Source organism: Neoarius graeffei, chromosome 4 (assembly GCF_027579695.1).
Source record: "Neoarius graeffei isolate fNeoGra1 chromosome 4, fNeoGra1.pri, whole genome shotgun sequence".
NCBI classification, from domain to species: Eukaryota; Metazoa; Chordata; class Actinopteri; order Siluriformes; family Ariidae; genus Neoarius; species Neoarius graeffei.
In genome coordinates, this window is record NC_083572.1 from 72,474,859 (window position 1) to 72,545,359 (window position 70,501).

The 70,501-nt window shown below is 40.2% G+C and overlaps 2 protein-coding genes across 6 annotated transcripts; both read right to left on the minus strand.

Annotated features, from left to right (window-relative positions):
* Positions 1 to 216: 216 nt before the first annotated feature.
* On the minus strand, positions 217 to 28,323 carry prkcda (protein kinase C, delta a). 3 transcript variants are annotated; one of them, XM_060919666.1, is made up of 19 exons: positions 28,209 to 28,323; positions 19,457 to 19,585; positions 19,177 to 19,376; positions 19,037 to 19,103; positions 12,700 to 12,859; positions 12,470 to 12,501; positions 12,300 to 12,385; positions 12,092 to 12,221; positions 11,908 to 12,008; positions 10,477 to 10,561; positions 10,277 to 10,407; positions 9,897 to 10,070; positions 9,705 to 9,796; positions 9,546 to 9,608; positions 3,135 to 3,273; positions 2,851 to 3,039; positions 2,561 to 2,689; positions 2,276 to 2,475; positions 217 to 1,262 (listed from the first exon to the last, which is right to left on the minus strand). In XM_060919666.1, the coding sequence occupies exons 2-18, from the start codon at positions 19,563 to 19,565 to the stop codon at positions 2,317 to 2,319; spliced, it is 2,046 nt and encodes a 681-aa protein (XP_060775649.1). In that variant the 5' UTR covers positions 19,566 to 19,585; positions 28,209 to 28,323; the 3' UTR covers positions 217 to 1,262; positions 2,276 to 2,316. The 3 variants fall into 3 exon arrangements, with proteins under 3 accessions (XP_060775649.1, XP_060775650.1, XP_060775648.1); XM_060919667.1 differs by lacking the exon at positions 217 to 1,262 and adding an exon at positions 1,477 to 1,930; XM_060919665.1 differs by lacking the exon at positions 217 to 1,262 and having other exon boundaries at positions 1,477 to 2,475.
* An 11,944-nt stretch (positions 28,324 to 40,267) lies between these two features.
* On the minus strand, positions 40,268 to 69,939 carry LOC132885238 (FYVE, RhoGEF and PH domain-containing protein 5-like). Of its 3 annotated transcripts, none has more exons than XM_060919669.1 (21): positions 69,779 to 69,939; positions 66,421 to 68,809; positions 65,686 to 65,791; positions 65,527 to 65,585; positions 62,899 to 62,929; positions 62,536 to 62,642; positions 62,313 to 62,433; positions 58,603 to 58,678; positions 57,394 to 57,444; positions 56,873 to 56,931; positions 56,318 to 56,389; positions 56,172 to 56,240; positions 54,592 to 54,675; positions 54,408 to 54,487; positions 54,228 to 54,321; positions 47,975 to 48,112; positions 47,739 to 47,841; positions 47,378 to 47,493; positions 43,356 to 43,478; positions 43,081 to 43,223; positions 40,268 to 41,355 (listed from the first exon to the last, which is right to left on the minus strand). In XM_060919669.1, exons 1-21 carry the CDS (start codon positions 69,786 to 69,788, stop codon positions 41,319 to 41,321), a joined length of 4,068 nt encoding a protein of 1,355 aa, XP_060775652.1. In that variant the 5' UTR covers positions 69,789 to 69,939; the 3' UTR covers positions 40,268 to 41,318. The 3 variants fall into 3 exon arrangements, with proteins under 3 accessions (XP_060775652.1, XP_060775651.1, XP_060775653.1); XM_060919668.1 differs by having other exon boundaries at positions 58,603 to 58,681; XM_060919670.1 differs by lacking the exon at positions 56,318 to 56,389 and having other exon boundaries at positions 58,603 to 58,681.
* Between the last annotated feature and the right edge of the window lie 562 nt (positions 69,940 to 70,501).

Here is a 70,501-nt window from a genome sequence, read left to right on the forward strand (position 1 = left end):
GCCATCAACTGATCGTGTTAAATAATGCTGCTAAGAAATAAGTGAACTTGATTTTATACAGTATGAACGACCTGACCTTAGTGATTACTGATCGGCTGTCTCAGTGTCACCTGCAAAAATAAAAAATAAATCACGTTTTAGAAAAGAAAAGAACATTCACTTTAAAGCTGCTTCATAGTGAGGACCTTGATAGAAATGTAGTGGAGTAAAAAGTACAATATTTGTTGTTCAAATGTAGTGAAGTTAGTCATAAGTTGCCCCAAAAAAACACACCAAGTATCACCTACAGATACTCAAAAAGTGTACTTAAGTACAGTACTCAAGTAAATCTACTCCGTTACTGTCCACCTCTGCTGTAGACTGAAAATGGTTTCAAAAATGAGATGAAATGTTTTAACATTTAAAAAATACTATAAACAGCAGTAGGCCATAATAAATGAAACAAAGTCAATATTTGGTGAGAGACGATCCTTTGCTTTAAAAAAAAAAAGTCATCTCAGGTGCAATGAGTGCAGTTTTATAAGGAAATGAGCTGTAGGCTTTACTGAGCATGTTGCAGAACCAGCCACAGTTCTTCCAGACACTGTCACACTTGCTTCTTAATTTTGCAGCAAAACCCAGTAGCCTCCATTATTTATTTTCTTTTTTAATCTGAAAAGTGGTATCTTATGTAATATGCTGCTCAGATACAAACTTTTTTGGGGGTAACATTTATTTTTGTGCTGGAAAACGGACATTTGGAACTCTAAAATGTTTTTGTACTGACTTGATAATGTAGAAGTCATAAAATAGAAATCTATAACAAAGTTTGTATGGAAAAAAATGGGGTGCCAAAGACTTTTGTAAAGTACTCTGTGTGTGTGTTTAAAGCTCTATTTTATCAGTAACCAACATGCTTTAAAACATTTTCTTTTTGTATAAAGAAATTATAAGGCGGGCATGGTGGCGCAGTGGGCAGCATTGCTGCCTCACAGCTTCAGGGTCCCAGAGCTCAAGTTACTGTCAGTGTTGAGTTTCACATGTTCTGCCTGTGTTCATGTTGGTTTCCCCCCACCCCCCAAAAAACACGCAAGCAGGTGGATTAGTAGTGCTAATTACCCCTAGGCGTGAATGTGTGTATGCATGGTGCCCTGTGATGAACTGGTGTGCCATCTGGAGTGAAATCTCTTGCTTGGCAGGGAAACCGACAGCGTTGAGAGCGTTGGCAGCAGATTGGCTCTGGATTTTCCATGATTCTGACCAGGATAAAGCAGTTCTGGTGGCTGAATAAATGAATAAATAGAAGAGACTATAAAAATCTCAAATATGGTCTTCATTTTTTTAACCTTATCAACTTTGGCATTGAGAAGAAAAGTAAATAATTGAAAAGTGAACTTGGGCATGCCAGATGACTCACTATGCAGTTATCTGTACCAGTCACCTGCACCACTTCAAACTTAAGCTCTGACCAAATCAAGTCACAGTAAATACAGAGCATTGTACATTTGATCGTGTGCTCATGTTTAATGGCAGATAATAAACATAGTGTAAACACAACCATATGCATATACATCAAGCCAAGAGCATCTTTACCAGATATGTACATCATCTTACTTTATGTACAATATAACACGCACACTAATGTTCTGCTTAGTTTAAGGTTAAACATCTGCACAAACATGCTTATTATATATTAAAATCCATGGTTTTATTTACTTAATTCCTAATAAAAAAACACACACACACACACACACACTGTTTGCACAACATAACATGCACCATATGCACAAAGTTGAATACAACTTTACGAACTCACAGCACAAATGTTATACAACACCACAAGAGAGCGTCAGAAGCACACCTTCACTTACAATAATCTAAATGCTCTGGGGTCCTTTCCTCTTCCTTTCGATTTACTTTTTTTTATTCATCCAAACATCTAACCTTATCTCTGCAAAACATTGTGTTTATGCACACGATTAATGACATAATAAATGTGGTACTATTGACAAAGGAACTAATTAATTAAAACTAATGTGTACAGAGACTTTGTAAGGCCATGCCAAAAAATGGAATACCTAACTTGGCGTAACTAGTTTTCACTGCTAAACCACCTATTTTAATGAAGGAATATGATGCAATGCATCAGTGTTCAAAATTCATTCATCTAGCGTGTTGCAATCTAAATATCGTATCATGATTCAAAAACTTTATTCTCAAAAAGGACAGCTAGTGACCTGTTTGTGACAGAAAAATATTGGCACTACACTTTAAGATGTTCTAAATCATATTGAACCTTTTCCTCCCATGCTAAGTGGTGGAGGTGTGTGTCGTTCTTCACTTCTGGAGGAGGTGCTCCATTCTTGGATTAATGAACGAGAAGCCAGCAAAGGCGCTCTGGTCCATTGAGTCAATCAAACCTTTCTCACAGTGAGAAAGGCGGGGCTTCTCACTTAAAAACTCTCGGTCAAAGTTACTGCAGTCATTGGGAGCTTTCTGTAAACAGGAATCAAATGCATGATAAGGGGGGGGACAAAAGGATTTTTTAGCCTCCGTATGTGTGATAAGATACAGATCATACCACTTGTGGCCGGAAAGGGGGTTCAATTTCTCTCTTCTCTAAAGCAGACCAGGTCACGGTCTTGAAGAACGGATGAGCTCGTATATTGCCGACAATACCCAAACGATGAGAAGGGTCACGCTCAAACAACTATAGATGTAGAATGAAAAAAAGAGGACTTAATCTCTGATACAAGGGTGCTTTTTTTTAAAACTAAAAAAACTCATTTAATTTACTTATGCAAGCTTTCCAGTACAGCTGTGATATACATTAATGAGCTTTCACATTTACACAGTCATGTGCGTACGTACCCGCTCTAGCATGTCTCTGGTTTCCACTGTGATCCAGCGGGGGTAGTGAGGCGTATCCATACGGATTGACTCAAACAGTTCATCCTCATCATCGCCATGGAATGGGGACTGACCAATCAGCATCTCGTACACCAGGACACCAAATGACCACCAGTCCACAGAGAATGAATACTGCTGACCTAATAAGATCTGCATGCACACACACAGGCTTTAGGCAAAGTCACCATGTAACAGAGAACACTGAAATCCTCAGTCAGTCGATTTACCCGGTGCCTTTTTCATACCTCTGGGGCAATGTAATCTGGGGTTCCACAGAATGTTGTGGCAAAGTTGTCTCCAAAGACGTTCTCCTTACACATGCCAAAATCAGCAATCTTTATATGACCCTCTCCATCTAGCATTACATTATCCAACTTCAGATCCCTAAGAAGGAGAAAGGAAATGCTCTGGTGTATAATCCAAATCCTCACCTTGCACGTTTATCAGTGGAACCAAATGCTCATGAGTCACTACATACAGGTAGGTGATTACAACCTATACAAGCGTGTTCGTTTATTTGCAGAACATGTCATTTCCATGTCAGCCCTGCACCTGTGTTTTAGTTTTTACCAAACATGTTCACACCAACTCCCTCAGTGAAAGCCCTAAATTTAAGACTTTTTTCAGTTTAATTTCAACAGGTTAAAGAATTACTGGATTTTTAGACGAGATAATCTAATTAATTTAATATTTTAAAGAAATTAAAACAAAGTGATTTGTAAATAATCTTTGACCTGTATTGCACTCAAAACAATAGAACAGCACATTAGTTGATGTTTTATTTCATGAATTTTGTTTAAAAATTAAAAAAAAAAAAAGCCTCAATGAGGCTGTCGCTCATACCGACCAAGACACCCATAAAATCGTAAACGACAGCGGTGGCACCACCATCTTGACAACTTGTATAAATTATTATTAATAATAATCCAACACAAAGGTTATTCAGTACAACAACTTTTCTGCACACCCACCTGGGGAATATTGTATGCGAGTTTGATCAAAATCCGATCAGTCCTGTACGAGTAGCAGCGATTTTTCTAAATTGTGGACGGATGACGACACCGACAGACAAACGACGTGATTACATAAACTCATTCAGCCTGGCCTGTGGCCGGATGAGCTAATAAAAACACTTTCAAATTGCAATTTTAATTCTTGCAACACATTAAAAAAAATAAAAATAAAATTAGGAAGGTAAAGCATTACCACTTTTTAAAATGTTGCCATTCCTTCTCACAACACTTAAAAGGTACTGAGGGACTGAAGACACCAAGTGCTGAAGCATTTCAAACCGAGGCGATTCTAGAATCTGTTGTGGCCCCAAGCAAAAATTTCCAGGGGGCCCTTCTGACCAGTGTTCATCACCAGTATGTTATAAATAATCTGACACCAACAAACAATGTATGAAACCAAAGTTTTATAAATTCCAAATGTGAAAAATACAATGGTAAAGAACAATAAAACCAATAAAAATCTAAATAAATAAGCCCTCAGGCCCCGACTCTAGGGGGGCCCCTGGGCCAGGGGGCCCCAAGCAGTTGCCTGCCTTGCCTGTTCACAAGCTGCGCGTCTGGTTTCAAATGTTATTTTGTCCCATTCTTCCTGTAAACAGGTCTTAAAAGGGTACCCGCAGCGAAATATAAACAGACTAGAAATATTACACATTTTGACTCCTATGTATTGTCGCACTTTGTAGCATAAAACAGTGCTTTAAAATCCTTTTGTATTCCTGCTCACTTAAGTTCCACTCCAGGGTGCAGCCATATTTAATAGCCATGTGTTGGTAAATAATCCCACATTATTTTCTAAAAAGCAAATTAAAAATAAGTGCTGAATAAAAACCCATCTCTCTTATGGAAACAAAAAGATACAAATGTCATTGTCCGGTGGCCAAGTGTTTGAGATATGTTGCCTTGCTCTCATGATCGAGTTCCCGGTGGCCTCAAAAGCCATCAAAAATCAGGTCACTGCATCACCATGTTTTCTTCAGTATGGCGCTCCGCTCCACTATAAATTCACACTCAACTTCAAGCAGTCACTAACCTAAATTTAGACCATATAAACTATTGTGGCACAATGGACGACATTAGTTTTGGTGAGCGGCCTTCTCTCGTCAGGTCTGTAGTGGTGCCATGTTCTTTTCGTTTTGCTATAATGGATTTAATGGTGCTCCCTGAGATATTCAAAGTTGGGATTTTTTTTTTTAAGAACCCATCCCTGATCTATACTTCATAACTTTGTCTCTGACCTGTTTGGAGGCTCCTTGGTTCTCATGTTGCTTGCTTCGTAGTGTTGCAGAGTCAGGGTCCTTCCAGAACAGGTTCATTTACACAGACATCATGTGACAGATCATGCGACACTGATGGCACACAGGTGGAACTTAATCAACTAATTCTGTGACTTATGAAGTGAGTTGGTTGGACCAGCTCTTACTTAGGGGTTTCATATGAAAGGGGGTAAATACCTATGCACACTTCAGATTTCTCTTTTTTCATTTTAATTGTTTGTCACAGTAAAACAACAATTTACACCTTTAAAGTGGTAGGCATGTTGTGTAAATCAAATGATGCTAACCCTCCAAAAATCCATTTTAATTCCAGCTTGTAATGTGACAAAACAGGAGAAACACCAAGGGGGATGAATACTTTTGCAAGACACTGTATACCTGCATTCTCTCACACACAAATAAATAGGCTTTATAGCTTGTCTGAACACACATTTATACACAAATACGCGCGCACACAGTTTCTATATATAATGGGCTGCTTACCGTTTGCAAGATTTCCATCTGGTGCTGCTCCTCTCACCTCAGGCTATCATGCTACACACAGGCTATCATGGTCTGTATATTGCCCATTTCCAACACAGGCTTGTGTGAGACATGCGTTTCTAAACCGGGTTTATCCGTGAAACAATTCAACAACTGTGCCTGCATTATACTGCATAAAAGTTTGTGCTCTTTACAACAAACGCACTCAATGTCAGCTTTCCGCTTGGCACACTTTCCGCATCAGCACCAAACAGCTGCCGAACCCTTTTTCCTGCCTTCCCAACTTTGCATTTGCAAAGCAGCACCGATTTCATCATTAGAATCAGCTGATTATTCACTGCTGAAATAATTTACCAGATGCGGTTAGTCCTTAAGGGCAGCACGGTGGTGTAGTGGTTAGCACAGTCACCTCACAGCAAGAAGGTCCTGGGTTCGAGCCCAGCAGCCGACGAGAGCCTTTCTGTGTGGAGTTTGCATGTTCTCCCCGTGGGTTTCCTCCAGGTGCTCTGGTTTCCCCCACAGTCCAAAGACATGCAGGTTAGGCTAATTGGTGGCTCTAAATTGACTGTAGGTGTGAATGGTTGTCTGTCTCTATGTGTCAGTCCTGCAATGATCTGCAGACTTGTCCAGGGTGTACCCCGCCTCTCGCCCACAGTCAGCTGGGATAGGTTCCAGCTTTGCCTGCGACCCTGTAGAACAGGATAAGTGGCTACAGATGATGGATAGACGGTTTGTCCTTTTTCTGAGGTTCATACAGATATCCAGTTTCTCCACTGTCCATACTGACCTGAAGAGAACTCTTTCATCTGACTAAATCCAGGCTAACAAGTACGTTTACATCGGCTACACTTAACTTCCGGTACCTGGCCATCAACAAATTTACATCACATCCTGGATGCCATATTGGCTGCTCATGCACAATAAAACTTGACACGCTTTTGGATTTTTAAGCATTTAAAAGTTCTTATGACAACTAATTGGGTGGCTGCACTTGTGTGCATTACAACAATTAGGGCTTGTACTATTGACATCGATCATGTTTAAAATGCTGTACAGGTGCCCATTAAGGTGTGCAACAGTATGGAGTCATTGTCACATTTTTTGTATCAAAATTCACCACCCATTCTCTTCTGGGGACATGTTAGGACTGCAGTCAGACCAGTCCAGCACCCGCACCCTCTTCTTTCACATACATGCATTTGGAATGTGACTTTGCATTGTCTTGTTGAAATACTCCTAAAAAGATGCTGTCTTGAAGATAGCATATGTTTCTGCATAGTGTACTTTTCTGCATTAATGCAGCCATCACAGAAGTGTAAGTTTATTTAAAAAAAAAAAAAAGTTGATTTTTCTGACCGCAATACACGTTTTCGCTGTGCGATGGTCCATCCTAGATGCCTTCAAGCCCAGAGAAGTCAATGCCACTTCTGGACACAGTTAATATAAGGCTTCTTTTTTTGCACAGTAAAGTTTTAATTGGCATTTGTAGACATAGCTCCATATTGTAGTGCTTGACAAAGCTTTGCTAAAAGTAATCCTGAGCCTATGTGGTTATATCAGCTATAGATGAATGATGGTTCTTGATGCAGTGCCATCTAAGGAACTGGAGATCACAGGTGTTCAGCTTAGGCTTGTGCCCTTGCCCTTTATGCACCAAAATTCCTCCAGATTCGCTGAATTGTTCAAGGAAATTATGCACCACAGAAGGCAAACTATCCACATCCCTTCCCATCTTTCTTTGAGGAACACTGTTTTTAAAAAACATTTCAACAGATTTCTCACGCATTTGTTGACAAACTGGAGATCCTCCGCCCATCTTTGCTCCTCAAAGACTAGGCATTTCCTGGATACTGATTTTGTACCAAATCATGATGACAATCACATGTTGACATCACCTGTGTCAAATCACATTATTATTTAATTGTTTTACTTCATTACTAGCCCTAAATTTCCCCCATCACAGGAACAGATGTATATTAGCAAATGAAATGAAGCTGACCAGACAAAACATGATATATCTTTGGTTCATACTGTTTGCAATGAAATACAAGTCAAAGTAAATTTAGAAAATCACTGCCTTCTTTTTTCTAATTTGCATTTTCCATACCATCCCAACTTTTTCTGATTTCAGGTTGCATTACATTTAAATCTTTTAAAATCTACTTGACTCAGAAAGCTGTCCATATCCTAACAATATTAATGTAGTTAGCCTTTGTGTACATAATTTCATTTAAAAAAATTTTCCAACTTTTTATATATTCACAAGGACACTGATATTTTCCATTTCTATTCAATATTTGTCTAAATGCACGTTAAGCATTAATTACAGAATTCTGTTTCAGAACGATTAAAAATTTGTTTCTCAACAAAGACGTGCTATCAAAATGTTTGCATAAATGTGTGTTCCTACACATGGATGTGCTTAAAGAATTTTTAAAAGATAGATATAAAATTCTTGTGCCTGACTATTACATAAAAATATTAATTACCACAATTTCCAAAAAATGGATATACTGGCCCTCATTTATGAAACAGATGTATGACAAAACTGGGCATACGGTCACTTCCATGCAAAGCTTGGCACTTGTTAGTGTGGATGTGAGTGGAGGCTGTGATCAAATCTAACTTGACATCTCACCTCGTGTACACAAGTTGAGTCAGCGTGGATGTGTGGTGCAGCACAGTAAATCTGGCTAAGTGGAAAATGGTTATTAGACCATATATTCTGACTGGTCTAAGCATATGCAGCCACATTCATCACCTAAAATATTTTGCATATGGCAAATATTATATTTTGTAAAAGCCTAGATCTATTATGTCATAGATCCCCAACACAGGCTAAATATGACTTTCCAAAAACTGTTTACAATTGATAGGGTTAGCAGCCTTTTTTTTTTTTTTTTGCATAAAATGAATTTCTCTTTCATTTTGAGATAGCGTACTTGTTAGGCTACTGGTGACATAATTACAAATAAAAGTTAAGCAATGGGTACGCTAACCAATTTGCAATGTTGATAGGTTAGATGCTATTCAGTCACCTATTTAAACAAGAGCTTTTTTGCCAGTCATCAAATCTTGGCAATGATGCATCTGGCACTGTTAGAAGACTTCCATGTCTGTAAGCAACAAGGCATTTTTGGGAGCTCAGGGATTTTTTTTTTTTAAAATGGAGAATGACGAGTGGCCAGTTCCAGGTTGGTTCATCTGGCCAGAGGCTGAACACCATTGGTGTCTCACTCTGATTGATCTGAAACGTCAGAAACGAGCAAATAAAGAAATTCCACAACCGTGGAATTTTTGGTAGAGAGTTTGAGATCTGACCATTTTTCTCTTCACCTGTAAAGGCTTGTGATATAAACTATAATATTAGACAACTATTATAAATCGTATATAAGCTATACATATCATGGCTGTATGAATTAAATATTAAAACATCAGCTGGAGTACGATGGTCAGCGGTCATGCTGTTGACCACAGCAGTGATTTCTTTCCTTACAACATTTTTCTGACTTCCTATGAAGTCAGGCTACTTTTTATTTCCACACAGAAATAATTTGTTCAAAGGGACTTGCAACATTAGACCTTCTATTTTGAGGAGAAGTTTCTTTTCTTGGCTGTATTACGCATCTCGCATCACAGAGTCTAGGGGCACGGGCTCTAAACTGAGAACGTTTAGGGGTGTGATTATTTAAAATAACGGTTTTCAGCTGCCATATTTGTCAATGTCCGATCATTCTTATGCTGTGATTGGTGAGATACAAACATTTCATGAGCTACACATGAACCCCGTCATATGATGCTTATACACTCAAGATCTGCACCGGTTTGTAGGGTTAGATTGATAAATGAGGCCAATGTGTTTTGGAATTAAACCCTTCAAATGTACCTGTATACGATGCCTTTACCATGCAGGAACTGTAGTCCACATACAATTTCTGCTGCATAGAATCTAAAGCAAAGGAAAGAAGTGATTGTTTTAGGCCTGGCACAACCAAAAGCAGATTTTGTCTGAATATTGTTTTAAATGTCTGTGTTTGTGTCTCACGTGGCTCTGTAGAGGTCGAAACGTCCCTTTTCCTGAATATGAAACATCAGGTCTCCTCCATTCAGATACTCCATCACAAAGAACAGGTGCTCCTAATGTACAGATTATTGAGTAAACTTTATTGTTCTTACTGAAGGACAATAACGGAAGCTCGGTGATGGATCTAATATGGATAGATCGAATGCGTGTTACCTTGGTCTGAAAAGTGGAGTAGAGGTGTGTAAGGAACGGATTATCCCAGGCCAGAGCCAGCACCCGCTTTTCCACCATAGTGCATTCTACATCATCATCTATCAACACCACGTCTTTCTTTAAGGCTTTCACTGCAAACCATTCCCCGCTGTTCTTTAACTCGGCCAAAAACACCTGAGAGAGAGAGAGAGAGAGAGAGAGAGACAGACAGACAGACAGACACACACACACACACCTGCATGAAAAATATGAATAGAGAAAAGATGCATTTCCTGGAGGAGAAATGGAATAATTAGTGAACAGGAAAGACATATAAACTGATGAAGGTGAAGGGCGAGAGAAGAAATAAGGACATACAGAGACACACAGGGAGGCAATACCTTGCCAAAGCTTCCCTTGCCCAGGACTTTATGAAAGGTGAACTGCTCGGCTGTGATGCGCGTTTGGTGCGTGATCCGAGATGGAGGGTGGGGACTTGAACCTTCCCAGAGATGACCATATAGAGGACCATCTACACAGTGTCATCATGATTAATCAAGTGAAAACAATCACCGATTTAATCATAAATTATTACACACACCAGTAACTTCAGGTCCTGGGCTTTTGTTGAAGTCCGGGTAACTGCCAGTATCCTGTGTGTTTGATTCAGACTTCTTCGTGGACTTCTGTGGGACAAATGCACATATGCATTTGGGGTAGTTTAAAAACATTTATATAAAACATGTACAGTGCTTAAGTATTCTCCCCCCCCAAACTTTTCCACATTTGTAGTGTTACAGCCTGGACCTGATATGGATATCATTGTGATTAAAGGTCATGACTTCACAAAAAACAAAACAGATCCCATGATATGGAAATGAGGGAAGGAATTCAATATATTCTGCAAAAGTATTTACAAATAAAGGTGTAGGAGTTTGAATAGCCAATAACCCTTGTTAAGGACACCTAATATCGGTGAATATTTATGCAAACCACCATATTATTACCTCTGCCAAGGAGGTTATGTTTCAGTGCAGTTTGTTTGTCTGGCTTTAAGCAGAACTGCGCAAAACCTACCAACCAGATTTCCATGAAACTTGGTGGAAGGGCATAACATGGGCCAAGAAAGAACCCATTACATTCTGGAGCCTATCTGAATCACAGAGCAGATCCGCAAATTTATTTTCACTCTTACTAATGTTGCGAAATATGGCATTTGGCATTGGTGGAAGTCTGCACTCAAAAATGCCATACATCTAAAAATTGGCAGCAGATAGCAGTAAAGCTCAATACTAACAAAACATAACCAACGTAGAAATAATAAGACTCCATCTCACAATCCAAATTCACAGGTACGAGTAATTCTCTGAGATACACATGTAGGCACATAATTTTAATACTTTTGGAATTATATCCAGACATATAAAGTGGTGGCATTCACAGATACGCACATCATAGAGTCGACTATTGTCCTTGGCAGTGGTCTGCACTCTCAGAGTGCCCTTCTAGTTGTGGAATGCTTTCATGAATTCTTTAGTTGAAAGTACTTGTTCGTAAGTAACCTCCGAATTTGTATTTGTCCTTTTAGACATGGTATTCTTTTTCAGAGGCATGAATTTGTGACTGCTTTACTAACTGCAGTGACTTAACAAGAACTACTTTTAAAATAATGGTTTGAGGCTTGAATGTTGCCACAAACAAACAAAACAAAAACACTACTATATAAAACATGTTCACTCATGTCTGTCTCATTTTAAGATACTGTAAGGCTGTAATAACTAGATTTTAATTTGTGTAATGCAAATTAAAAACTACAGTAACATTGTGTTAGACAACACCTGCTCTTCGTCTTTCATTAGTTTTAAGTTCAACATGGTGTCAGTTCTTCTTTCAGGACATGTAAATACTTGTCCAAATCATTGTTAGAAAATGCCACATACGCTAGAAATTAAGTTGAATAAAGTTAAAACCATTATTTTAATACATTTTTTTAAAACAATAAAAACACACGCTCACGTGCACCCACACTCACCTGACCAACTTGAGTGAGAGCCTCTGCCAATAGTTTCTGGTTGATTCCACAAAGGTTGGCAACTTTAGTCTGGCACTTATGATGTACATTCATAGCACAGTCTGGGAAAATGGATGACAATCAGAACCACTCAGAAAAACACCCCCATGCATACACACGCACAAACTCATGATGTCCCGCTCACCCTCACACTTCAGCCCCTGTTTGACGAGACCCCACAGCAGACTCCCACAGTGGTCACAAAAGGTGGGGCTCATGTAGTTGTAGGTCTTAAAGCGGTGTGGCATGTCAATTTTAAAGCGCTCCTTCTGAAACTGCGCGCACACACACACACACCATCATGTACCCAGAATAATGTGCAACAGTCTACATGCTTTGAATGTTGCACATACCATAGTATCACGACTGTTGGCCGCTGTACCAGTGCATCTGCCAATGATTTTATCAATACACTTCTTATGAATAGCTGCATTGCATTCTGTGAAAACAAAAACAACTGAATATCTAAAAATATGATTACAAAAGATAACTGGAGCAAATGTGTTCAGACAATAATACTCACGCCTACACTTGTATCCTTGCTTGTTCAACCCCCTGACAAATAAAAAAGATAGTTAATTTATTATTATATCATGTTAAACTTTTATATCATTCTACCATCCTATATACACTATTTCCACTGAGTAGGCAGTGTAAATATCAATTCCCATAGATGCTCTTATTTGACTGTTACAGTTCAACCGCTCACACATTCACAGTGTCTCTTACACACACACCCACACACAGCCTCACCAAACGAAATCTCTGCACACAGAGCAAAAAGTGGGTTGTCTAAAGAAGGTGGCGATGAACTCGTGGTTTTTGATGAAGTGAATTTTGGCCTGTTTAATGGCTCCACGACGGCGATTTATAGTTGGAGCTTCTTCCTCTGTCCTTGCCGACTGACAAGACTCTGAATAGCAAACAAAAGGGAGAGTGAAAGAGACTAACTAAACAGACCTTTTGGAAAAATATATTGAAAGAATAGCAAAAGACTAAAGGAAGCACACATTCATGGATAGTAGCTTTACATTGTGTTAATAGAAATACCAAAAAAAAAAATCTTTTTTTTCATCTAAACTAGTGATCAGAAAACAGACATTGTCATCTTATACAAAGCTAATAATTTCCTGTCAGTATGGCCTCTCCTCCTTCCTGGAGTGCAGCTGTCAGACCCCAGCCATCTTGATAAAGAATGATATTTAACCTAATGGGGTTTCTACAAGGAAAGAAACCATGCAGCAAGCAAAACTAGGAGAGCTCTCGAACCCATCATGAAATAAAAACAACCCGATTTCCGTTTTTAGTTGAAACAAGATGTAATAAATGTTAAATCTATCTATAGACTGGAAATGCACAGAGAATTTCCACAGATCAAAAACCAAGCAAGAAGGACTGCTGTAGGAGAGAGATGTTCAGACATGATTAATGAAAACATTCATGAGAAAGAACACTTTTAGACATCTGCCCTGCACACCACCCATTCTAATATCCTGAGACTTAGCAACTGAGTTGTACTGTAAGCAACCAGTAACCTAGAGGCAACTGAATGAACAATAAATACATCAATAATTAATAAAAAATACAGATGATTATAAATATTCATTATGTAAACATGCGTTTTACTGGGAAATACGCCACTCATAATTTTCATACAAATTACATCCAGGACGTTCAGTAACATTTTCCAATATCTTCACTTGTGAGGAAATTGATGAATTGTTTTGATTAACTTGCGTAGTTTGTTTGTGAATGTGTCTATATGATGAAAAGAAAGAAAGAAAAAAAAAAATCACACACTGGCTTGACGATATGAAGCTTATCTTCTCGTGCTGAAAAACTCGTATGTCATATGAAATACACTGTAAACCTGAGCAATACATTTTCCAATATATTCACTCATGAGAATAATCGATGATGTCATTCCTAGTGTTTTCCCGTTGACTTGATGCACATTGTCAAAATGGCGAACTGGTTAAAAATTTAAATTATTTTCATTAACTTGTGTTTTTTTGATGTGTCCATATAATATTTTGGATATTCTACAGTATATACTGCAGAGCTATAGATTTATACATATTCTGTGTAGTGTCTATTCTGCAGAGCACTCCGCCACATTTTTATTTTTTTATTCCATTTGTTACATTCTATTTCCCCCCCAAAAAAAAAAATTTAAAGAGAAAAACCCTCACAACACTATCTTCACAACCTACGTAAAGCACTGCAATAAGCATTTCACTACATGTCATACTCTATGATTGCGTATGTGACAAATTTGAATATAAAGAACATTACACGGTGGCGCGAAGAGATGAAGTTTATCTTCTTGTGTTGAAAATATTTTCACGTGTTCGCTTTTCTCATTCGTGAAATATGTTCACCACTCAAAGTTAAACTTCATATCATCGCCTAACCGTATAATATCCTCTCTCTCATACAGTGAGATTATACGTTGGTGCGAAGATATGAAGTTTATCTTTGAGTGGCGAACATATTTCACGAGTGAGCAAAGCAAACGAGTGAAAATATTTTCAACACAAGAAGATAAACTTCATATGTCACCGTTTTGGTTCTCCATGTCCCGGATGTAGCTCATATGAAAAATATGAGTGGCGTATTTCCCAGTAAAACAATCGTGTGTCCACACACACACACAAAGTATGGACCCTTTTCACATGACGTCACGACAAACGCGGCCGCCATTTTGGACGTGTACTACCAGTAGTTTACCACAGCCAGCATTGAGGAACGGCAGCAAAGAAAGTGTTTATTTTCAGCAAGACTTCCATCATGCCACTATATTGTTGTGCACCTGGATGTAGTAACCATCAACAAACAAGGCAAGGGTTATCATTTTATCGGATCCCGGTAGATGCTGACCGACGGAGAAGATGGATAGCGGCCATAAACAGGAAAGATTGGCAGCCCTCGGCATACCAGCGCTTGTGCAGTGACCACTTTATTGGAGGTAAGACGAATAAAATTAGCCAGAAAAGGCATTACATTGCTGTTAACATTCTGTGGCGGCGAGTGTGTAACCAAATAGGTTAAAATAACCCATTGTAACCTCTTTGTTCTTCTGTAGTAGCTATTAGCTAACGACATTAGCTAGCGTTGTGTTCCTTTGCTGTTGGTAGACTGTAGGACAGATCAGAGGCAGTGTCCTACAAACAGCGCTTAATCTGAGGGGGAGCAAGCCGGAGCGCACTCCAGAACCTCGGGCGTTGGCTCCGGCAGCTATTTACACTGGATCCGGCGATCCGACACCTCTTTTGACTATGTAACAAAAAAAAAACCAAATAATTAAATAAAAAAATGCAAGTTTATTTTGTGTTAATGTCTGATTTTGATATCTGTCTTGTTGGTGATTTCTCTCATGAAATGACATCCACAAAATATCTGCAGATGAACTTAATTTGCAGTGTTATTACAAAACATGCCCAGAAGCGCAGCGCCGTGCCCCCCTCCCCCCCTCTTTTTTTCCGCACCGGAGCCGCTCATCCTCTGCGCTCCGGGACCTCCCACTTTACAAATTAAGCACTGCCTACAAATAAGTGTTCCAAACAAGAGTTTTCAGATCAATACCTGTGTATGGCGATGGGTTTTTAACGACATAGGTATAAAGATCATGTGGGCCGAAGTCAGGTAAAAACGAGGGCTTCGTGTACTTCCGTACGTCTGTAAACAATCCAGGCGGAAGCAGATAAACGTCGCTCTCTAAGCCTGCTAATCTCAATTTTTGAAAATACCTCTCCCTCTGCTCGCCCTGTAAATGCCCTACGTCGCTGGATAGCGAAGGTGTTTTCTGCATCTCGCTCCTTTTTCTTGTATGTTCTCCGTTTGTCGCCTTCCTCGCATTCAAACCAATTCGAGCCGAAGTCCGCTACATGTCCAAAATGGTGGTCGCGTTTACGAAGGTCACGTGACTGAAAAGGGTCTATAGGGTTAAGTTTCACAGATATTTTTTTCATAATCATAAGTAACACCAATGGTCAATAGTGTAATGTATTTATATGAACAATAATATATGCCAACCTTTGGCTTTTATAAGTGTCTCCAACTTTCTCAAGACAGCTTTAGGATTATCTCCATTTTAATATTTAATTCTTTCTGACATCTCTGTTTTAACTACCACACAGCTTGCCAATTTTCCCCCTCAGCCTTACTGACATATCTTTTTTAAAAATGTGCCAAAAATGTCTTACTCTACCTTCTTCTGAGCAGCTCTAGAGAACAACGGGGTTATGACTTCAACTCCATGTGTTCGGTTTCTCTTTTAAACAGTTTTTTCCCTGTTAATTTTTCTATTTTGTTGCCTTGCTGCAGGTTAAACTTGCAGTTCATTTATATTTTAACATCTTTGGTAGATAAATTGCAAAATAGTGGGACATTTTCCTTTTTTCACCCAGAAACCATTGATGCAAATTTTCAGCACTCAGCTATATACAGTGTATGTTTAAAAAAAAAAAAAAATATATATATATATATATATATATATATATATATATATATATATATATTACACACACACACACACACACACACACACACACACACACACACACTACTTTTCAAAATCCCTGCTAGCTAATTTTGAAAAGTAGAGAGGATACAATTCACTATACAACCCCGATTCCAAAAAAGTTGGGACAAAGTACAAATTGTAAATAAAAACAGAATGCAATAATTTACAAATCTCAAAAACTGATATTGTATTCACAATAGAACATAGACAACATATCAAATGTCGAAAGTGAGACATTTTGAAATTTCATGACAGCAACACATCTCAAAAAAGTTGGGCCAGGGGCAATAAGAGGCTGGAAAAGTTAAAGGTACAAAAAAGGAACAGCTGGAGGACCAAATTGCAACTCATTAGGTCAATTGGCAATAGGTCATTAACATGACTGGGTATAAAAAGAGCATCTTGGAGTGGCAGCGGCTCTCAAAAGTAAAGATGGGAAGAGGATCACCAATCCCCCTAATTCTGCGCCAACAAATAGTGGAGCAATATCAGAAAGGAGTTCGACAGTGTAAAATTGCAAAGAGTTTGAACATATCATCATCTACAGTGCATAATATCATCAAAAGATTCAGAGAATCTGGAAGAATCTCTGTGCGTAAGGGTCAAGGCCGGAAAACCATATTGGGTGCCCGTGATCTTCGGGCCCTTAGACGGCACTGCATCACATACAGGCATGCTTCTGTATTGGAAATCACAAAATGGGCTCAGGAATATTTCTAGAGAACATTATCTGTGAACACAATTCACCGTGCCAGCCGCCGTTGCCAGCTAAAACTCTATAGTTCAAAGAAGAAGCCGTATCTAAACATGATCCAGAAGCGCAGACGTCTTCTCTGGGCCAAGGCTCATTTAAAATGGACTGTGGCAAAGTGGAAAACTGTTCTGTGGTCAGACGAATCAAAATTTGAAGTTCTTTATGGAAATCAGGGACGCCGTGTCATTCGGACTAAAGAGGAGAAGGACGACCCAAGTTCTTATCAGCACTCAGTTCAGAAGCCTGCATCTCTGATGGTATGGGGTTGCATTAGTGCATGTGGCATGGGCAGCTTACACATCTGGAAAGACACCATCAATGCTGAAAGGTATATCCAGGTTCTAGAGCAACATATGCTCCCATCCAGACGACGTCTCTTTCAGGGAAGACCTTGCATTTTCCAGCATGACAATGCCAAACCACATACTGCATCAATTACAGCATCATGGCTGCGTAGAAGAAGGGTCCGGGTACTGAACTGGCCAGCCTGCAGTCCAGATCTTTCACCCATAGAAAACATTTGGCGCATCATAAAACGGAAGATACGACAAAAAAGACCCAAGACAGTTGAGCAACTAGAATCCTACATTAGACAAGAATGGGTTAACATTCCTATCCCTAAACTTGAGCAACTTGTCTCCTCAGTCCCCAGACGTTTACAGACTGTTGTAAAGAGAAAAGGGGATGTCTCACAGTGGTAAACATGGCCTTGTCCCAACTTTTTTGAGATGTGTTGTTGTCATGAAATTTAAAATCACCTAATTTTTCTCTTTAAATGATACATTTTCTCAGTTTAAACATTTGATATGTCATCTACGTTCTATTCTGAATAAAATATGGAATTTTGAAACTTCCACATCATTGCATTCTGTTTTTATTTACAATTTGTACTTTGTCCCAACTTTTTTGGATTCGGGGTTGTAGTAAAATGTAGCTGTTTGTACCTAAGCTACTATTAAAGGCCTTTACACACCATGGGCGTTTTTTGTGCCATTAATTTGCATGTCCATTTTATATATATATATATATATATATATATAATTTTTTTTTTTTTTTTTGGTGCTGTTTTTGTCACAAGTACTTTCACACAGAACGTGAATGTTACGCAGTGAGAAAGCAACATTTTTTTCCCCACAATGAGGTTGATTTTATGAGCGTTAATACTAAAAATGAACGCATCAACTAATCATGTTGTGTGGAATGGATGTCACATGGTGGTGTAGGTGACATCTGGCAAAACAGCCTCAAATGTAGCAGTGACCCTTTGCTATGCGCTGGCATAACTGACATTCAGGAACTCCACAGTTATAGTTCATCCATGAACTCACAATACTGTCAACATTGTTTTCTCTCTTGTTGTCCAACATCCTGTCCCTTAGCTTCAACTCTTGAATGAGATTATGAAACTATCTGTTGTCGTCTCCGTTCCAACAACAGGTGAACCCAAAGCTTTCTCTTTCTTGAGAGCATGTCTATAATTCTTGTCATCACTGCTAACACAAAACACAAGGGACAACTGTGGTGAGAGTGTGAAACCAGCATGAAATAGGATGCAAAATATTCAAAAATTCCCATTGGATTCAATATGCAAAAATTTTGCACGTGAATTTTTCACATCACAATGTCACATGTTCCATGTCTAAACGCCTAAAGACATTAGATTATTATTATTATTATTATTATTATTATTATTAATATTATGTTTGCTTCATCCAGACGCAAGTGCATGTAAATGCACTCATTTTGTGTTTTATTTGCTAAAAAGATAGAGTAAAGAGAGACAGCATGAGAATATATACAATAAATCTCACCTGTGTCCATATCTTCCAGGAAATACTGAACAGACATCATCACTTTTCCTGAAGGTTGCAGATCAACCTGAAGAGGAACAGAAGGGGTTAAAATATACCTCCATTGGGAGGGACCACACCCCACACAAGTGCATACATACCCAAAACTCTGAACGGCCATTGGCTTTCTTGCACCGCTCTGCTAGAACAGATACACCAAGTGTGACTTCTGCTAATGGCTCATCAGCAGTGCGCATAAGCAGAACCTGGAGGACACGTCCTTCATAAATATGTGCATCGAAACTGGCGCGCCAAGCAGGATACATTGTAGGCTTCCTTTGAATCAGAGTCTTCCCTCGGTCTAGCAAGAAAAAGTGATTAAGACTGCATACATGAGGACGGAAACCCACCCATGACTAAAACTCACGCATACACACTCACCCGTGTTGAGCGACTCCTTCAGCTTGACCGCACAGAATGGCGCTTCAGTCACTGGAGACAGGACACCAAATTCATAGGCATTAAAGGTGATCCTCAGGAAGGGAGCCATGGTGATTGCTCACACACAGTCTGTGAATGAGTAACACAAACTGGTGCTTAACAAGTGCACAACTCACCCCCTCTTTAAAAAAAAAAACCATTTGCCAAGGACTATTTGGACAATCACCACAGTAGCCACCACATCATACCTACACTGTACTTTAAACAACACACAATAACTACACTGAATAATCGTGAGCTGATAGCTGACGAGGCGCATACCGCTGAGTTGGCTATAAGCCATATACGACAAGACTGAGTGGAATAACTTTTATTCTATCCACATTCACTGAATTTTGAGAAACAGAGCATTTTTGTTTTTTGCAAATTCAATAAATAAAAGCTTTATACAAAACGTCTGACAAAATCGTTTCCACTTAGAATGTAAACAAACTGGCAAAATGACAGTAGCAATTTGTGAAAAACACTTTTTTTAATTTTTCAAGAATTATCAATATAAAGTTCTTAACACGGGGCGGCACGGTGGTGTAGTGGTTAGCGCTGTCGCCTCACAGCAAGAAGGTCCTGGGTTCGAGTCCCATGGCCGGCGAGGGCCTTTCTGTGCGGAGTTTGCATGTTCTCCCCGTGTCCGCGTGGGTTTCCTCCAGGTGCTCTGGTTTCCCCCACAGTCCAAAGACATGCAGGTTAGGTTAACTGGTGACTCTAAATTGACCGTAGGTGTGAATGTGAATGGTTGTCTGTGTCTATGTGTCAGCCCTGTGATGACCTGGCGACTTGTCCAGGGTGTACCCCGCCTTTCGCCCGTAGTCAGCTGGGATAGGCTCCAGCTTGCCTGCGACCCTGTAGAAGGATAAAGCGGCTAGAGATAATGAGATGAGATGAAGTTCTTAACACCAAATACTTTCATTCCATATTTTGTTGCTTTTTTATTTTTGGGGGTTGTCGTCTTCAGGGTTTTTTGGCAGTTGGCAAACCAACTTAAAGGTGCATTACTGCCACCGACTGAGCTGGAGCATGGAACAGGAGATTTTTTTTTTTTTTGGGGGGGGCACACATTCTTTTAGCCATTTCTGTTTCTTTTAAATACTTGATAATTTGGGGACTTTTGTTTTCAAGTAGAGTTTTTATTTCGTCCTCGGTTGGTTCAGCAACATGCGCCACCATTTTGTATTTCTCTACTCATGGTATATGAGCTGACAGCCTAGTCGTAGAGTAGCCAATCAGAGCGGGCAATTGCTCATATCCAGTGAATGTGGATAGAATAAAATTAGATATCATTTAGCTATACACATCTTGAAAGTGGATAACTCGGTCTACATTTAGATAGGCAAGATACACATCTGCCCGTTCCTGCATACATTCCTGTACATGTTGATCCAGGGACATGTCCAAACTCACTGAACTCCAAACCTAAAGCAAGCTACATCATTACAACGCTACATGCCTCTCAGAATTGGCAATGCATTCTTAAGCTCGAGTCAGTGTGTCTCACACACATACACACCACCTATTTTAGGATATTTGACTTCAGAGGATAGACAGCACGCTAGGGAATGAGAATGTGTGGTAGAGTGGTGTCTTTCTACGCATGTGGAGATGTGTGCGCGTGCGTCGGAGAGCAACACAGCGGGGGAAAAAAGAAAGGCATTGTGTAGGCAGGTGAGATGATCATGTTGCATGTGATTCTGTGCTCAAACCTTCTCATACAAAAGGGAAAGAAAGTTCTGCTGGGAACACTTTACACTATATACAAACAGAAACAGACAAATATACAGCATGTGTGTTTATAGGCGAGATTTCCAATGGTGACCTAGACAAGTGCTCAGTTTATGTGTTTGCTCCCAACTTCTTACTCAACACTTTAATAAATCCAGACTGTCCCATGCATGAATATTCTCAACCCTTAAGAGAACACACACCTGCCTACCCACAGGTCAAACAGAACAACAAAATCCTACATGCAATAAGTTGAAGCATGACTCATGTCCCGAGCAGAGTCCCAAACAGCAGCTGCACTTCAGTGTTCTACCTACTGTTTAGCTCTTGATTACATCACAGAGAGGAACTGTAAAACACTGCAATAGGGTGATTCTGTATGTTCAGATTATTGTATGGTTGTGGATGCAGGAGGCAAAATGTTTTGCATAAAACACCGTTCATTGCTGGACCTGGAATCATTTAATGAACTATAATGATGGGGGGGTGGACCCAATGACATGAGCCTAAGAGCAAAAGGCAAGGCTGACAAACAGGAGTAGACCAATGTAGACAACTGATAAATGGGTGGCATGTAAGGAATAAAAGATTATAGGATGTGCTGTTGTAGAAAAATAATCAACAACAAAGTGGCATGATGCAGCCTGATATATAGCAGAGTTAAGGAGTTGTTAGCCTGGGCCCGCCCATCCTAAGTGTGACGCAACACGAGGGCCTGTTGCGAGCTTAGTCTGGCCAGGCAAGCTATCTACAGCTCTTCCAAGCTCCCGAAAAATCGGGAACCAATCAACTTTGAGCATCTCCAACGGCCCTGGGTAGAGGCGTGTTCAAGGCAGTGACGTAGTAGAACTGCGACCGGAAGCCATAGATTGTTTACAGAATCTATGCCGGAAGCGCTTCATTCACTAGAAACATTACGAACATGGAGCAAGTTCTCATTGAAAACGGAGCAAAGAGCAGCCCTGGAGGTATTTATTGAAAGGAAGGACGTTTTCGCCTTGCTCCCAACCGGCTTCGGTAAGAGTTTAATCTACCAGTTAGCCCCGTCGCGTCGCATACGTCAGAGGAAAGAGTGATGTGATTGGTTTAAGCTTCGTCACAGCCTTTTCTGGCTTCGACCCGTAGCAAACTGAGGCATTTCAGGGAGGTGGGTCAACCACGGGCTCTGGGAAACGGTTGGGCTTAATATCTTGGCCAGACCAATAGCTCGTAGAGCTTTGCAGTCGCGTTAGCCAGACTAAGGAGTTGTGGCTTCCTAAAGGAAGTTTTTAAAACACACTTTGAAAGGAAAAAAACAAACAATCTATAGGTTTTACAAAGAACTTCCCTACAGGGACACACAAAGAACCAAATATTTTTTCCTGTGTGTGTGCAAATGCAAATGATCGAGCAGTGAATGCATTTGTATATTACCAGAAGTCACCAACTGCCTGTGGCTGCAATACGACTTCAGCGGTATCATGAGTAACTTGGTAGTAAAATCCTTAAAAGGTAGGGTAGGTAATTTTGGAGAAACCAGCAAGAGTAAGCTAGATTTTCAAAGTATCCAACCGAAAAATCCCACGCCCTCCGTTCAGTGTTCCCTCCAAAGCCACTCCCCCAAAAACACAAAGCTGATTGCTGCTGGAAGGTGAGTCCATGAGGAGGGTGTCATATCCAACTACTTCATGTCACAGTCACATGTAAGAAAAACACCTAACATCATCATAATGAATATAAACAACAAACATGGCTATCGTTAGGACTCCCAGCTGTCGACTAGCTCACTAGCTTTAGTAATATGTCTGCAATATGTCCACCCAGCCTCATGGAAGACTCCAGTCATGCACAATGAGTTCACAGGCAGAGCGTGTGTATATAGGCAGGTAGGCCATCCAATCCTCTCATTCAGACCGAATTAAATGATTGGACAAGCTTTTTACAGCCCTGCAACTGCCACAGGTAACAGATTTTTTCTTTTTATTGTAAGAACATTTGATTTATTCATTGTTGTCAGGATGTAAAGAGAACTTCAAGAAATATAACAAAAATGCTTCCAAAATAAAATTACCTACCCTAACTTTAATGTGTGTTAGTCAGCTTGCTCTTTATTGCAATCACACACTGGTGAAGAGCTGAGAAGCTAGAGAGCAATTGTAAATCTGCAAATGTCATAAAAACCACACAGCACGCCGACATATGATGCAACTGAAAAGTGATCCTGACTGCGATGTCTGCATGTCTCATGACACCCAGGTAAACATGCACAAAAATTAAACGTTTCAAAAGCAATATTGTGATCATTTGATAAAACCATGACCACTTCAAAATGCTTATTGGGCTACATTGGAATGAATGACATTTCTGCTAAATGAAGTGGTATGCAAGAGAAAGTATGTGTGTAAAAGTGGAGAGGAAGTAGCTATGGTCGCCCCGATACTGCGGCAATGCGAGACACAACCACAGCAACAGGATGTTGATCTCCACAGCAAACCACCATCAAGGTAATCATACAGATTGTAATGAACGCTGTTGGAGAAGTTAGAGGCGCAGCAACAAGGCATCCACCAGTTTATTGCAGTCTGTTTGCTCATGACAGCTGCAAGATCCAGGATCACAGCTGTAAACTGTACTGGGTCTAATAGGACTAATCTATTTTTCCATCATAAAGTTAATGAGTTCCAATATTTATAATGCATAGGGCCAAATTACTCAATTCTGATTGGTCAATCAAGGAAGGCTTTTTTTTCCTTAACACGGGGCCGTATTTCTGAAATGCTATTGGCTAGTTCATTGCTTGGTCACGGTTACAAAAATTAGCAAATTTTGTCAACAAAATAGCTGACTCAGCAATGCCACGTTTCGCTATATTTGACGAAGAAATGATAAACCAATTGAAAGCTGCAACCGAAAATGAAAATACCAAAAAAAGTACGAATTTTTAGCTTTCCGTGTTTAAGAAATGGGCTGCAGAAAGACAAATAAACGACTCTCTAGTGGCACATGAATGCTGTGAGTTAGACAAGGTGCTATCGCAGTTTTATGCAGAAGTGAGGAAAGAAAATGGGGAAAACTACGAACCAGACTCTCTTAAAGTAATGCAGGCAGCATTGGATCGGCATCCGAGACGAGAAATATCCGGGATCAATCCTGAAAGATGTTACTTTTCAAGAATCACGAAAAGTCTCATTCTCTCATCTCTAGCCGCTTTATCCTGTTCTACAGGGTCGCAGGCAAGCTGGAGCCTATCCCAGCTGACTACAGGCGAAAGGCGGGGTACACCCTGGACAAGTCGCCAGGTCATCACAGGGCTGACACATAGACACAGACAACCATTCACACTCACATTCACACCTACGGTCAATTTAGAGTCACCAGTTAACCTAACCTGCATGTCTTTGGACTGTGGGGGAAACCGGAGCACCCGGAGGAAACCCACGCGGACACGGGGAGAACATGCAAACTCCGCACAGAAAGGCCCTTGCCGGCCACGGGGCTCAAACCCGGACCTTCTTGCTGTGAGGCGACAGCGTTAACCACTACACCACCGTGCCGCCCACTCACGAAAAGTCCTCGAGGGAAAAGCAAGAGATTTGCAAAAACAAGGAACGCTTTAGAAACTGATTCAAACGTGCAAGATAGTCTCGCGCCCTGATTGGTTCAAAAATGTGAATGACAAATGTTGTGAACTTGAATGGCTTCCGAAGTATGAATTTGGCCCTATGTATTATAAACAAGTAATTGTATGGTTCCTCGATAAAATTAAGGATCAATTTCACTTGTGATTTCAAAGTTTTGAAATTGCCCTCGTCATGAATTTTCAAAACTTTAATTTCACTAGTGATTTCAAAGTTTTGAAAATTCATGACGAGGGCAATTTCAAAACTTTGAAATCACAAGTGAAATTGATCCTTAATTTTACTCAGCCCCATACAATTACCTATACTAAGCACTCTGTCTGAAATTTTTACAAACTTATGGGTAGTTCTTTGGCAAAGGAATTACATTCACAGCAAAATGTTACTTTTTTTAGTTGCAGTACTCAAGATCTCATCTCATCTCATTATCTCTAACCGCTTAATCCTGTTCTACAGTGTCGCAAGCAAGCTGGAGCCTATCCCAGCTGACTATGGGCGAAAGGCAGGGTACACCCTGGACAAGTCGCCAGGTTATCACAGGGCTGACACATAGACACAGACAACCATTCACACTCACATTCACACCTACAGTCAATTTAGAGTCACCAGTTAACCTAAGGCTGGGCATACACTGTGCGATTTTTTCAATCGCGGTATTTAGCTGCTGCTCACACTGTACGAGTGAATCGCAGGGGTAAACAGCACGCAGCTTACGATTCCTGTTCACACTATACGATCCGATGCTCGGATGCGATCTGACTGCTCACACTGTACTTCCATACTTCCAGATTCTTGTATCCGGAACTGCAACGTGAATAGTGTTGTGACGTTCGCGAACGAACCGATTCTTTTGAACGGCTCCCAGGCATGAACGATGAGAACCGAGTCTCGAGCTGGGGGAGCCGTTCTTTCTGTCGTTCTTTTTCTGTACTGTGTTTCAGATAGTTTATAATGTTGTTGTGTGATATTAATGATAATATTGTGGGAAAACTACTTTGCACGGACGTTCATTTAATTTATTCTATCGTCATTTTGTTTGTTCTATTTTTGTGTATTTTATTTATTTATCTGTTTGTCTAGTTGTATCTATTTTGTATCTCAGACTTAAATATTTTTGTAAAACAAGTGTTTTTCTATAAAATATTCTTGCGTTCTTGATAACTATGTTCTTGAGTGGGTTCTTTTTTTTTTTTACCGAAAAGCTGTTCTGCATGGACATTCATTGAAGCCCTCATTGTTTTTTAATGGTTATTTATGACCGTTTAGGGGTTACAATAATGTAAGTCTAGGTTGCTTTATATAAAAAGGTACGTCCAGAAATATTGATGTCACTGTCTAAGCAGAGGGATCTGGCTTCTTTAGACGCTGTCTTCTTAAAACTGAATAAATATTTTTAAAAAAAGAGCCAAATGAGCCAGTCTTTTGAACGGCTCTTTTCAAAGAACGGATCACAAAGATGCGGATCCCATCAAAGAGCCATAAATCCCATCTCTAAACGTGAAGAGGAGGAGACTGGAAGTGCTGCTCACTGTTTGTTTTCTCTTCCGTATCTGTGTTTGTGCATGTGTAGTGTGACAGGTTGAGGTAAATCGGCTCGTGACACTGCTTCAACAGTGCGATAGCCTCACGATGGGCGACCAGGATTTCAAACATGTTTGATTTTCATCCGATCGATCGGGAGGAGGTCGTGAGGTGTTAATCGCTTGTCGTTACCCCATGTATACTACACGATCCGAGATGCACGATTGAGCCAAAAATCGGCCCGATCTCCAAAATAGTCGCACGAGTGAAAATCGTGTCAAAATCGGGCCAAAAATCGCACAGTGTTTGCCCAGCCTAACCTGCATGTCTTTGGACTGTGGGGGAAACCGGAGCACCCGGAGAAAACCCACGCAGACACAGGGAGAACATGCAAACTCCGCACAGAAAGGCCCTCGCCGGCCATGGGGCTCGAACCCAGGACCTTCTTGCTGTGAGGCGACAGTGCTAACCACTACATCACCATGCCGCCAAAATAAATAAATAAAAAATAAAAAAAAGCATAGCCAATTTTTCTATGTTTAACTCTGAATGCAAAGTCTTATGAGAAAAGAAAAAAAGTCAGTAATGGAATTACATCAGAAAAAACCCTGACCTTTCATTTCTTAAAATTCAGACCAAGATTTCTTCAAAGCGACAGTGCTAGAATTGAGGTGATGATTTTTAAATAAGGTTTTCAGTACATTTTGCCTTGGATTCCATCCTTTAGCAAGATCACAGAGCTGACAAGTCAAGGCAATTTTAATCATTTCATAATTTTGGCCTCTCTGCTGATGAATTGCCCTTTAGACAAACATTATGCACCTAAACATTTCACTGGCCCATGTGTGACAAAATGAGGGGAAAGCAGGTGTTCTATTGCGACTCGAATACGATTAAAAGATCTGAATGATATCTAAATTTATACACACTACCGTTCAAAAGTTTGGGGTCACCCAGACAATTTTGTGTTTTCCATGAAAAGTCACACTTTTATTTACCACCATAAGTTGTAAAATGAATAGAAAATATAGTCGAGACATTTTTCTGGCCATTTTGAGCATTTAATCGACCCCACAAAATAATGTGATGCTCAGTCCAGAAACTCAATCTGCTCAAAGGAAGGTCAGTTTTATAGCTTCTCTAAAGAGCTAAACTGTTTTCAGCTGTGCTAACATGATTGTACAAGGGTTTTCTAATCATCCATTAGCCTTCTGAGGCAATGAGCAAACACATTGTACCATTAGAACACTGGAGTGAGAGTTGCTGGAAATGGGCCTCTATACACCTATGGAGATATTGCACCAAAAACCAGACATTTGCAGCTAGAATAGTCATTTACCACATTAGCAATGTCTGATTAGTTTAAAGTGATCTTCATTGAAAAGAACAGTGCTTTTCTTTCAAAAATAAGGACATTTCAAAGTGACCCCAAACTTTTGAACGGTAGTGTAAGTCCTGAGGTTAAAAGTGCAGTTGAGGTGTACACTGCTATCAGCTTGCAAATCAGAAAGGACCTGTCGGCGAACTGCACTCAGTTCACTGGTGATGGAAAATGACCTGAGCAGCTTAAAAAGATTTAATGTTTCTTCGCGCCACAAATTTGTCTTTAATAAAAAGTTTTTAAAAAACCGACGACGACAAATAAACTGTAAGCCAATTCCTAAGTGTGGTTTTTTTTTTTTTTTTAGTTCAGTGTGTTTACACGAATATCTTCCCCCACCCCCCGGCTATAGGAACACACAGTAAACTGCGACTCTTACAGCCTTCACTTCACTCACAACATTATGAGAAAACCTGCAGATTTTTTTTTTTTAAGTGAAATTTCTTGTCCGACTCACCTCTCTCTTCAAAACAGAGGCGTCTCTCTCCCTCACTCCTCTGCGCCTGTTCCTCTCTCTCCCTCACTCCTCTGCGCCTGTGCCGCGCTCGTGCGCTGGAGGAAGTGCAGCTCACTCAGCTCCGCTCAGCTCGAGGACGAAGTAGGGCGGAGTGACGTCGTACAGGTGCTCGCGCCCGCTCTGTCTGCGGCTGCGTCCTAAACCGCACGCTACTGTATAGTGCAGAGTATGCAAACCATAAGTAGTGTACAACTTGACATAATACTTTGTATGCTAATATGTGGTTTGGGATGTAGTTTCTTTCATCTCATTTGCTTTGATCTTTCTGGCATCCCGTTTCCGCTGGGGGAAAAAAAAAGCAAGGCTGAAGGTGTGTTAGTGTAGTCTGGGCATGGGCGTGGCTACATAAGGGCCAGCTGCCACCCATGTTGTGGGGTCCAAGCTCTGTTCAACCCTGAACTGGAACTAGTTTTTGTGGTCTCCACATGTCTGCAGTATGTGGATTTCCTTTGGGTTCTCTGGTTTTCTCCCACCTTCCAAAAACATGCTGATGCTGCGTTCATGTGCTATGGGAAGATGATATTTTCCAGTTGGGAAGTGGTATTTACCAGTGTGTTGTGTTCACATGCTTTTGTTGTTGTTGACAAATTAAAGATGGTGGACCAAATTCAGAATCAGGCCCGTTATTTGGCTAAAACAATTATAGATTGCCTTGTTCATCAGCTGCAGCAGGAATATGAGTTATCAAAAGTCAAAAGGTAAATAATGCTGAATATTTCCTGATCATGACAAGTAGAGATTTTCTTAACACATTGAATGCCACGCAGTTTTTGGAAATTTGGCTGTAGCCACAATGAGTGTAGCCAGTATCTAGATCATTGTTGGCATTCTTTGGACAGCCACAGAATATTTTGTCTCGTCTCATCTCATCTCATCTCATCTCATCTCATCTCATTATCTCTAGCCGCTTTATCCTTCTACAGGGTCGCAGGCAAGCTGGAGCCTATCCCAGCTGACTATGGGCGAAAGGCAGGGTACACCCTGGACAAGTCGCCAGGTCATCACAGGGCTGACACACAGACACAGACAACCATTCACACTCACATTCACACCTACGGTCAATTTAGAGTCACCAGTTAACCTAACCTGCATGTCTTTGGACTGTGGGGGAAACCGGAGCACCCGGAGGAAACCCACGCGGACACGGGGAGAACATGCAAACTCCACACAGAAAGGCCCTCGCTGGCCCCGGGGCTCGAACCCAGGACCTTCTTGCTGTGAGGCGACAGCGCTAACCACTACACCACCGTGCCGCCTATAATATACATATTATAATAATATAATATACATACCGTAACATGACTCGTTTAAAAGGTGAGAGTCAGCTTTCCGTAGGTGAAAACCATTTCTTTCTTGGTTCATAAGCTAGTCTTGTACCGCTCGCCGCCATGTTGAAAAGGTTAAAGTTCATCTCATCTCGGCAACTCGTGTATCAAAATTTTCTACGAGTTGCCCAGTGGAAAATACCACAAGAGGGGGCGTTCATGTGTGCTTTCCATGTTGGCGTTTGGTATTTACCATAATTCCCATAGCACATGAACGCACCATGACTACATGACAGAGCATTTTTTAAGGATTTTCCACTAGGAGACCAACTGGTCTGGGCAATACAATCACAGGCCCCAGAGTCCATGCGGCTGCACCGCTGCGGCATATAGAGTGCTCCGAGATGATGCTAAAAATAGTAACACTGCGGTCTGCGTTGCCATTTTGGAAGTCACTCGCTCCAGAGCGCTAATAGAGTACACATTCACCGATTCGTTTCCGCGTTAGAGGGCTTAGAAGCTTGGATTTTTTAAAGAATTTAGACATCTGAAGTGATGGAGCACTACTGTGAAAGTTTGGATAAGCAGGCACGGGAGCGTTATGCTGAGAAGGTACGTTTCATTGGGCATGTAGATCCATACACTGTTAGTGAGAAGGAATGGAAAGCTGACCCCAGCTTGTTGCCACATGTGACATACATCGATCTTGTGAACTATCTAGTGTTTCACCCAAGTCCATTTTGTGAACTAAAGCATGTGTACATAAACATTACTAGGCCTAGATCTTAAATGCCATTTGATGCAACAATGCACTGCAGTAGACATAAGCTACCTAATGTGACAAATATATCCATTAATCATTGCTGAAAGTACATAGAAAAGATAATAGTTTGTATCACATTTATTTTAGTAACTATGAAATTCAAGACAATTTAACCTACCTGTCACAAAGTGATCAGAACAAATCCGGATACAGTCAAGTTGTCCTAAATTTGATCGGTTAATGGCAGCCAGCCACTGTCGTCTCCTCCGCTCGCTTTTCTCCTGTACTTCAATTCCCTGGTTAGTCACGACTTTAGGGAGTCTGTAGAAGCTTTTGCCACCCTTTTCCCCCCGGCTACTACAGCCAACAATGACACACGTATTCGGCATTGTCACCCCTTTTTGCTTCGCTGAACAACAACAATGCACTGACACAGCGACCTTTGACTTCCAATATGGCCACCGCTGGGTTCGCGCTGACCTCGAAGCACTCTATTCTGTGATGCAAAATGATTCACCAATCACCATACAGACAAACACACTACAGTGACTACACAGCTATCAAGAGCAATTACCAAGCACAAATGTTATGTCAAAGACACTCAAAGTTACACAGTAATGACATCGGATTCTGACATCAGCCATCTCAGTAACCAAATTTTAGTTTTGTTTTTCTTAACCAACATGATCTTGTATGTATATCTTATAACATAGATCTTCGTTTTCCTTGTTAAATGTATACTTACATGGTACTTGGTTAATTAATTGCAACTGATTTAACCAAATGATAAGACATAACTTGGTTTAAAATTTGGTCTCCTAGTGAAGCTGGTTTGGCATTGACTAGGAGACCAAATCTGGCCACTGGGAGACCATTTGGTCTCCATTTGGTCTCCCAGTAACTACAGTATTTAAAAAATGCTCTGCTACATGAGTAGCAGCTGCCACCCATGTGGCTACACCCATGTACAGTACAGTCTACACTAACACACCTGTCACTATTCCTGTTCCTATCTCTGACCTCACAACACAGGTGACTTGCTTTATCGTTTTATTTTGCTTTATATCACCAGCATGTTTTTGGAAGGTGGGAGAAAACCTGAGAACCTGGAGGAAATCCGCATAGACATGTGGAGAAGGCAAAAACTAGGCCACTAGCCCCAGTTCAGGGTTTAACGGAGGACCTTGGAGCTGAGAGGTGGCAATACTTCACAATTTTACAATCGCTATCTCATCTCATTATCTCTAGCCGCTTTATCCTGTTCTACAGGGTCGCAGGCAAGCTGGAGCCTATCCCAGCTGACTACGGGCGAAAGGCGGGGTACACCCTGGACAAGTCGCCAGGTCATTACAGGGCTGACACATAGACACAGACAACCATTCACACCTACGGTCAATTTAGAGTCACCAGTTAACCTAACCTGCATGTCTTTGGACTGTGGGGGAAACCAGAGCACCCAGAGGAAACCCATGTGGACACGGGGAGAACATGCAAACTCCACACAGAAAGGCCCTCGTTGGCCACGGGGCTCGAACCCGGACCTTCTTGCTGTGAGGCAACAGCGCTAATCACTACACCACCGTGCCGCCCCCCCCAAGCAAATGTAACTAATAATAATAATATCAAGCTCATACTGATTTAAATCCCTAGTATTCAGAATGATGGAGCACATCACAAGCCAGTGCAGTACTGCAGATGCATTTCGCCCCCATGGTGTGGCCCCTTAATGTCCGCTTCTCCTTTTGTCCCCACCTCATGTTTTAAAACCTTGACACACCACTGAATCTGTGCAAGTATGGAAATGTGCATGTACCGGTAGGTATATGCTCATGACCCCTTCATTGAGATCACTGATGTACTTTATAGTCTCATTAAAATTCTCAAAGCCACATTTAAAGACTGGCACCCTGATGCAACTGTGATGAACAGTGAGAGTGTTCATGAGTACAGAATGTGTCTTGATGGGGAATCTTTTGACAATGATTATGAACACGTTCTCTCTATCCGCTTGACTGAATAATAAGAATATCAGTTTAGTGAGTAATTTTGTTGCCATAAAGATGTTCCTTTTACTGCATGTGAGCAGCCTTGTCCTGATTTAGTCCCTGCATGTCCACAGTGCTGGAGTGTATGGCCTAGATTTGAGTGTGTGGGTGAGCAAAGCGCAATCTGTGAGAGTGTGTGTGTGCTTTAGATATTTGGCACAGGACTGGGGGTGGTAAGGGGGCTGCTTTGACTTTCAAAGCTGCTCCCCAGCTGAACCAGCAGCATTGTATTAAATAACTCACACACTGTTTTGCTTTTAATTGACAACAGAATGACTGGAATTTAGCAATACGCTAACATGACAACTTTGACAGAATCTTTACGAACGTTCCATCTGGTGTAGATGTCTGCTCCAAACAAGCTGTGCAACAACATCACAAGATTGTAAGATCTGAAATTGAGGCCAAACCATGCCTGGGTTCAAGTTGCCCTGGAGCCATTCATGTATGAGAAAATGATAGGTAGGTTTTTTCAGGAAATTTGAGTTTAATAGGCCATACCTAGTAAAATGTTGCGGGTTACATAATCCCTAATGTGAACAAATATTCATCAACACACAGTTTGAAATATTCTGTAAACATTTTGTGTAGGGCTGGATAGTGATGATGACTCTGATGTTGTGCATGCTCAAAAGGAGAAGCCAGCTCGCCTTCTCTGCTACTCCAAATGAGGACAAGAAAGAGTTGCTCAGGTTAAAGCCAGAGAGGGTTCAAGAAAGCTAAAAGGAGACTCAAGCAGAAGTCTGAAGTAGAGTAGATTTCAAGAATAAAATGGAGGCCTTGCAAGCATTCTCTCTCTCTCTCTCTCTCTCTCTCTCTCTCTCATAAAAGCTCATCTTGACTGTGTGCAGCAGTCATACAGAAAAAATCAAATATACATATAATTTTCACCTATAATCATTACTGTTTCACTCATGTGAAAAACCTGTGATCACCTGGGAAAAAATATACATTATGAAAGTGCATTTGAACATCATCTCATCTCATCTCATCTCATCTCATCTCATCTCATCTCATCTCATCTCATCTCATCTCATCTCATTATCTCTAGCCGCTTTATCCTGTTCTACAAGGTCGCAGGCAAGCTGGAGCCTATCCCAGCTGACTACGGGCGAAAGGCGGGGTACACCCTGGACAAGTTGCCAGGTCATCACAGGGCTGACGCATAGACACAGACAACCATTCACACTCACATTCACACCTACGGTCAATTTAGAGTCACCAGTTAACCTAACCTGCATGTCTTTGGACTGTGAGGGAAACCGGAGCACCCAGAGGAAACCCATGCAGACACAGGGGGAGAACATGCAAACTCCGCACAGAAAGGCCCTCGTTGGCCACAGGGCTCGAACCCAGACCTTCTTGCTGTGAGGCGACAGTGCTAACCACTACACCACCATGCCGCCCTGTGTAGAAATTATACGTGGAAATAAAAACATGCAATACATGTACAACGTATGGAAACATAACATGTGAAATGTCTAAAACATATGGGAATATTCATATGGAAAGATTATGTGACTTTTTAGGTCAAACTAATCGGATTTAGGTTTGCGTCTGTTCAGAGAGAAAGTGTTATATATTTGTCATCTTTTACTGACAGACATTTAAGAGCTGTTGCTTGTATGTGCAAGATGAAACTGAGCCACAGACAGCTGCAGATTTATCCAGAGGTCAGGACAAACTAGGCTGGAAAAAAACATTGGTTTGTGTATGAGTCAGACATCGGGTAACATGACGAGAAGGAAAACCTCAAAATGTTCATAAAACAGAAAATGGCTACAAGCTGTAAGGTAGGTTAAAAATATAATATACATGTACCAGTTAAAAGTTTGGATTTACCTTTGGACAAGTTTGCAACAGATCACATGGACAAAGAAAAAGCCTCATCTCATCTCATCTCATTATCTCTAGCCGCTTTATCCTTCTACAGGGTCGCAGGCAAGCTGGAGCCTATCCCAGCTGACTACGGGCGAAAGGCGGGGTACACCCTGGACAAGTCGCCAGGTCATCACAGGGCTGACACATAGACACAGACAACCATTCACACTCACATTCACGGTCAATTTAGAGTCACCAGTTAACCTAACCTGCATGTCTTTGGACTGTGGGGGAAACCGGAGCACCCGGAGGAAACCCACGCGGACACGGGGAGAACATGCAAACTCCGCACAGAAAGGCCCTCGCCGGCCCCGGGGCTCGAACCCAGGACCTTCTTGCTGTGAGGCGACAGCGCTAACCACTGCACCACCGTGCCGCCCCAAGAAAAAGCCTTCTGGGGAAATTTTTCTGTTCAGATAAAGGCCCAAGTATACTTTAGCAGATGCAGTCCACGCACTATGTGTGCACACAACACTTCACATCAATTCCTCATTATTGCTGACTTTTCCACTGTTCTGTTTGTAAATATAATAATCTGTTGCATTGTGAGCGATATGAATGCATGTAAGATGTGTCATGATTCATCTCATAACTGGTTGAGAAATGCCAGACCTGTCCTAAATGTGCCCGTGGCTAAAAACCCTCAAGTAGAAAGGATGCTCAGGAGCAGTTCTGAATACAGCAGCAGACAAAAGTTTAGACATGCCTTCTAATTCAATGTTTTTTTCTTTATTTTTATGAATTAAATGGCATTTCATGTCTTAAAGTAATGATGGATGTTGTTTCTCTTTACTTAGTTGAGCGGATCTTGACATAATATGGATTACTACAGTTGTGGAATAGGGCTATTTACTGTATTTTTATCTCATCTCATCTCATTATCTCTAGCCGCTTTATCCTTCTACAGGGTCGCAGGCAAGCTGGAGCCTATCCCAGCTGACTACGGGCGAAAGGCGGGGTACACCCTGGACAAGTCGCCAGGTCATCACAGGGCTGACACATAGACACAGACAACCATTCACACTCACATTCACACCTACGGTCAATTTAGAGTCACCAATTAACCTAACCTGCAAGTCTTTGGACTGTGGGGGAAACCGGAGCACCCGGAGGAAACCCACGTGGACACGGGGAGAACATGCAAACTCCGCACAGAAAGGCCCTCGCCGGCCACGGGGCTCAAACCCGGACCTTCTTGCTGTGAGGTGACAGCGCTAACCACTACACCACCGTGCCGCCACCTCATGAAGCTGGTTAAGATAATGCCAATAGTGTGCAAAATGTCATCAAGGTAAACGCTGGCTACTTTGATGAATCTAAAATATGAAGCATATTTTCTTTTTTAACATGTTTTTGTTTGGTACATAATTCCATATAGTAGTATGTTCCATATGTTATTTCATAATTTTGATGGCCTCAGTTTTGTTCTACAATGTAGAAAATAGTCACAATACAGTTGGGCAGCACGGTGGTGCCGTAGTTAATGCTGTCACCTCACAGCAAGAAAGTTCTGGGTTTGAACCTCGTGACTGACGAGGGCCTTTCTGTGTGGAGTTTGCATGTTCTCCCTGTGTCTGTGTGGGTTTCCTCTGGGTGCTCTGGTTTCCCCCACAGTTCAAAAACATGCAGGTTAATACAATGGGTCCACTATAATTGGTGCAAGCTGTAGTGGTTTCCTAGCTGGAATGTATGTAAATATGTATCTTGCTATGGCAAAACTAAATAACTTAAATTAAAAACCTATGAATGAGTTGGTGTGTCCAAACCTTTGACTGGTAGTGTATCTTTGAAGGATTTCCACCATTCAGTAGAACTGTTAATGTCTCCACATATTCAAAATGACATTCGTAGTCCAGGTGTATAGACTTGGTTTTACAGGATGCTGTTCTATTTGGAGGGCAGTTAGGACATCTGGAGTATTAAAACCATTTAAATAAATTATTAAGAATGCCCAGTATACTTTTCATGTAGCAGATTTGTGTCATAACCTTTATTCCTCTGAAGTCAGGTCAGGTGTTTGGCTTTAGCTGTACCTGGGTGTGGTGTTACAAAAAAAAAACCAACCATTACTGATATGCATGCAGTGTGGTGTACCTACATGTAGCATTAACTAACAGTGCAGCACTGATGGTACTGTATGAGCAGAGGAACAAATTGGGTTTCACCTGTAGAAAAAAAAACCCACACACCCCACCCTCTCTACTGCAATGCAGAGGAGGCACATTAAAGACCCAAAAATGTCAGGACAATGTCATTCTGACAATATTGCCCTCCCTTTTTTTTCCTTGACTTTTTTGCTCTCGCTCTCTCTCTCTCGTCATATATATTCTGTCCATTTCTCCATCATTTATTTTCTCTGTAAGTGCACACGTCTTTCAGTTTACATACTTGCACATCTGAAGTGTACACACCACACATAAACATCTGAAAGTTATTTTCTAACAGCATTTTATAAGTTCATTATGAGGTTTTGTGACAGGTATATATTGTAAGTGCAATATATTAACCTGTTCTACTTGACATTTACATATACACCATATCGAGTGAAGTACAAGCCTTGTTTTACTATTATAACCAGATACTCTATTCTCATGATATTCAGCAAGTCTTTTTTTTCTGGACTACTGTTCATAGAATTTTAAGATCCACTGAGTCATTAACATTTCCCTGCTAATGTTCTCACATACAGTAATTAGCATGAAAGCAACTTTGATATTGAGTTCATGCGCTTGTTTGTTTTATGGCTTTTCAGGGCTCAGAAAAGGACAGAAATGAAAGAAGAGGAGTTTATGGGTAGATATATTTTGCTCATTATTTTTTTAAATTGCCTAATTACGATAAACATGCTACATGGTCAGAAGAAACCAGGTTTTCTTACAATCTCAAACATAATCCATGGTCTTAAAAACTTAATATACACGCATGGTGTTATCAGATTAAATATAGAATATATACATTTAAAAACAGATACAAAGCTATATGAAGAACTGGAATATAGGTTTTAATATATTTATGTATTTTCATTTCCCCACAGGTCTTGTCTTGCTAACCTTCCATAATGAAACATACCATATGGTAGCAACTTTTTGACAAAGGTGTTAATCTGATATTGATTGTATATAGAAATTAACTGATTTTGTTCATAATTAATATACAGCCAACAGATACACTGTCTGCATATGTTTCCTCCAGGTTCTCTGGTTTCCTCCAACATCCCAAAAACATGATGGCAGGTGGATTGGCTGCTTGAAATTGGCTCGCATGTGCGTTGTGTCCTGTGATGGATGGGCATCATGTCTATGGTTTATTTCCACCACATGCTGAATAATAGGCTCCAGATCCATCACAACCAGTATAAAATGGTTATTCATTAATAAATTAATAGCATATGGTTTCAATCTGACCATTACTTGATTTACTTTGACTTTTTATCACAGGAACTAAGGCAGGTTCAAATAGCAGTTTAGGTTACAACGTTATTCAGGCTGCATCCATTTATGGAAAATGGATGCATTGTCCTTAGCAGTAGGGTTTTTTTTAATGCACATTTTCAGACCATGTCTCTGATGTCCTCTTTATCACAAATAGCTTCCTACCTAGATGATCCAGGGGTGGTGAGGGGTGGTGCTTGCCCCCTAATGATTGACACAATTTATACCTTTTGGATTGCTTTTCTACACGTCTAGCTTTTCATAATGAAACATATATTACATTAACAGCTTTATGACAAATCCTTTTATCAATGTGATATTTATCCTATACAGAAATTGTCTGATTTTGTTCCTAAACAATGTTATAGCAGCAAATATATTGTTCTGTTTATGTTATGTCATATTCCTTGAAGTAATGAGTCAAATGGCCTTGTATCTAATACACTAATACAGCAAATGACTGGTTACTCTACTACAAATTGAGTGCAATGGCACATTTGAGTTTGTACAGCATTTGCTTACAGATGCAGCAGGAGGGGAAAGCAGTAAACTACAGGGTTAATCTCAAGTTTAAACAAACATTCAACAGTATGGTTAAAATTCTTGGTTTATACAATATATGCATGCATGTTATCTGCATAGTGAATGCACATTTATTCCTTTGATCTAATTAAAACTCTAGCATTGCAGCATTAAACTGTGATTCTTATTGCTGAGCACATAACAGCGACATACTGAATTACACATGAAGTACAGTTAAGCTCTGAGCATGTGGCAGAGCAGAAGATGATAGGTTGGAAGGGAACGAGGAGACAGACTGAGCAGAATAAGAGTGTGACGCAGGAGAGGAAAAAGTGGAAAGTAGAGAGGGAGTTAAAATGATGAATGTGTGCCTTATTTGGGGCAAGGTGTCCATAACTTTCAGGTACTCAGGAAAAAAATACTCTCTTCTCTCACCCCCTTTTTATCCCTTCATTCTGGGTCAGATAATCTCATGGGAACTAGGAAACAGGACAGCACTGCCCCGCCTCTCCTTACACTCCCAAGTTCTCTTCTTTTAAAGTAGTCTTTTTTAATTACTTTCTGTACAGATGTTTAATTAAAGAATGCCATCACATAAATAATGTGCATAGACACAAGAAGCCTGCCAGTGCACGTTACTATTAAACATTACATATGGATGATCATGGCAACGTGTCATATAAAGAAACTCTTTAAAAGAAGTGGGTTTGGTTTTGTGGTGTTCTGCCACCCACAGGTTGCACAGACCACTACAGCATAGAGCTGTAAATAGTCCCACTTCATGTGTCAATTGTATTACATAATAGGAATGAAAGTGCTATTTGCGTCATTCACGAGGGGTGTAAACACCAGTATCTATATCTGACGAAGAAGACATCAAAGCCATATTCTGAAAATGTGCATGGGGGGGTGACGACATTGCGAAGAAAAAATGCATAAAGCTCAAGTTAGCCTTTAACTATAGAATAATGTTACCAGATTGATATTTAAACCTGCCTTATTTCCTGTACTTAAAGGTCAAAGGAAGTCAGACTGAAACTATACAACTTCAACTTTCATAATTTTATGACTTTATCATTTCTGAAGAAAAAAACATTGTCAAAAATATGCATCTACCTGTGTGTGTGTGTAGACGGTACCCTATGGGCTGGCATGTATTCCTGCCTAGTGTTCACAGAATTTAAATCTTCTTTGTTTGCATACTACTTACAGTGTGTAAAGGATTAGGCATGCACATATATATCATTATCTCTAGCCGCTTTATCCTGTTCTACAGGGTCGCAGGCAAGCTGGAGCCTATCCCAGCTGGCTATGGGCGAGAGGCGGGGTACACCCTGGACAAGTCGCCAGGTTATCGCAGGGCTGACACAGAGACAAACAACCATTCACACTCACACCTACGGTCAATTTAGAGCCAACCTGCATGTCTTTGGACTGTGGGGGAAACCAGAGCACCTGGAGGAAACCCACGCAGACACAGGGAGAATATGCAAACTCCTCCACACAGAAAGGCCCTTGCCAGCCGCTGGGCCTATATATATACACACACACACACACACACACACACACACACATACATACATACATACATACTCACTGGATATGAGCAATCGCGCTCTCTGAATGGCTACTTGACTACTAGGATATCAGCTCATATACTGTGAGTAGAGAAAAACAAAATGGTGGTGTGCATCAAGTCAGATATATCACTTTGTTATCAAGTATTTATAAGAAACAGAAATAGCTAAAAGAATATATTTTCCCCAATATCTCCTGTTCCACAATCCAGCCCAGTTGGTGGTGGTAATGCACCTTTAAGTTGGCTTGCCAACTGCCAAAAAAACCCAAAAGAAGAAGAAGAAAATGGTGGACCATGTTACTGAATCAACCGAGGACGAAAAAAAAAACCTCTACTTGAAAACAAAACCCTAGAAAATACAAAAAAAGCAACAAAATATGGAATAAAAGTATTTGATGGTAAGAATGTACATTTTTCATTTTTCAAGAATTATTCTTAGAGCATTTTTCACAAATTGCTCCTGTCATTTTGCAGGTTTGTTTACATTCTAAGTGGAAATGATTTTGTCAGACATTTTGTATAAAGTTTTTATTTATTGAATTTGCAAAAAATAAAAATGCTTTGTTTCTCAATATCCAGTGAATGTGGATAGAATAAAACAATTATTCCACTCAATCTCATTGTACATGGCTGATAGACAACTTGGCACTACACGCCTCGTCAACCATCAGTTCATGTACGACTTGATTTTGTGGAATAATTGTTATATACACACACACACACACACACACAAAATCATAATTTCCCCAGAGAATAAATTGATGATTCTTACAAATCATCTTTATTGTAGATTTAAAGTATATAATTGACTTGAACTGCACATAATGTAGACTATTCATCCATCCATTTTCTATACTGCCATTTTCCATTGCATGTCACGGGTGAGCTGAAGCCAATTCCAGCTGACTACGAGCGAGATGTGAGGTACACCCTGGACAAGTCACCAATCTATATAATATAGACTAATTTGATTTTTGAATGTTTATCCTTTCATTTCAAATGTTTCTTATGGAAAACCCAAAAGGCTCAGTTGCAGTTGGTCCTGCTACAAGATGTAGTTAGCATAAAACATAAAATAATTACATTTATAAATATGAGAACAAAACAAACTAACAAATTAACAGTAATCATATACAGATATAGCAATTTGTGCAGCTTGCAGCTGTGGTTCTGTGTTGGGAAATAAACGGCAAATAGTAGCGAAACAATCACAGAGATTCTGACCCATCAGATTGAGTATGAATCATGAATGCTTAATTTGTCCTAACTGACATGGCACTGGTTTGATTTTTAAGAGAGGATCAAAACAATACATTTTGTTCATCAGAAGGAAATAAAATTTCAGTGTATAAATATTATTAGTGCATTAGGAAAGTAGGACATGGTGTTGGCTTTGTGCCTCCTTCTTTGCTAATAAATACTATAATAGGACTTACAGTTAAACCCATCATTAAACTTGTCTTGTGACAATAGTTCATCTTTGTCAGGCAAGAAGCTCATGTATGGATGGATTTATGTTTCCATCTCATTTGTGTTGGTCTTCATACTATGGCTTTTGTAGCTGCTATAGGACTGTGGCTTCTTCCATGGCACTCACCCACCTTAGACACAGTATACAGATGCAATTAATATCAAATGCAAATGAGGTTTGCCAATTCTACTACTATATACAGTTAGGTCCATAAATATTTGGACAGAGACAACATTTTTCTAATTTTGGTTCTGTACATTACCACAATGAATTTTGAACAAAACAATTCAGATGCAGTTGAAGTTCAAACTTTCAGCTTTAATTCAGTGGGTTGAACAAAATGATTGCATAAAAATGTGAGGAACTAAAGCATTTTTTAAAAACACAATCCCTTCATTTCAGGAGCTCAAAAGTAATTGGACAAATTAAATAATTGTAAATAAAATGTTCATTTCTAATACTTGGTTGAAAACCCTTTGTTGGCAATGACTGCCTGAAGTCTGTGTTTCCTCCTTTTTAATGCTCTGCCAGGCCTTTACTGCAGCGGTTTTCAGTTGCTGTTTGTTTGTGGGTCTTTCTGTCTGAAGTTTAGTCTTTAACAAGTGAAATGCATGCTTAATTGGGTTGAGATCAGGTGACTGACTTGGCTATTCAAGAATATTCCACTTCTTTGCTTTAATAAATTCCTGGGTTGCTTTGACTTTATGTTTTGGGTCATTGTCCATCTGTATTATGAAACACCGACCAACCAGTTTGGCTGCATTTGCCTGGATTTGAGCACACAGTATGTCTCTGAATACCTCAGAATTCATCCGGCTGCTTCTGTCCTGTGTCACATCATCAATAAACACTAGTGACCCAGTGCCACTGCCAGCCATGCATGCCCAAGCCATCACACTGTCTCCGCTGTGTTTTACAGATGATGTGGTATGCTTTGGATCATGAGCTGTACCACACCTTTGCCATACTTTTTTCTTTCCATCATTCTGGTCGAGGTTGATCTTGGTTTCATCTGTCCAAAGAATGTTCTTCCAGAACTGTGCTGGCTTTTTTAGATGTTTTTTAGCAAAGTCCAATCTAGCCTTTTTATTCTTGAGGCTTATGAGTGGCTTGCACCGTGCAGTGAACCCTCTGTATTTACCTTCATACAGTCTTCTCTTTATGGTAGATTTGGATATTGATACGCCTACCTCCTGGAGAGTGTTGTTCACTTGGTTGGCTGTTGTGAAGGGGTTTCTCTTCACCATGGAGATTATTCTGTGATCATCCACCACTGTTGTCTTCTGTGGGCGTCCAGATCTTTTTGCATTGATGAGTTCACCAGTGCTTTCTTTCTTTCTCAGGATGTACCAAACTGTAGATTTTGCCACTCTTAATATTGTAGCAATTTCTCGGATGGTTTTTTTCTGTTTTCGCAGCTTAAGGATGGCTTGTTTCACCTGCATGGAGAGCTCCTTTGGCCGCATGTTTTCTTCACAGCAAAATCTTCCAAATGCAAGCACCACACCTCAAATCAACTCCAGGCCTTTTATCTGCTTAATTGAGAATGATATAACGAAGGAATTGCCCACACCTGCCCATGAAATAGCCTTTGAGTCAACTGTCCAATTACTTTTGGTCCCTTTAAAAACAGGGTGGCACATGTTAAGGAGCTGAAACTCCTAAACCCTTCATCCAATTTTAATGTGGATCCCCTCAAATGAAAGCTGAAAGTCTGGACTTTATGTCCATGTCCATTATATAACTATAACTTGAATATGTTTCAGTAAACAGGTAAAAAAACAAAATTTGTGTCAGTGTCCAAATATATATGGACCTAACTGTAGCTACATGAAGTGATGTGTGTGTCTTTTACCTCTGTGCTGTGTGTGTATCCTGAGCCTTGAATGTGTAATAAAGTGTAGTGTTGTGGTAGAGCTGAAACACACTGCTCTCTGCTTCATTCTCAGACTTTACTGAGAAACCCAGCAGAGGAAGGGACTCACATGCAACCCTCTCCTAATGAGAGAGGAAGAGGAGGGAAGCAAGAGGGGGAAAGATGCAGTTTTGTAATAAATATCTTCTTCCTTTTTTTATTATTCAATTTTAAATCCTTTCGTTGACTGATTTGAGTGTGCATGTGTATTTTACCTCAGGCTGTGGATATGTATAAAGCACTTTATCTTTGAGAAGAAACCACAGACTCTTCCAGCTTCGCTTGCTATTTCGACTCCTCTGCAGAGTCCCACTCATCTCACCCTCTGATCCTGTCACCTGCACAATGTTAGAAAAGGCAGACCTTTTGAAAGATACATTACACTTTAGTATTCTCGTACTCAAAAACCAGGATATCATATTTACTGGTAATGTTCAGGCTTTCCCTAAGACGTGTGAAACCAGTCAACTGCATCATTTCAAATTACTGCTCATGCTGTGCCACAGGGCAGCACAAAACACACAGAGTAAATCACTATCTGCCCTCTTCCACATACATGAGCTCACAGATGCCCATGATTGGCTAGTGCTGTTGTGATGGATAGTGGACAAAGAGTATGCCACCAATTCACACAGAGAACAAGGCCAATTACGCTCTCCTGTCTCTGCCATTTACAGCTGTGGCATCGATGGGATTGATCCTGACAATAGGGTGAATGCTTTTTGCTATATTTATTTTTTAATACCGTTACTGAGTTTAAAAAAATTGCATTTAACCCTAAAGGCTGTAAGCCAATTAAAATACAGTATTCTACCAACAGGCTACACTTCAGCTGTCAAATGCTGGGTCAGCAGTAACAATGTCTGAGACAGCAGAGCCAGACGAGCATCCTCAACCCAATTTACCAAGTAGCTTCAGTTTTAACTGCTTTATAGGAAACAGTTTGATAGTGTTCTGCGAATTATGTGATCCAAAGCCCATGGTGATATCAGCATTTCACAGCTCAGCATCCAACCTGTGGTAACATGTCGAAGAAGGCCTGCTGGGCACAGTGGTGCGTGCCTGTAATCCAAGCTATCAGGAGCTTGTTTTGGGGCAGCCATGGCCTGAAGGTTAGAGAAGCAGTCTTGGGCCCAAAGGGTTGCTGGTTTGATTCCTGAGATTGGCAGGAAAAACGTGAGGGGGGTTGAGTGAATGAACAGCACTTACCCCTCCCTCTGTATCATGGCTGAAGTGCCCTTGAGCAAGGCACCTAACCCCCAACTGCTCCCTGGGTGCTGTAGCATAGCTGCCCACTGCTCTGGGTAAGTGTGTGTGTGTGCGCTCATTGCTCACTTGTGTGTGTTCATTGCGTCAGATGAGTTAAATGCAGAGGAGGAATGTCACTGCGCTTGAGTGAACATCTGACAAATTAGCTAACTAAATGAGTTAGTTTTTGATTCATAATCTTCCAGAATACTAAATTTCTTGTGTAAATGCTTATACAAATGGTTTAAGAATAAATCCATTTACATCCAGCTTAATAAATAAGGCTCAATGTGTAAGGGGCACCTTTGCTAGATAACATACGATATAGATATAAACACGAGCCAGCTACTTAATGAAACTAGCAAGCTACTGAAACCTCAACAGCATTTGTCCAAGTTAGCAGGCCAGCTAACAGTAACGTTCTTTATACACTATTGATAATAGCAGTGGTGTTTATTTCAGCTTAACTCACTTGGTTAGTTAAGATGATTGTTCAAAAATGCATCCCTCAGATATAGAACAACTGTAGACATCTAAAAAGTAACTTGGGAATGTAAGTGAAAGTAATCACTCAAGTAGTTTTTCACCAGATGACATTTACACTTCAGTAACTTTCTTCATCACTACTTTAACTTACTACAGTAGTAGCATTTTACTGAAGTCAGTGTGTTTTGCACTCTTTCCACTACTGGGCTTTAGATTATAAACAATTGTAAACATATAACAAATGAAAAATACAATACATTATTTATTGAATTTAAGTTTGCACACTATAATTGCTTGAATGCTAAATCAATTACCTCAAAAGATATTGCCATGGCATTGTACAGTCATCAAGACATGACCCTCTTTCTCTGTAATAGTTTTAGCTTCTGTTCACACTCCAGATAATTTGTTGACACTTGAACTAGATCTCCTGTCAGTTTATCACCGCCAGTCTCCTAGGGCTTATGAGTCAAATGTAAATCTTAAAGGTAGACTGCCTTTCAGATTTTTCAAGTTCAGGTCATAAAAAGAATTTTCCCTGACACCCAATTATTTTTGTTTAGTGGACTGAAAGCTACTGAATTCGAATCGCAGACTTCCAATTTTATTAGGTATTTTTTTAAAAATAGAGCAATTAATGAATTTAGGGCCACATGGCCCTAAATTCTCCACTATTTTTTCCTACTTCACCATGAACCAATTCAAGATACTACCTCATGCATCACATGGTGGGCTTTCCCTGTTCACACAAGGCATTGTGGGATACAAATTTGAAACAGGAGAGAAAAATGGAGGACGTGAGTATGCGAATTAAACGTGAAAGAGCGACTACAGTAACGAAAAGCGAGAAGAAAAGACATTATGTTGCGAAGGAAAGGAAACGCAGGACCAAACTAATAATTATAGGCGGTCAGCGAGCACCTTGTTGTGATCAGCTGTTCGTTTAGCGACAGAATGATATAACTGTCAGTGCACGGTCAAAGATAAACCTGTAGATGGCAGTAATGCAACACTGGATGCCAGCTGCCCTAAAACCCAAATGAAGAAGGAAAAGAAGAAGAAGAAGATGGTAAACCTGTACATGTGCACACGGACTTCCTCTGTCTGCTTGACTGCGCGACGTGAGCAATTTCATGCACGTTATTTGCTAGGGAATCCCCTCAAATTAAATAACTTCCTAGCCACAGAATGGTCTGGTATTTTGTGAGATATTACAGAAACAAACATACATCACAATGACCAAATTTCAGAGGGAACTAAATTTCACTGATTTTATGAACTCGAAAGGCCATCTAGCTTTAAAGGTGCACTATGTAGGATTTAGGGGGATCTATTAGCAGAAATGGAATATAGTATTCATAAGAATGTTTTCATTAGTGTATAATTAACTGTAACTACAAATCATTGTGTTTTCGTAAGCTGAGAATGAGCCCTTCATATATACATAGAGAGCAGGTCCTCTTCTATTGAGGCTGCCATTTTGTGCCTCCATGTTTCTACAGTAGCCCAGAACAGACAAATCTCTAGAGAGTGTCTTTTGCATATCAAATTTTTACAAGTGTCGGTGTGAATCCATAAGGAAGCACCAGAAGGAAGACGAAGAAGAAAGAAGAGGATCAGTGTTTGCTAGTGCTGGCTAACAAGTTTGAGAACCGAATGTTTGAAAAATGGACAATCATACTTATTATTTAACATGAGAAAAAGCAAGGGATCTTGAATCCTCATCAATGAACGAAAGCATGAAGCAAAATGAGATCAGGACAGGTGATGGCAGAAAGCAAAAATAAACAGCGGTGTGGCCTTTCACAGATGGAAATTGCTGATGAAAGACAACTGCTTTCAAAGTTAAGCGGAAGTTGCCTATTTTCTGCTGGACAGGTAATTTAGCCTACCAATCTAAATGTAATTATAAATGTATTGGTAACTGGTAGCTCTCCTTCCTCTCCTGGCCCTGACTGCTCCACCACCTCTGCCTTTCTAATGTCGCCATGTGGTCTATCTGGTGTTTGACTTTTCAAACAGAGAAAAAAAAATCTACTTGATGCAGCTGTAGATGATGACATGATTTTGGAAGTACTTGGAAGGGTGCTATGGGCACTTCACAGCCACTGTATATTCTAATACACACTTAGAAAGGGAGGAGTACAGGAGAGGCATTCAGTTGGTTGTAATCTGCAACCTCACCACAAAATGCCATGAGATCCTACATAGTGTACCTTTAACTTGTTTTTATTTTTGCATTGTTCATTGCAAATAGGGGTCATAAAGTGTGTCATTTTTCTACATTTTATCCATCTCGTTCAATACGTGTTCCAGTGCTTAATGAGTCCTCTAGAAAAAAAAATTCGATTCAAATTTATTTCGTACTTTTAAGGTTTTCATTTGACTCACCCTCATGCATTTACACTTTTGTACACAAATTGTGTGTACAAAAGGGGCCTTAACACAGAACTTCTGAACACTAATCATGAGCAGAATTTAATACAGATCTGTGAATGGTTACCTGGTTGAAGGATAAGTGGCCTTTGCGACTCCTCCACAGACTGGCTGGGTGAATGTTGTGGAAAACGGCAGACAGTGGCCGACTGGAGCTTTCCATAAGCATAGCAACATCACCTTCTGAAAACATACATTTGGGTGAAAATTTTAGCCATTTAACTTTTTATCCTTTGATAACTTGAAGTCAGTCAGTTCACTTTATATATAACAGATTCAACAGCCATCAGCTGAGCCTCCAACATGCCACCAGCACTGTTAAACCCTGACATGCTGTTGTTCACAGATGTGCTATGGTTTAATGACTGTCATAATGCTTTGCTTTAGATTTTTTCATTTGCCACTGCACATACAGGAACCATTCTTACCATTCTTGCAAAGCTCACTGTAGCACTTATCACATACTTTGGCTCGTCTGTTTTTCATGTATTTCAGGGGGACTTTGTTCCTGCAGCAGTCTCTGCACACAACCTGTGACCAGTGAGATGTAAAGAAAATGTTAAGTTCATCTGGTTTATTATGTCATTGAAGTGTGTGTGTGTGTGTGTGTGTGTGTGTGTGTGTGTGTGTGTGTGTGTGTGTGTGTGTGTGTGTGTGTAATTACCTTGCCACAGGCATGGCAGTGATGCCTTCGGTGTGTGAGGCTGAAATGGACGGGGCAGTTCATACACACTGCTACCTGGGAAACTGACACCAGAGGTGGTGCGTTCTCCCCGAGACATACCCCTGACTTCTCCCCAACCTAAAAAACAAACCTGCTGTCAGAAATTTAGTCTCACTTAGTTCATGTTAAAAATGATTTCAGTCATTTAGTGTGCCAGAGTACAAGTGTACAAAATGTCACATCACACATCACATTATCTCTAGCCGCTTTATCCTTCTACAGGGTCGCAGGCAAGCTGGAGCCTATCCCAGCTGACTACGGGCGAAAGGCGGGGTACACCCTGGACAAGTCGCCAGGTCATCACAGGGCTGACACATAGACACAGACAACCATTCACACTCACATTCACACCTACGGTCAATTTAGAGTCACCAGTTAACCTAACCTGCATGTCTTTGGACTGTGGGGGAAACCGGAGCACCCGGAGGAAACCCACGCGGACACGGGGAGAACATGCAAACTCCACACAGAAAGGCCCTCGCCGGCCCTGGGGCTCGAACCCAGGACCTTCTTGCTGTGAGGCGACAGCGCTAACCACTACACCACCGTGCCGTCCGCTGTACAAAATGTATGACACATTTTGCTATAAAAAAAAAAGCTCGATCCACAAAAGGCCTATCTGTATCACATGACATATAGCTGATGCAAACTGTCTGGTAAGACAAATATAGGCTTACTATTTAACTTACAGCCTTACTTTTCCTCATTTCATTGCCATTAATGGGTAAACTGCAATAAAATGTAAAACTCCAAAGCTGGAATACCAAAGGTGTTCCTACAGTGTTACAGTTAACATGTTATAAATTACTAATTTACAGATATATTTAATTTGCTTATTTTAATAAAAGGTGCAAAATCTGGAGTATAGAAGGTCTTTGTAATGTATCTTTAGAATTAGTCTTATCACTGATTAACTTTCTAAACTCTCAGCTTTCCCCATCTATCAGCTGTTTGTATTCTCCAGGTGTGCACCACAATATATCATTTGTTAATCATTGCCACAATATCGATGTTTTCGATACTGATCTCATAGAAACCTGCAACAAGTAAGCAGAGATCAAAGAATTCTGTTCATCTCCAAGCTTCCAGGTAAATGTGTGATTTCCTCTGTGTGTTTTGACAACTTGTGGCAAGGTCCAAAAAAAGGAAACAATTGTCAGATTAATGTCGGGGAATCTTAATTTCTGTCACATCATACCATAGCTTTAGCAGGTGTATCCCAATCTCAGTTTGAATTATAATTACAATATACTGGTTTTGTCAGTCTAAACTCCAACTAACAGTTCCTCTTCTGGCTTACTTGTTTTTGGGTTATTGAGGTTTGGAATAAACTCATTCAAGTGATCCATGAAATAAGCTAATAACGATAAGAACTCAGTATTTTGATAATGGTGGGTTGTGATTTCCACCACACAAACAAAATCACAAAACCCTTTGGCTATGCTTCTCAGACACTTTGGTGTCTCTGGACCCCACTTTGAGAAGCACTGCAAAATTAAAAGAGTCAATACTTATTTATGGTCTATTAGATAAATGAAATGGTTTTACTTACTGTTCCCATTTCTCTAATACAGCTACAGTGGTGCTTGAAAGTTTGTGAACCCTTTAGAATTTTCTATATTTCTGCATAAATATGACCTAAAACATCATCAGATTTTTCACACAAGTCCTAAAAGTAGAATTCATTGTTCCATCAATGATGGCAAACCGTCCTGGCTCAGATGCAGCAAAACAGGCCCAAACCATGATACTACCACCACCATGTTCCACAGATGGGATAAGGTTCTTATGCTGGAATGCAGTGTTTTCCTTTCTCCAAACAAAAGCTTCTCATTTAAACCAAAAAGTTCTATTTTGATCTCATCCGTCCACAAAACATTTTTCCAATAGCCTTCTGGCTTGTCCACGTGATCTTTAGCAAACTGCAAATGAGCAGCAATGTTCTTTTTGGAAAGCAGTGGCTTTCTCCTTGCAACCCTGCCATGCACGCCATTGTTGTTCAGTGTTCTCCTGATGGTGGACTCATGAACATTAACATTAGCCAATGTGAGAGAGGCCTTCAGTTGCTTAGAAGTTACCCTGGGGTCCTTTGTGACCTCGCCGAGTATTACACGCCTTGCTCTTGGAGTGGTCTTTGGTAGTTGACCACTCCTGGGGAGGGTAACATCCATCCATCTATCCATTATCTGTAGCCGCTTATCCTGTACAGGGTCGCAGGCAAGCTGGAGCCTATCCCAGCTGACTATGGGTGAGAGGCGGGGTACACCCTGGACAAGTTGCCAGGTCATCGCAGGGCTGACACATAGATACAGACGACCATTCACAATCACACTGGGAGGGTAACAATGGTCTTGAATTTCCTTCATTTGTACACAATCTGTCTGACTGTGGATTGGTGGAGTCCAAACTCTTTAGAGATGGTTTTGTAACCTTTTCCAGTCTGATGAGCATCAACAACACTTTTTCTGAGGTCCTCAGAAATCTCCTTTGTTCGTACCATGATACACTTCCACAAACATGTGTTGTGAAGATCAGACTTTGATAGATCCCTGTTCTTTAAATAAAACAGGGTGCCCACTCACACCTGATTGTCATCCCATTGATTGAAAACACCTGACTCTAATTTCACCTTCAAATTAACTGCTAATCCTAGAGGTTCACATACTTTTGCCACTCACAGATATGTAATATTGGATCATTTTCCTCAATAAATAAATGATCAAGTATAATATTTTTGTCTCATTTGTTTAACTGCGTTCTCTTTATCTACTTTTAGGACTTGTGTGAAAATCTGATGATGTTTTAGGTCATATTTATGCAGAAATATAGAAAATTCTAAAGGGTTCACAAACTTTCAAGCACCAATGTAGAATTGAAATCATATTTCTTCTTTTTAACACTACAATGAATATGAGTAAGGCTACATCCACACGACAATGGCAACGAGATTTTTTTTTAAAAATATCGCGTCCACATGGGCAACGGATCAGTAAAATATCAGGTTCATATGGCAACGCAACGCTTGCTGAAAACGATGCAATACACATGCCACACCTCTACGTGTGCTGTAAGACGGTCCCATCGGAGACACCACAACAATAGAAGAAGTAGACGCATGTGCATAAACCCCTTCTTCTGTAGCATTAGCCACATAAAGTTTTGATTATTAATCAGTAGCATAAAGCGAAAGACGCGGAAAGAGGAATGAATGGGGGTAGATGGAAGCTGGTACGCCAACATTCTGATATCCTCCAGAATTCTTTAATGGTCCGGAATAAATTGAATGCTACACGTTGATGGATTACTTTGTTCTTCTATGCCCTTTTTGAGGAATGTATTGTCGGACTTAAACCAACATCTGAAGAGGTGAGATCGCTCCTTTTTTTTCCCTATTTTTGCTGGCGGGATTGGTTTTGTTTTTGGAAAGCGCACAGGCGGTGCGCGGTTTGGTACTGCTTCCGCAGTGTTTGGACTAAAGACTCTGCCCTAAGGGCTATTCTCTCTCTCTCTCTCTCTCTCTCTCACTTTGCACCATTACACAATAAATATTCACAGTGAACATATTTTGTAAGCGCGTTTCATGAACCAAGTTATAGGATTTGTTGACAACTCGCATCGAGCTTGTTACACTTCTACCTGGCGTGAAGCACTGACAGTCATGTGGTTGTGACGTCATCGTAAACAAACCCGTTCTACTCATCCAGATGACTTCGCAACGGCGCCATTGCCAGATTTTTCCACTCTGGAACCCGTTCTCAAAAAATATCGTTGTGGGGCACCCAAAACGCCGGTGCCGTGTGGACGCCTGGCCAAAACGATAAACAATTTTATCAGATACACCTGAATTCGTTGCCGTGTGGACAGGGCCTAAGATACTGCCTGTTGTATAATTTACGCCTTTAAACGCATGCACAGTAGCTATTAGTGAGCTATTTTACCACACTTTATACAATCACCATCAAAGCACCTTTAAGTGCCCCAAACACTTGCATGTTAAACAGAGCACTGTTGATGTTCCACACGTCTGACTTGGTCAGGTAGCTCGTACACCTCTGTTGTCAATCAGATAAATCAGATCACAATCCAGACTGGATGACAATTACAGTTATCTCTGGCGCTGACTAAAATGGACTGCTCTACAAACACAAAGTGTGCATAGACTTTGTGTTTTAATGGGAGGTGTGATAAAGGCCTTTCACACATCCAGCCAACAGAGAACAGAGTTGTTAAGTGCTAATTGGCCAAAACTTGGCCAACAAGAGCATTGTAGTTTTCTATAACAGCTATCTGTTCTGATACCTGAGGAGATTCTGCTTTTGGAAAACATTTCGGTTAATATAGCAAGTTTCTTGGATAGAAAGAATCCTTTTTTGTAATGCCCACAAATAGCTTTCATGATCAGTGCTGGAAAGCTAACAAACTATCTTGTGCCTAGCTTTGAACATCAGGCATTGGGAATGACCACATGTCCTGTGCACTTCAATGCAATAATCAAGACCAGAGATTCATCTCATCTCATCTCATCTCATCTCATCTCATCTCATCTCATCTTCTCTAGCCGCTTTATCCTGTTCTACAGGGTCGCAGGCAAGCTGGAGCCTATCCCAGCTGACTACAGGTGAAAGGCAGGGTACACCCTGGACAAGTCGCCAGGTCATCACAGGGCTGACACATAGGCCCTGTTCACACGGCAACGGATTCAGGTGAATCTGATAAAATTGTTTATCGTTTCGGCCTGGCGTCCACATGGCACCGGCGTTTTGGGTGCCCCAAAACGAAATTTTTTGAGAACGGGTTCCAGAGTGGAAAGATCTGGCAACGGCAGCGTTGCGAAGTCATCTGGATGAGTAGAACGGATTTGTTTACGATGACATCACAACCACATGACTAGAACAAGCAGCACTCTCGCTGTTTTGTATGAACCACTGCATTGCATTCACTTTTGTATACAGCTTTTCTTTTAAATAAACAAGTAACTGAACCATTTCTTGAATTTCTTTTTTTATTGGATAAGACTGCTTTTCAAAATGTTCACACAATAAGAAAATTAAGTTATATAAAACTATGCACACTAATAAAACTAATTTGTACACACAGAAGGCACGATTTCCTCGCGTAGTCGCAGCCATCTTCTTCTTGTTGTTGTGTGTTTGTTCCTGTGAGTGCTTTGCCGGGTAGAAGAAGGGGTTTATGTGCATGCATCCTACTTCTTCTATTGTTCTGGTGTCTCCGATGGGACCGTCTTACAGCGCACGTAGAGGTGTGGCATGTGTATTGCATCGTTTTCAGCAAGCGTTGCGTTGCCATATGTACCTGATATTTTACTGATCCGTTGCCCATGTGGATGCGATATTTTTTTTAATAACATCTCGTTGCCGTTGTAGTGTGGATGTAGCCATAGACACAGACAACCATTCACACTCACATTCACACCTACGGTCAATTTAGAGTCACCAGTTAACCTAACCTGCATGTCTTTGGACTGTGGGGGAAACCGGAGCACCCGGAGGAAACCCACGCGGACACGGGCAGAACATGCAAACTCCACACAGAAAGGCCCTCGCCGGCCACGGGACTCGAACCCGGACCTTCTTGCTGTGAGGCGACAGCGCTAACCACTACACCACCATGTAGTGTAGTACACTACCCCCCCCCCCCCCCCCAAACTAACAAGTGCTGGAAAAATTACTTGTCCCTCAATTCTGTTATAGTGTTTTAGTCACTGGTGTAATGGCCTGTACTTATGACACCTGTGACAATGAATAACTGCAGTGACTTAAAGTAATGGTACCACATTAAAAAGCAAGAATATTGGCTATTCATTGAAAATATCCAAAATATGAAAATATAGTTCAAAATTGGAGGTTTTTGCTGGTCAGAAAGAGAATGACAAGAATTAAGTTGACATTATTTATAAGGTTACTTGTTTTTGAGTTACTGAATTTTTTTGGATTAATGCCATACATGCTACCAGTCAAAATTTTATATAATAACTTTGATAATGATGGTTGTGATGTCCTTCAGTGTAATAATTAAAAAAAAAATGCTATAATATTATTAGCATATAATCATTAACACACACACGATATATATATATATATATATATATATATATATATATATATATATATATATATATATATATGAGTGTATTCCATCTTTGAATATTATATAACCTGTCTAAATGTTCTACCTCAAAACAGCCAGGTGGTTCTATCAGTAATGACCCAAGGTCAGCTACTGTCCGATTCAGCGTAACAAACCAATCATCCCTCTCAATAGAAGAGCTGCAAACAAGAACACATATACAAAACTCATATGGGATGGTAAGTATATATGAGAGAGAGAGAGAGAGAGAGAGAGAGAAAGTTACCTTGCTAACAGTGTGATACTAATGTCTTTCACCTCAATCTTCAAAGCATTCTGAGTATTTTCAATCAAATGTCTAGTAACCTGAGAGAGATAAAGAAGGATGAGAGAAACATTAGGGATGGCTGTAAATTGCACAACAGAAGTGATGTCAAACTATATTTCTTGGCAACAACTGTATATATTACCTCCATCCCTGTCAGCGCTAATGTATTAATGAGTCTGTATTTGCCATCTTGTTGAGGGTACGTATAAAGCATTATATCACTCATCTGCAATATAAAACATAAAAGAGGTAACATATCAGCAAACAGTGACTTACAGAAAAAAATATATCACTGCTTCAGGTAATGTAATGGTTTTAATGATTCAGCCTGAATCTGTATTATACAGTTTTCACCACAAGAGGGCAAGAAAAGTATCATATTCACTACAAGGTGGTGGTTCTGTTATAAATCCCAAATGTATGAGAGATGTTAAAATGGGTCATTATTTTTCTATTATTTAAGTCTCACAAAGGAACATATATACAGTATTTCCACAGTTTGATAATGTATATTGTATCTCTTCATTCTGTATCACTGTATACTACACCCAGTGCTAAACAGTGAAATGCTAAAAAAAAAAAAAATCACACAAGCTCTTGTACGTGCTTGTATATATCTTCACCCATGTCACCTTGTTCAATTTTACTGACAATGCTATTTTTCACTGCTGTCTAAAATAATAAATCTACATCCAGATTAGGCCTCTCTGTGTATGTTAATCAAATGCCTTTACAAAACGCAACCCCAACACCATGGTACTGTACCAGATATTTGGGTGTAACCCTGCTGCATCACTCTCTGTCACCATCTAAAGGATATTTCTGACTCACAATCTCAAAAATTCCAATAGTCTCTTTATCTGACTTCATTACCAGTGAGACAGACTGTGTGGGTGGGTATGTTAGCACTTCCTAACTATGGTGATGGTTAATCAAAGGGTGTGTATGGTCATTTATCCAGCTGTTCTGAAACAGAGGGTGAGCTCATTCAATTATATCTACCCAGACACTATGAAAATAACAATCCCTGAGTGAGCAGCACTTCCACCTCACAGCTCCACAGTCCCTGGTTCTATTCTCCCCCTGGGTTACTGTCTGTGTGGAGTTTCAAATATCCATGTGGGCTCTCTCTGGGTTCTCCGGTTTTTTCCCACCTCCCAAAACTGTATTCTAAATTGCCTCTGTGTGTGTGTGTGTGTGTGTGTGTGTGTGTGTGTGTGTGTGTGTGTGTGTGTGTGTGTGTGTGTGTGTATGGTGTCCCATTCAGGGTGCTCCAGATAGACTGCAACCCTGGCTAGGATAAAGTAGTTACTGAAAATGAATGAATGAAATGACAGCATCCAGCTAAAACATAACAATGCTAATAGACTATCATTGATCATTGCAATACATACAGTAGATTAAATACAATCATAAAGACTCTGTGAATTAAAAATTTTTAGATTACAGACTCAGGTCTTCTCTGAAGGTCGTGTGTTATAAATGGGTGTCTCTCTCTTTCTCACAAATAACATACAGTTTTGAGGGAAAAACATCCTGCCAGGAAATCCAATGTTAAAAAAATCAAGGACAGCACCATGTGGGGGTGTGGGAAAAGCAGAGCAACAGACAATAGGGCTGAATAAATACTCCTTTGTTGACAAATATATTGTCATAAATGACTGAAATAGCAAAGTGTTGTAAAGGCTTTAGCACAAATTTCTAATAAATAACACGACAAACCAAGAATAGATGACGTGGCTGTTTGCACTTCCTGCTGACCTTCATCAGGGTTCCCTCTTTCACAAACACCTAAACACACAGAGGTTTAAATAATCAATAACAATGTAACCACTTGGGGTGTATATGGAGTTATTATGATCTCTCACCCTCCCAGGCTGAAGCAGGTTCTTTAGTCCCTGAACACTGTGCTCAATATTGACCAGACGCAGGAGAGCTGCCTGAGACCACACACCAAACACTTCTGAGTACTTACACACATTCTTGTCCTGACTTTTTCACTATACTTTAACTAAGTATTGCTATAATAATAATAATAATAATAATAATAATAATAATCAACTTTATTATTCATAGAAATCTTTCAGTTTACACTGATTACCAAAGATGCTGTGTAATAATAACATATGACAATAAAACAAATGACAATTATGCTATATCTACATTTAACCTCAGTAAACAAAATGTTTTTAGCTTTTTTAGTTTTTTATTATTATTATTATTATTATTATTATTATTATTATTATTATTTGAAATAAAAGCACTTTTAAAGAATGTATATACAAATGGATTATGGGGACTTATTATTCCCCAATTCATCTTAATTTAAAATTTTTCCATTGCGCCAATGATCTTTGCAGTTTGTCATTGCAAAAGAGCACACACTGACTCAGTCTCACACACACTCAGTGCATACAACTCACTCCATTCTTGAGGCTGTCCTTTGCCTGATCAGCTACATCCGAGACCATCACCAGAGCAGCTGAGACAAAGCGTTCAAAAGGAACAAAAATTGCATGATTAGATTTCTATATATACCTTGAACAACATATACAGATACAGCGGAGGGCAAAAGTTTACATTCCCCATGGTACAAACACTATGGGAGTGAAACCGAGACATGAGGTATTTCAGTACTCTTATTCAATCAGTCACACAGAAACTAGGAGATAAGAAGCCAAATGACCTTCACATTACTGAGAGAAGAGAGTAACTGGCTTCCACAAGAACAATAAACAAAAAGTAACACATACTGTATAACAGGCTTTAGTTAAAAACTTTATTAATAGATGTACAAAACACAGAAGTATGTTTAGTAACACTTAATATTTTATAAATGCATACCCCTTTCAAGAAATTTGTATTTTGTTGTTATCAATGTAATGTAATATGAATTCATAGACATAGACATAACGAAGGCTGTAGATTTGGTCATGCTGCCTACCTTGTGTATCCTCATACTCTCTGGAGACTAGTGACAGATTACTTTTGTAATCTAATGAACATAAATTGAGAGGGGTGTCAAAAACAAATACTTTAAAAATTCACAGACACAGAATACATAATATATACAGTACCATTCAAAAGTTTGGACATACCATCTAATTCAGTGGTTTTCTTTATTTTTATTAATTAAAAGACGCTTCATGTCTTAAAGTAATGATGGATGTCGTTTCTCTTTACTTAGTTCAGTGGTTCTGGACATAATATGGATTACTACAGTTGTGGACTAAGGCTAATTACTGTATTTTTATTATTTACTGTTTACTGTTTGATCTCAAACACATTAAGAAGGCAAGAAATTGCACTAATTAACTTTCAATGAGGCATGCTTGTTAACTGAAAAGCATTCCAGGTGACTACCTCATGAAGCTGGTTAAGATAATGCCAATAGGTGTGCAAAGTGTCATCAAGGTAAATGGAGGTGATATTGAAGAATCTAAAATATGAAACTTTTTTTAACACTTTTTTGTTTACCACATAATTCCATACATGTTCCATATGTTATTTCACAGTCTTGATGACTTCGTATTGTTCTACAATGTAGAAATTAGTTAAAATACAGAAAACTCCATGAATGAGTAGGGGTGTCCAAACTTTTGACTGGTACTGCATATATATGTTGGATATTACATACATGGTTGCATGAAGATATGAAGTTTATCTTCAAGTGGTGAAAATATTCATGTGTGAGCAAAGAGAAAGAGTGAAAATATTTTCAATATGATAAGATAAACTTCATATCTTTGTGCCACTGTGTAATGTTCTTTATATTATATGGACACATCCACAAAAGTTAATCAAAAGAATTTTAATTTTGAATTGGTTCATCATTTTGACATCACATGCCTAGTCAGCGGTGATGTTCTTTTTATTATATAGACACATTCACAAACAAAAAGTACTCAAATTTATCAAAACAATTCACTGAATTCCTCATGAGTGACACATAGAGAATTATGTCACGGTTTTAGTTCTCTGTGTCCTGAATGTAGCTCAAATAAAAAATGCCAGCGGCATACAGTTTGGATATAATAGGCCTTGTGTACCATTGGATGGTCTGTTGTGGTTAGTTTGGTTCTAACTGGTGTGGAATGTGTGTAATGGCTAACACATATTTGGACAAACAGAGCTGCAGAGTTTAATATGTTACCTGTTAGAAGCATGCGGTATTGTAGGACTCGAGCTATCACCTTCAGCAACTGCTGTTTGAGAGCACCGATGTCCAGCTGCTGAGAGACAGAGACTCTGAGCTACTGAAAGCAATCTTACATGCACAACAAAACAACAAAAAACATTGCATCATATTACATATCCATACACATCTACAGTGTATTTATTGTCTACATTTTGGCAGTAACAGCACTTGCTTTGTTTGGCAACCCTCAGTGAGTTATGGTGGTGGGATATGGTCTTTTTCCTCCCACTTAGAAGATGGCTAATTGTGTCCTGTGGGCATATGTGTAGGTTTCACTGGGAACAGAGGGACATGTTTTCTATTTCTCAAAGTCCAGTTTTTGTCCCCTTTCAAATAGCTAAATGTCCATTTTTCAATTCAATTATATGATATTTGATTAGAGCATTAGCAATAAGAATAGATATAATCACAAAACAGCTTTATAGAAATCTGGATGCAGAATTACATCACTAATGAGCAAGCCAGAGGTGGCAGTGGCAAAGAAAAACTCCCTGAGATATCATGAGAAAGAAACCTTAAGAAGAACCAAACTGAAAAGGAAACACTATTAATGTGATTATAATTATCTTGTACAGTCATTTACTATCAAGTCAAACAGTAATAAGTGTGTTGAAAGAATGTTCAGTCTGAGCGTCACTGCATATTTGCTCATAGTCTTAAAGGTGTAACTACAGCAGCCGGTACAAGTCTGCAGTGTGGCCTAGTCTGTAACCAATCTAGGTCCATGTTTCTCTATGTCACTCTATCATAGTTACAGATTTTATCTAGTCAAGCTAGCAGGTACAGCTTTGGTTATGGCCCTTTTCCACTACCCTTTTTCAGCTCACTTCAGCTCACTTTGGCCCAACACGGCTCGCGTTTCGACTACCTCAGAGCAGCACGACTCAGCTCACTTCAGCCTTACTCAGCACCCAAATCTCGCACCGTTTTGCAGTGGGGCTGAGGCGAGCCAAACCGCGCTGAGTGGGGCTAGGGGCGTGAGGAGACACTCCCCTGTGTACTGATTGGTGAGGAGTGTCCTCACATGCCCACACACGCCCCGCGAGCATGCTGGGAACCACCATCTGTAAACACCGTAAACCCGGAAGAAGAAGAATTACGACAAATTATGCGCCTCGCCTCATCTATACGCTCTTGCCAGTATCTGTTGGCGTTGTCGGTGACAACAAGCCACAGCGCCAAGACCAGCAACACTAACGACTCCATGTCCTCCATGTTTATTGTTTACTATCCGGGTCGTGAGACTACCGCTTAAAAAAATCACTGATGTCACTGTTTGCGCCGCCTAACGACATCACGTGACGTCCACCCACTTTCGCTAACTCCACCCAATGTGTCCACCCACTTCCAGCCAGCACGGTTCAGCGCGGTTGTAGTCGAAATGCAACGCCAACAGCCCCGCTCAGCTCGACTCAGCCCAACTCAGCACGGCACGGCTCAGCCCAACTCAGCCGCGTTGGTAGTGGAAAAGGGCCAATAGTTTGCAGTAAAGGGTGAAATTCATAAGTAGTTTGCTTTGATTCAAAAATCGAAAATGGGTACAACTAATGGCCCTTTTCCACTACCCTTTTTCAGCTCACTTCAGCTCACTTCAGCCCGACACGGCTCGCGTTTCAACTACCTCAGAGCAGCACGACTCAGCTCACTTCAGCCTTACTCAGCACCCAAATCTCGCACCGTTTTGCAGTGGGGCTGAGGCGAGCCAAACCGCGCTGAGTGGGGCTAGGGGCGTGAGGAGACACTCCCCTGTGCACTGATTGGTGAGGAGGAGTGTCCTCACATGCCCACACACGCCCCGCGAGCACGCTGAGATCTGTAAACACCGTAAACCCGGAAGAAGAAGAAGAATTACGAATTACGAGAATTTCTGAAGCCTTATGCGCCTCGCCTCATCTATACACTCTTGCCAGTATCTGTTGGCGTTGTCGGTGACAACAAGCCACAGCACCAAGACCAGCAACACTAACGACTCCATGTCCTCCATGTTTATTGTTTACTATCGTGAGACTACCGCTTAAAAGGTCACTGATGTCACTGTTTGCGCCGCCTAACGACATCACGTGACGTCCACCCACTTTCGCTAACTCCACCCAATGTGTCCACCCACTTCCAGCCAGCACGGTTCAGCGCGGTTGTAGTCGAAATGCAACCCCAACAGCCCCACTCAGCTCGACTCAGCTCGACTCAGCCCAACTCAGCACCGCACGGCTCAGCCCAACTCAGCCGCGTTGGTAGTGGAAAAGCGGCATAAATGTCTCATATTTGGTCATTTCACTTATTTTAAACACTGACTTTTATTTTAACCTTGTACAAATACACTCACTGGCCACTTTATTAGGTACATCCATACACCTGCTGTTTTATAGTTATCTAATCAGCCAATCCCTTGACAGCAGCACAGTGCATAAAGTCATGCAGATACAAATCACTAGCTTCAGTTAATGTTCACTTCAAACATCAGAATGGGAAAAAATGTGATCTCTATGACTTTCACTGTGGCATGGGTGTTGGTGCCAGATGGACTGGTTTGAGTATTTCAGAAACTGCTGATCTCCTGGGGTTTTCACACAGAACAGTCTCAAGAGTTTACACAGAATGGTGTGAAAAAGAAAAAAAACATTGAGTGAGTGACAGTTCTGTGGATGGAAGCACCTTGTTGATAAGAGAGGTCAGAGGAAAATAGCCAGATTAGTTTGACCTGCCAGGAAGGATACAGTAACTCATATAATCACCCCTTACAACCGTGGTGAGCAGAAAAGCATCTCAGCATGCCACAGCAAATGACCACATTGGGTTCAACTCCTGCCAGCCAAGAATAAGTTCCTATTAAAGTGGCTGGTGAGTGGAAGATAACAATACATTGTTATATTATATTATCTCATCTCATTATCTCGAGCCGCTTTATCCTGTTCTACAGGGTCGCAGGCAAGCTGGAGCCTATCCCAGCTGACTACGGGTGAAAGGTGAGGTACACCCTGGACAAGTCGCCAGGTCATCACAGGGCTGACACACAGACAACCATTCACACTCACATTCACACCTATGGTCAATTTAGAGTCACCAGTTAACCTAACCTGCATGTCTTTGGACTGTGGGGGAAACCGGAGCACCCGGAGGAAACCCACGTGGACACGGGGAGAACATGCAAACTCCGCACAGAAAGGCCCTCGCCGGCCACGGGGCTCGAACCCGGACCTTCTTGCTGTGAGGCGACAGCACTAACCACTACACCACCGTGCCGCCCATATTATATTATATTATATTATATTATATTATATTATATTTTTCTAATTTATATTTCCGTAAAGCTGATTTGTGACAATGTCCATTGTTAATAGTGCTATCCACATAAAGCTGAATTAATTTCAATAACACTGAACAAAAATTCAGCAAATGGATATTATTTCTAATTCTCACCCATTTCATCCAGTACCTGTAAAAATTTAAACCTAAATTACAACTATTTATTTAAAATCATTCAGAGATCCACAACATGCTTTAGTTGTATTTCTCTCACTGGCTTAATATATGAGATAATATGAAGTTGAACAGCCATATCCTGTATGTGCATAGACAGTCACCTGTTCTTGTGTAATCACTAAGCCCTGGGGCTGGCACTGTCTTGTTCAAGTGCGGGAGGGCTAAAGACATGTGTGATATCTTACTGTGTTCTCCATCTGCTCCATAGTCCTCACTTTGGAGTCATGCTGGCTAATAAAGGAAGACAAAACTGAAAATTTTGCTTTCTTTGCCAAGAGGATGTCAGCAATGCCTCCATTCTGATCCCTGAAAAAGAGAAAATATGGAGTGATTAGGAAGAGAAGGAAATATAGACATATGAACTGATGTGATATATGTACATATGGATTTGTGACTTGTGTGTCTCACCAGTCTTTAATGCGGCTTTCCAGTTGAGTGTGAAAGTCTTGGTGGAGTGAACAAATTGCAGGTAAATCACTCCAAAGTTTCATCAGCTGCTCATCTGCACCTACAGTCTGTAGTTTGAAGAACACAGATTAACTGTGTACATTCTGGAAACTCCCACAAGGCACATTATTTGTTATAAATCTGAAAGGAAATGGTCAAGATGATGTTGCTCACATTGATGCAATAACTAAAAGTAAATGCTCTAAATATACAGTACATAGACTGGAGCTCTACTTGCTCTGCTTACATAAGCAACACTTTTAAACAGGGTAATCATAGCCATGATACATTGGCTCATGATTAATACATACACAGAGTACATACCTCATTTAGAAGCTTTAAAGCCTTTACATGCCTTAAAAAGAGAAAATATATATAGAAGTACAGTATACAAGACATTTGATACAGGTTCATTAGGTTTAAGCATACAAAAAAAATTAAGGTAGTAAACTAGCAGCAGAGAAATCAGTCAAAAAGAAATACAGAATTACAGACTTTTCTGTGTGTGTTACATTTGTGTTTGGACAGCCACTTACCCATATGGAAAAGATGTAGATAAATCTTATAAAATGTGTATGTCATTTGTCTGAAACTTGTATGTAAAGCATACAACAGTGAAACCAGATATAAGATCCTTAGTAAATTTGAACAAAATGAAACTTGTATGATTTGCGTATTTATCAGAACAATATACAACCCCGATTCCAAAAAAGTTGGGACAAAGTACAAATTGTAAATAAAAATGGAATGCAGTGATGTGGAAGTTTCAAAATTCCATATTTTATTCAAAATAGAACATAGATGACATATCAAATGTTTAAACTGAGAAAATGTATCATTTAAAGAGAAAAATTAGGTGATTTTAAATTTCATGACAACAACACATCTCAAAAAAGTTGGGACAAGGCCATGTTTACCACTGTGAGACATCCCCTTTTCTCTTTACAACAGTCTGTAAACGTCTGGGGACTGAGGAGACAAATTGCTCAAGTTTAGGGATAGGAATGTTAACCCATTCTTGTCTAATGCAGGATTCTAGTTGCTCAACTGTCTTAGGTCTTTTTTGTCGTATCTTCCGTTTTATGATGCGCCAAATGTTTTCTATGGGTGAAAGATCTGGACTGCAGGCTGGCCAGTTCAGTACCCGGACCCTTCTTCTACGCAGCCATGATGCTGTAATTGATGCAGTATGTGGTTTGCCATTGTCATGTTGGAAAATGCAAGGTCTTCCCTGAAAGAGACGTCGTCTGGATGGGAGCATATGTTGCTCTAGAACCTGGATATACCTTTCAGCATTGATGGTGTCTTTCCAGATGTGTAAGCTGCCCATGCCACATGCACTAATGCAACCCCATACCATCAGAGATGCAGGCTTCTGAACTGAGCGCTAATAACAGCTTGGGTCGTCCTTCTCCTCTTTAGTCCGAATGACACGGCGTCCCTGATTTCCATAAAGAACTTCAAATTTTGATTCGTCTGACCACAGAACAGTTTTCCACTTTGCCACAATCCATTTTAAATGAGCGTTGGCCCAGAGAAGACATCTGCGCTTCTGGATCATGTTTAAATACGGCTTCTTCTTTGAACTATAGAGTTTTAGCTGGCAACGGCGGATGACACAGTGAATTGTGTTCACAGATAATGTTCTCTGGAAATATTCCTGAGCCCATTTTGTGATTTCCAATACAGAAGCATGCCTGTATGTGATGCAGTGCCGTCTAAGGGCCCGAAGATCACGGGCACCCAGTATGGTTTTCCAGCCTTGACCCTTACGCACAGAGATTCTTCCAGATTCTCTGAATCTTTTGATGATATTATGCACTGTAGATGATGATATGTTCAAACTCTTTGCAATTTTACACTGTTGAACTCCTTTCTGATATTGCTCCACTATTTGTCGGCGCAGAATTAGGGGGATTGGTGATCCTCTTCCCATCTTTACTTCTGAGAGCCGCTGCCACTCCAAGATGCTCTTTTTATACCCAGTTATGTTAATGACCTATTGCCAATTGACCTAATGAGTTTCAATTTGGTCCTCCAGCTGTTCCTTTTTTGTACCTTTAACTTTTCCAGCCTCTTATTGCCCCTGTCCCAACTTTTTTGAGATGTGTTGCTGTCATGACATTTCAAACGAGCCAATATTTGGCATGAAATTTCAAAATGTCTCACTTTTGACATTTGATATGTTGTCTATGTTCTATTGTGAATACAATATCAGTTTTTGAGATTTGTAAATTATTGCATTCCGTTTTTATTTACAATTTGTACTTTGTCCCAACTTTTTTGGAATCGGGGTTGTATGACAGTAATGCAAAAGTGGCCACTTTCAGGAGCAAATCATATTCCTTATATGATGCACAATACATGAAACATAAACTGAAGGTGATGGAAAGTTGTATATTTTTTAGAAGTTTCTTCTATTTCTTTTCCATATGGGTAGTTGAGCACAACATAATCTCATTCAAGTGGCATAAATCTAATGTTTGTCTACACATGCTTCACACAGAAGAACTTTATTTGCCGATGACCCGATGACAACACCATCATCCCTTTCTTTTTATTGCTTTGTTTATATCTTCCTTGTTTAGACTATGAATGGCTGAATAATTATTCTTTCAGTCCATACAATTTAACACATCAATATCCAAATAACTACCAACCACAGCTCAGCAGGCTCATCCCTAAAGTTACTCATGGACTTGTATTTTATTATTGTAATAAAGCCTTCTTGTTTTCGCAGTGTTGCCTTAATTCTGTGAACACTGATAATGCGTACAGTTGTTTTTCGGTCCCCTCCACCCTGCAAGTCCTTCACAGGCCTGGCCATTTTCTATTCTCAAACTATACTACATTACTTTCCTAGCACCACTTGTCCTATGTACCCCATGTCTTTCTACTGCTTCTAAAAATGCTGTTGTTTCTATGTCACATTGTTGAAATAAATGCACTCACTGTGTTTCACTGTCCAGCAGCTCTTTCACAATGTAAAATGCTCTAGAACAATTAACAGTCTGAAACCAGAAAAAAAATGCACTGGTTAAATTCATATTTTAACACTAGACAAAAAAAAGTAAGCTCAGACTCACATATAGCTGCCCATGCAGAGCTTACCATTCTTTCGGATGCTTTTTTCCCCTCCTCTTTTGTACACACTTCACCTACAGATACACTCACCGTTCCATCTGACCTCACCATAGGAGAGCAGATCGTGTATGCACTAAAGAATAAAACAGACAGTCAATACACACACACACACACACAGCTGGAAATATTTAAATACATGCAAACAATTTCAGTGCACTGATTGGACTAGACACGAGGATAATCAGGTAATCGCCCCTATTTTTTCCCCAGATGGGTCATCTGCCAATTCCAACCCACCAACCAGCTCTCCACTATCATGCAACAGCTAACAACCAGGGAGGACGAAAGCTAACACATGCTTTCTCCAAAACACGTGAAGCCAATCCACCGCATCTTTTCAAACTGCTGCTCATGCTGCATCACAAGGCAGCATAACACACTCAGAGGAAAGTGCTATCTCCTCTCTTCCACTTACATGAGCTCACAGACACCCATGATTGGCTAATGTCACTGTGATTCACAGAGAAGAGTGAGTATGCCATCTCTTCCATCCAGAGAGCACAGCCAATCATGCACTCTTGGCTCCCGACCACAGATAGCTGCAGTATTCTTGGGATTCAAGCTTACAATCTCCCACTGATATGGTGAACGCTTTTCTGTTGTACCACTCTGGAACCCAATCCCAATTCCCAAAGGAGTTTTAATAAATTTGAACTAAAATTAATTTTCATGTCTGTAGAAACTAAACAGATAGAAATGTACCTCTCTGTCTCTTGCTCGTTTGCTGAGCTTTTGCTCTGAAAGCTCGGTAGACTGCTCATGTCCACGTAACCATCAGTGTCATTGGCTGAACTCTGGTTTCGATGATTCTGATTGGAGGGCGATAAGAGGCGGACCTGCACATTTTCATAGTGGGGACTTGTGTTTAAAACATTCTCATAAATTGATGAGTCCACATTAGGGGAGGAGAAAGACCGAGGTTTGGAAAGGGGGAAGGGCTGTACAAAAAGGGAGTGGATCAAGTCATCTGACTCTATCCTTGACATATCCCATGAGCTGGGACTAGCTGACCCAAAATTGTTATTCAAAGGAGTGCTTACACCTTGCCTGTACATGTTCTTGTGTAAACGAAGAGAAGATGGGGATGATGGAACTGAATTGTCTTGTGTCCTGTGAAGCTCAGGGCTTTCTGTACATTGTCTTATTAAATTCAACCTCCGGCAAGAGCCCTGTGGACTTGACTCCGAAGAGGACCTAGATGACACAGAGCGACTAGTATCTGTCCTTCTCTCAGTTTTCCTCAGAAACCGTAATGGTAAGAAGTAACGTTTAAGGCCAAAGTCAAGTTTCCTGTTGCAGGCGGTCACATCACTTGGCAGAGCAGGTGTACTCTTTCGGATTGGCCTTCTTGTGATGGAAGATAGCTCAAAAGGAGGTGGTATGTCCACAGCAGGTGGGCAAGGACTTCCTGGTGAGAGACATCCTAATGAACCAGTCAAAGCAGGCAAACTATCTCCAAGGTAATTATGTCGTGTGTAGTACGACTGTGGGTGTAGCATTAAACGCCCTTTTCCTGATATTGTGCTACTCAGTGGATCCAGTCGAGGGGTTTCTACGGATATGGAACGCGTCATTAAATACTTCTTGGTCTGCAAGAAGTCTTTGGTTTGGAACGTTGGCTCAGTTTCTTCATACACATGCTCTTCGAACATCTTTGTTGGCATAACTGTCTTACCACATAGAATATCTGATCTTTCTACCTCTTGTCCATCACGATGGTCCTCTTGCATCTGCTGTGACTTTTGCTCTTCAGGTTGTAGAGAAACACTGGAAAAGACACTTGTTATAGAAGTTGAACTACAGTCACCTGCTTTGAATTCAAATGATGCAAGTTGTTCAGTTTCTGGCCCATTCTGAGCATTTTCATGATTTTGCTTGGTCTCAGTTCTTTCCACTTCATCTGAGGTAATCTCAGACTCAGAAGAGCATAATGAAGAGAAGCAATGGTCAGAAAACTCAGAGAACATTTCAGCTTCTCTCTCAGATTTTGGATAAACTGATGGATCTGAATGAGAATTTCTGAACAGCGAAAGGTTTTTCACCTGTTCCTGTTCCTCTACTGTTTCAATGCCCTCCTCCCCAAAAGTAGATAGCGATCCACTTGAGTTCTCCGAGTCCCCTTCCACAGACAGCATTACTGTATCTCCACAGTCACCCACATCTTCAACCCCTGACTTCCAAGAGGGTTCAATATGTTCAAAGAGATCATACTCTGAAAAGCCATCAGTATCTGCCAATGCCTCACCTGCATCACACACCTCTGGGAACATTGTGACTATTTCAGTTCGATCTGTGGTCAAAGCATCTGTGTTGAGTCCATTTATATAAATATTATTAGGGTAAAATCCATTTAGAAATTTTGGATCAGTGAACATGTCATTAGTATATGTTTTGTCAGACAACATTACCGGTGTCTGAGTTTTGTTTCGATTTATTCCATCTTTGTGCACTATTTGCTTATGAAGTGAATATGTAGATGAGAGCTTGGAATCAACAGGTATCACAAGTGATCTTGTTTTACCATTCACACTTCCTTCCTTCCTTTCCTCTTCCATATGTTGCTGTATGTCCAGTCCTTGTATTTCCTCCTCTACTTTACTGTAGGAATCAGAGAGAAGCTTCACTGAGCCTTGTTCTTCACATAAGTTAAATCCCTCACTCTGGTCTAAACCCATCTTCCAATCGAACCCATTCCTCTGTGCCAGCTCCTCCCCACAGCCCAACTGTTCTAGTATATTTTCCTGTTCTTCCTGATTTGCTTGTGCAAGCTCCTCCCATTGCACAGACCCCTCTTTACATTTTATGCCTTTCCATGGTTTTTGTTCCACATCCTCTGTCAGTTGTGATTCCTCCCATTGTATCCGTACCTCCTTCCTATGGTTTTTCAGTAGATGCTGTTCTGAATGAACAGGCCTTAGGTTTTGTTTAGTTTGTCTCTTTAGATAAATATTTAAACCGTGACCCTGTGTTGGGTTTGATTTTGCTTTGGAGAAAATAGGGGGTTTACATCCCTGATTCTGGCAGCACTTTCCAGGCATTGGGTGACTGGCTTGGACCTGGGATTTGGGATTCATGTAATGCTCCCGTAATTCTGAAACATACAGGAGACATTTTAGACATTGCTTAGATGATACACACAACTTATATACAAAGACACAATTTCTCTGATCGGAAATACCATAATTCTTATTCAATTAAAAAATATTCTCAATCCAAGGTTCATTAGTACAGAGGGGAAAAAAGATCTAGTGAGCTTTGTTTCATTAAAGTCAGATTATTAATTTTAAAAGCCTGCAATTCTCATTCATATCTTGTCTTTGTTTGAATTTTTGGATTAAAAACATAGATTGTAGATGACAAAGTCTATCAATTAATTTTGACTTTTGATAAGATAAATATCTGAAATTCATTACAGCAAGTTAAATATAATACAAATCCGCTCTTTTTAAGCAAGACTTTTAGCCATTTAAATTAGTTTTACCTAAATATGGAAGCCCCTTTCCATCACCATAATAATGAGGTTTCTCTTAATTATGACTCAAGTTCTCATTAATGTCTCATAATAATGAGATAATTTTCACATAATTGTGACTTTGTATCTCATAATAATAAGATCCTGTGTCATCATGATGACTTAGTATCTCAACTTCTCAAGTCATAATTTTGAGAAAATGTTATCATTATTATGAAATAGTTAGGTAATGTCATAATTATGATATAATATCTCATAATTATGAGATACCATGTCATAATTGTGATGTGATATATATATATATATATATATATATATATATATATATATATATATATATATATATATATATATATATAACAGGCTTCCATAGTCAGGCAGTTGTACATAGATAAAAGTTTGGTCCAGTGATGTACATAGACTACTTGGCAGAAATACACATCTAAGTTAAAGGTAAAATGGCTCCTTACATTCCTATACACAGGCTTAGAAAATGTGGCAAATTTGCAAGTAGCATTATAGTAAAAGTATATTTGCTACGGATGACAGAACTGTTTTTTGGGGGGTTTTTTAATGATGAAAACTTACCTGCACTCATATTCTCCACATGACTTGACGGTATCCTATGGAAGCACCAGTTCCATACACATGTTAAAGTTAAAATAAATCCGTGGACATCATAAGTGAAATATAAATAGCCTCGTTGTTATGACGCTGAACAGGTTGAACACAGCCTTTCTCAGTCTGTATAGCAGCAGAGTGGGACAGAGTGGTGGTGAGACTGGGAGTATGATGGGAGGAGCCTGTCTCTCTGAGCTTCCTGAGGAAAAGCCACCAGATAACCAGCAAAAATAGCGAGCTAGGACATGACTACCTTAATAACAGCACGCAAACAAATGCTTTAGTTCCTTAGTTTTATCCATTTTGTCTTTCTCATATATACAGTACTGTGCAAAAAATCTTAGGCATCCTATTTTTTCATACAAACTTTGTTATAGATTTCTATTTTATGACTTCTACATTATCAAGTCAGTACAAAAACATTTTAGAGTTCCAAACGTTTGTTTTCCAGCACAAAATTAAATGTTACAGAAAAAATGTTTTTGTATCTGAGCAGCATATTTTTAAGAGACCACTTTTCAGATTAAAAAAGAAAACATAATGAAGGCTGCTGGGTTATGGTGCAAAATTAAGATGCAAGTGTGACAGTCAAAGTGTCCAGAAGAACTGTGGCTGGTTCTGCAAGATGCTCAGTAAAACCTACAGCTCATTTCTTTATAAAACTGCACTCATTGTACCTGAGACAACTAT

Excerpts from the sequence above, each read along its gene's own strand:
- prkcda (XM_060919666.1), bottom strand. The coding sequence starts at position 19,565 with ATGGCTCCCTTCCTGAGGATCACCTTTAATGCCTATGAATTTGGTGTC. Across the intron at positions 12,502-12,699 it reads GTGTGCAGAGATTTCGTTTG|GGGGTTGAACAAGCAAGGAT; the intron begins GTGAGGCTGTGT and ends TTTATTTGTCAG. Across the intron at positions 2,690-2,850 it reads CCAGAGACATGCTAGAGCGG|TTGTTTGAGCGTGACCCTTC; the intron begins GTACGTACGCAC and ends CTACATCTATAG.
- LOC132885238 (XM_060919668.1), bottom strand. Across the intron at positions 57,445-58,602 it reads ATACCGCATGCTTCTAACAG|ATTACAAAAGTAATCTGTCA; the intron begins GTAACATATTAA and ends TATGTTCATTAG. Across the intron at positions 54,488-54,591 it reads TAGCGCTGACAGGGATGGAG|GTTACTAGACATTTGATTGA; the intron begins GTAATATATACA and ends TATCTCTCTCAG.